We start from the raw sequence: 72,089 nt of genomic DNA on the forward strand, positions 1-72,089 counted from the left end.
AAGAAAACACAAATGTAACACATAAACAAACGACAACCTCTGAATTACAGGTTCCTGACTTGGGACAGGCACATACATACATAATGTGGCGGGGTTGAACATGTTAAGCATACTTCACGAATTATGTATAATATATTTCAGATTTAGTTACACCAGGGTCGTTTGTTTTTAATGTTAAATAAACCTGCTGTTTAAAATACAATATAATATAAAAAAGAAGATGTGGTATGATTGTCAATGAGACAACTCTCCACAAGAGACCAAATTGACACAGAAATTAAAAACTATAGGTCATCGTACGGCCTTCAACAATGAGCAAAGCCCATACCGCATAGTCAGTTATAAAAGGCCCCGAAATGACAATGTAAAACAATTTAAACGAGAAAACTAACGGCCTTATTTATATAAAAACATGAACGAAAATATGTAAGACATAAACAAACGAAAATATGTCAGACATAAACAAACGACAACCACTGAATTACAAGCTCCTAACTTGGGACAGGCACATACATACATAATGTGGCATGGTTAAACATGTTAGACACTGTATAATCCGCGTAGCGGTTATATTAAAGTGTGCACCACATTTTTATGTTATTTCGAATAGACAGATAAAATATTACAGTTATTTCTTATACTTTAATTCTAAATTCAATTTTAAATCAGAGTAAACCACGAAAAAACGTTGATGACGTCACGGTCACATGACTAGTCTATGAGCTGATAGGCAAAACAACGTCACCCATCAGAAGACGCTATACATCCAAAATTAAATTATTATAATATATTTATAGGATTTGAGCATCGGTAAGCTACTGTTGCCTTTGTATGTGTGTACCACTGTAAAATATAGAATTGAAGTTTGCAGGAATTAAATATCGTGACAGTTACATTTGCTTGGTTTCTTTGTTCTTTTTTGACATATATGTGTTGGCTTGTTTTTTAATGTACATTTTGTATATTTTGGTTAAATAAAAAAAACATGTGGAACATTTATACATTTGATAACATGGCTATTTCATGTTCGCCTGAGTACTTTTGTATTTTATATGTGTGCTTAAGAAAATACTAAAAACCATTTTTGTAAATTAATATGCGTGTATTTTTAAAGGGTTTTGATTCCGAAATAAGCGAGAGGTTTTTGGCTTTGGATATTTTAGTGCACTTAGCATCAATTTGCAGCATACAGATACATGTATTTTATCCGTCCCTATCTTTTTCTAGCAACTCATAATGAACGAAAACAACTTCCATCTGTATCTGTATCAGGATAACACCTTTGTTTATCATGCATGTATACTGTGATAATTCACGCGCGTACCGAGCTCACTTACAAATGAAGATGTTACATGATATAACAAAGGGTTTGTTTCAACATTGAGGAAAATATTAAGATATGAAGCAGACTGTCTGTAGATATAAAAAAATGTGGTATGAGTGCCAATGAGATAACTCTCTATCCCAGACACAATTTATAAAAGTAAACCGTTATATGTCAAATATGGTCTTAAACAAGACGCCTTAGCTCACACCGAACAGCTAGCTATAAAGGGCACACAAATTTATAATGTACGTAATAGTGGTTTAGATATAATCCTTAACTTAAATTTCAGGTTAATATATAATATGCAAACACTTGCAGACATGTGGGTTATTGAATGACAGGACACCATTAAGATAACTATATAAATAAAAGAGGGACGAAAGAAACCAGAGGGAGAGTCAAACTCATAGTTAGAAAATAAACTGACAACGCCAGGGCTAAAAATGATAAGACAAACAGACAAATAATAGTACAGAAGACACAACATAAAAAACTAAAGATTAAGCAGCACGAACCCCAACAAAAACGGGGGGAGGGTTGATCTCAGGTGCTCACGAAGGGTTAGCAGATTGTGCTCCACATGTGGCACCCGTCGTGTTGCTTATGCTATTACAAATCCGGTATAGTCTAATTCGGTAGGTCACATTCGTGAAAAGGGAAGGGTATTGTCGTCTGTGAAACGGTTATTCCATAACGGCCAACCAACTCGTGATGGCGTCCGTAAATTTTACGAAGGGATTTCAACTTCATCATGTGGAACTCTTGGTTTAATAGCTTCCTTTTGAGTAGCAATCTTCTATCAAGGAAATCATGATAAGAAATCATGCCCGGGAATATCGTATCAATTGGGAAACATATACTCCGTATGCAGGTGCTGCTGGAATGTTGCTACATAGTAATGGAAAGTTCACAATAAGATAGCATTGCAAGATGCTTATTTTCTTGTCTTTGAAAACTTTATGGAGGATTCATGATCAAATTGGCCAGTAAATGTGCAAAATTAGTACCATATTTTGTCTGTGTATTTTGCAGAATTGCATTGCTGTTGGTTTCAATTCTAACAGAATAAACATACTATTATAAAGAATTGATTCATTCACCTGAAGATCTCTACGTTGGAATGAAAATAATCTTACATTACAACATTATATTTATGAAAATAGGGTAAATCGATTACAACTTCGGGTTCTTGAAAGAATTAGAAACACATCCTCAGATGTTATAACATAGCTGTTGGATACTCTTCTAAATGAATAACCTCATAGCGTCGACTCCGTTGTTTTCAATATTTATGTCTTTTTTTTTTTTTTTTATTCAACAACAATATATCACATGCTGTTAACAGATTTCTTCACTGGTACAGCTATTTCAGTAAAGATCCCTGTTTGTTAGTACCTTAAGACCAGGGTATCTTCAGGTAGTATTTTTATAATTTTGTTAGTTTATATATTATTTGTCATTATACATTGTTTATCATTAAATACATTAATTCTCTATAATTTTACAATTATAACTTTGAATATGAACTTTATATTTATATATTGTAACTATCTGATAGATGTTGGGGATAAAAACAGAATCACGGGTTATTTAAGCGTGTTCCGAATTTGATTTGTGGTTTAATGTATTTCTCTGTTGTCCGGTATAACGGTAAATTCATTTGTCATTTTTTGTGTGGATTATAATTACTTTCACCACGTGCTTGCCAAATTTAAATGAATTAGCCACAGAAGGTAGGTTTACATAAGAATCTAGTTCTCATAATGTATTAAGCATAATTTGCATATCTTATGTATAATATAAAGTTACTGTACCAAGTCAGGAAGATGGTCATTGTTATATATTGTTCGTTTCTCTTTGTGTTGCATTTTAACGTTGAGTCGTTTGTGTTTTCTCTTATTTTTGAGATATTGAGATAAGACGTGGCACGGTACTTGTCTATCCCAAATTCATGTATTTGGTTTTCATGTTACATTTGTTATTCTCGTGGTGTTTTGTCTGATGATTGGTCTGTTTCTGTGTGTGTTGCGTTTCGATGTTGTGTCGTTGTTCTCCTCTTATATTTAATGCGTTTCGCTCGGTTTTGGTTTGTTACCCCGATTTTGTTTTTTGTCCATGGATTTATGAGTTTTGAACAGCGGTATACTACTGTTGCCTTTATTTACAGTATATAGATTTAAGGAAAAAGTACATTTGTACTTTCACTTTCAAAACTCATTGAAAAAAAAACCATCTATCAAACAATTGAAGTACAAGGAGCTCTGTAAAATACATAAAATATTGCAATACTGACAATAATGCTGTCAAATATAAGAATATATCTTTTCTAGTATCCCTTTACCTTCAATATTAATATATTTTTTTTGTAATAATAATCCTATTTTAAATTCTGACCTAAAAACATTGTATATGTTGATATTTTGTGTTCTATATTCTGACAAATAATGTATTTTGTGAATAGTAAATACAATAACTGTAAGTAGAAAGTTTATTTCATAATAATGTTCATCATTAATTTTATATCCCCAGATTAAATTTTTTCAGTGAGAATGTGTCTACCAATCTTAACTTATTCAAGTATCTTATATATTTCTCCCCAAAACTCATCTAAAAAGTGGCATGTTACAAAAAAATGTTTATAGTCTTCTGTAACGTTACAAAAATTACAAGTGGAGTTATGGCTTATTTTCCATTGTTTTAATAAGACTTTGTTTGGAAGAATAAAGTGTAATAATTTCCATCTGCACATTTTCAGTTTATTATCTTTTAAGTAATTATGAATAAATTTTTGCACATATTGAGCTTCAATTTGTATGTTTTCACATTTCAAAATTCTATTCCACTTATGATATCCTATTGGAACTTCTTTATCATATTCTATTAAAATTGAATAAATTTTCTTTGAATCTAATTTTTCTAGTTTATGTTGGCAGTTATTTTTTTCACTTATATATAGTGAGTTATTTATTAAAACACTAGTTTTTATTGAACATTCTTCATTTAATATTTTTAACCATTCTTTTGGAATCGCTTTTCTCAATCTTGAGAATTCAGCTATCCAGTTTGATTTATTTTTTAACTTTAAACTTATAATTTTTTCTGAAAAAACTCCATTTTCATCAATGATATCATTTATATGAATGATATTACTGTCTATCCAATTTTGAAAAAGGAGTGTTTTCTTTTGAAATTTAATTAATTGATTTCCCCAAGTAACTTCTTGACGGATAAGTCTGTAATTATTTGGATTTTTAGTTTTATTATTTTTATTTTTTAACCATACTTTAATCATATCAAGATAAAATTCTGGTAGCTCTTTAGTACCCGGTATAGAATATATATTATTAGTATTCATCCTTAAGATAAGTAGATTGCTACCAAATTTATTAAGATAAAACTTTGGTATAACCATCCAATTAAGAAAGGACAAGGTATGATAAGGGCCGTTTCTGGCCCCCCTTTTTCCAGAATTTTTAAACTTTGAAGTTGAAACCCATCACGACTGTGTAATGAACTGCAATATCTGCTCGTCCATGTAGAACCTTATTTTTAGGTGTTATGTACTCAAATATGTTCAAACTTGTATCTTGAAAAGGCTTAAACGGCGAAAAATGTAAAAATTCTACAATTTCGTCATGTTCGGAGACAAAATTTGACATCAGCGCCAACGTAGACCATCTTGAAATTTTCAACCACCAACTGTACTCTTGTGTATCTTTCACATTATAAAATATCATGGTGGTCTACGTTGGCGCTCATGTCTAAAAATTTGAAAAATAATCCGAATGTTTACAATTTTGACAAGTCATTATCATAATACGTCAAAGTGAACGGCACGGGTACGAAATTATTCCGGGATCCATAATTGATCAGAATATCACGTACGGATAGTTTTACGTCGTATCCAGTCATCAAGACATGTCACTCTCTTAAAAAAATATGTTGTACGTGAAATTAGACCCATATAAATCAAAATAGTCTAACACTGCAGCCAAATACAGAGTAGTGTCCCTTGAAATATGGTGAATTAATTTTTAATAATTTTTATTTTCAAATATTCAACGAAATCTTACAAATGAATTTTATAGTAAATTCACAATATATTCAAACTCTTTTTATAGTTCTGGAGAAAATCGTTTCATCAAAACTTATATATTTTGCACTTTGAAGTTTTCTATTTAACCATCTACAGAAAAATAGATTTATGTATCATATCTATTTCGTTCAAATCTCTGTGGTAATATTTAAAAGGCACTGGCTACGGTTACATGGAAATGTAACAATAATAAAAATATTATTGTTGCATTGGAGACTAATTGCCGGAATGCAAAGTTGGGTGAGAAACCGATTAATTACAAATGTAACAATAATTACTGAGGCTACGCTTACATTACGTTATTGTTACATGAAAAACAGCAATGTACGCTAGATTGATTAAACTTAAATCTTCTATAGTTGTTACGTTATTGCTTCATTCTTTCATATGTACTAAACAATACTTGTAATTTAATACTGATAAATAATAAAATATTATTCAACAAATGGTGTACAACTTGAATAGTTTTACTACGTATTAATGGTTTTGATGTTCTTAAAGATACTACTCAAGATTAGGAGTGTGACTGTCAAAGGCGAAAAATATAGTTCAATGGTTTCACTTTTTTAAAGTATTTAACTGCACACCTACTCTTATTACTGTCATTAATTTTTGATTATACTTTGGACCAATTTTGTTTATGGTGAAAAAAATAAAACTTGGGATGCGTTTTAAACGAAAGTGAAACAATATCAAGACATACATTTCATACAGCTTTATGACTTGACGCAAATTGATAATCAAAAGCAAAGTTTGCTAACTGTAACTTAAATACTAAGAAATTCTGTATGTATCCGTGGAGGACGTAATTTCGTTCATCAAAAATGTGTCGGACTTTAAAAACAACTTACTGAATTTGTAGAAATTGTCATTGTAAATAAAAAAATACAGTAAATAAATTGTATTTTATAAATGTATGTAATAAATGTCCTCAACTTTTATTATTTAGTACAAATTACTAGTCCCATCGTACATTTTTTTTTCCCCATGTAACAATAACGCAATGTTACCGTTGCCTCAATAATTATTGTTACATTCGTAATTAAACAGGTCCTTACCCAACCATGCATTCCGGCATTTAGTCTCCAATGTAACAATAATATTTTTATTATTGTTACATTTCCATGTAACCGTAGCCAGTGCCTATTTAAAATGTGCAATATATCTAACATAAAAATATGTGCATTGTCCTGGCATTAAAAAGTAGTTATTGGAACAGAGAAATAAGAATATTACAATGATTTGTTGATAGACAACAGGCGCGGATCTAGAGGGGGGGGGGGGGGGGGGGTTCCCGGGGGTTGGAACCCCCCCTTTTTTTGGACGATCAATGCATTTGAATGGGGACATGTAGTTGGAACCCCCCCCCTTTTTAAAATGGCTGGATCCGCCCCTGGACAAAACTCTTTTAACAGTACTAAACTAATACATTATGCATCAGTGCTGTCAGTATTGAATCCAAAGTATGAAATGTAATTATAAACATAATTCCATGTAAAGAGCAGTTGATACTGAAATTAAGTTAACTACACTTATACTATACTGTAAATTATGTATTTCCAGCCTTTTCATATATCGGTACACTAATGATTTTTCTTATATATGTGTCAGAGCACTCTTTTGACAAGCTGTAATCATAAAATAAAAGTACACATGTAGCACTCAATTGACTCAGATCCCATTTGGATTTTCAAATAAAACATGCTATATCGAAATTACTTTTAACATATTTTACTTTTAAATGTATAGCACGTTCGTTTATTTAGATCTGTCCGTACGTCAATCCATCCATCCGTTCGTTTGTTTCTGTCCGGACATGTACGTCTAGCTATCTCCTTCAGTTTTTGACCTAAAAAGTTTTTTTTATTTATAATAGAGGTGTGTATGTCTACAGGGTTTTGATTTTTTTTTAATAAAATTTTCTTCAAATGTCCGGTATTTTGACACATTAACTTTTTGGTACAAGCTATATATATATAAAGAGTCGGTTATTCTCCTACAGTTTTTGAGATACAGCTTTAATACCTATTAGGTTTATTGTACAAATAATTAAAGCATGCATTGCCACCGGATTTTTGTTATTCTTCGAATATTCTAAAAATGTCAGGCTTTTGGGTTTGGTCAATATTTCTTGCTACTTTAGACACAATTAGGGTAGTTGTTGAATATTCACCAAAAACGGTAGTTGAACTTCTTTTCCCTCTCACATGCTATATAAAATTGAGAATGGAAATGGGGAATGTGTCAAAGAGACAACAACCCGACCAAATAAAAAACAACAGCAGAGGGTCACCAACAGGTCTTCAATGTAGCGAGAAATTCCCGCACCCGGAGGCGTCCCTCAGCTGGCCCATAAACAAATATATACTAGTCCAGTGATAATGAACGCCATACTAATTTCCAAATTGTACACAAGAAACTAAAATTAAAATAATACAAGACTAACAAAGGCCAGAGGCTCCTGACTTGGGACAGGCGCATAAATGCGGCGGGGGTTAAACATGTTTGTGAGATCTCAACCCTCCCCCTATACCTCTAACCAATGTAGTAAAGTAAACGCATAACAAAACGCACATTAAAATATATTATTGAAGGCACAAATTGCACTACTAGTTCTACAGTTTAATGTCCCTAATGCAATCAAGAAAATTTTGTTTAGTAATTTCAAATATTTATTCAATACCGGAAAAGTTGAACATGGTGACTACTACAGCCGATATCATTGAGTGTGAAGTCAAAAGTAATATCTTCTTCTTTTTTTGCTTGTCAGATGAACCACAAAGTCATTGTTAGGTTAGGTTAACTACCCTCCTTTAAGAATATACTACTCCAGCAGATTACCAATCTATCTATCTGATGGACTATGCTTCTTCGAAAGGAGGGTAGTAAACTTGACATAATAATGACTTCACGGTTCAGCTAACAAGCAAGCTTACCAAAGACTTTACCTTTGGCTACACACTCAGTGAAATCGGCTGTAAATCTGAAAATTGAAACATTTTGACTGGACATTCAGAATGAAAATAATTAATAAATCAACATTGAAAGGAGAAATTAAGGTTGAAAACGAGTGCACCCGCACGAGCGGGGATCGAACTCACAACTTCAGTGTTGACTGGCTAGTGATTACAGAAGTAACTTCTTAGACCACTCGGCCACCGATACCCTTTAATGAAGTATGTCTATGTTTCTAATCAAATTCAAATGTTTTGGGGTTTCATGAAATACTACTTACCAATAACTGTTTCATTAAAAAACCAGCATAACATTTTGGATAAGATAAGCGGATGTGGTATGATTGCACATGATTCTATACACCGGCGATCAATGTGCTTATTTCAGGATATATATTGTAGAAATAATATATTTGTACTGAAGCTTGAAGATGTTCATGCTTCTTTCCTCTACATATTTTCATGAGTTTGTAACGTCTTAAACCCTGACCTCATCGAAAACTTTGAACTTTGTTTTCAGCATTTCTTTCTTTAAAATATTGTGTTAAGTGTTAAAAAGTTCACAGTGTACGATTCTTGAAGTGACAAACAATGGCATTGTACAGGCTATGCATATTTGCTATACATACTGTATACCTCTGATACTGAATCTTCAATAGCAGTTTTAATCCATCTGAGTTGTTTAATGTACTGGTAATCATCATGTAAATGTGAAATGCTATATTCATAACTTCCACTATTATTTATGGATTATAAGTGTGCCACTTCATGTATAACTTAAAGTTGTTTATGTCCCGTTAATGGGCATTATGTTTTCTGGTCTGTGCGTCCGTCTGTTCGTTCGTCCGTTAATCCGTACGTCCGTCCTTCCGTCCGTTCGTCCATCTGTCGCGCTTCATGTTAAAGTTTTTGATCGAGGTATGTTGGGATGAAGTTGAAGTCCAATCAACTTGAAACTTAGTACACATGATCCCTATGATATGTTCTTTCTAATTTTAATGCCAAATTAGAGATGCTGCCCAATTTTCATGGTATACTATACTGGGGACACATTCTTGTTTATTTCACCTATTAACTTGTTAATGTTTATACTTACTAATTATCATGTGACAATATAATTTGTATTTATGCTTTTTTTTTTTATTAAACCGACCAATTCCTTGATCATGTTGATAGCTATCTTTTATTTAATACTAAAATTGAGAATGAAATGGGGAATGTGTCAAAGAGAAACAACCCGACAATAGAGCAGACAACAACTGAAGGCCACCAATGGCTCTTCAATGCCGCGAGAAACTTCCACACCCTGAGACATCTTTCAGCTGGCCCCTAAACAAATATGTATACTAGTTCAGTAATATTTGGCGTCATACTAAACTCCGAATTGTACACAAGAAACTAAAATTAAAAATCATACAACACTAACAAAGGTCAGAGGCTCCTGACTTAAATGCGGCTGGGTTAAACAATTTTTTTGAGATCTCAACCCTGTATCTATAAACAGCATATGATTTAATATTTACTTCATCAAGATATAATAATGATACCAAAAAAACCTACTTCGGTTTTACAAAGAAAACCAAAACATTATTTAATCGTTGCTAAGCACTATATTGGTTGCTAATCTTTTTATCAGCATGATATACAATTGACTTACTTTCATTTCTTACTGCTAGTCTTGCATGTATTAACCAATCTAACCTGGTTTTACTCTAATTTGTACAATGAAAAATCAAAAGGGGTTTTCTGTAGTTCAATTTGATTTCTATCTTTTTCGGCTGTTGCTAAGCAACTTTTAAGTTGCTATGGTCAATTTCATTTTCTTGTAAAAATAATGACTCAGACATGTCAGACATCATATATATGAAAGAAAAATTATTTACGGTAGCTAAATCTTTAAATATTGCCATATTCATACCTCATATGGCCGAAATTACAAATTTTTGAACCGTTGCTAGGCAAAATTTTTGTTGCTAGGTTGTTGCTAAGCATTTTTTTAAACTGAAATTGAAGTTACATTTCATTTGCAAACTCAAGTTATTGTTAAACAAACAATACTATTTTGAATTATGCTAATATGTAATGAGAAAGCAATGCATATGTGATAATTTGGCTATTTATTAAAACCGTTGCTAGGCAACCTTCCTTTCACCGGAACATAAAAAAATCATAGTTTTGAATAGTTTCTATACTAAGGCTATCAATGATGTATATATAAACTTATTTGGGAAGGGGGCCAAAAACGCCTCTTATCATACCTTGTCCTTTATCAGCAGTTAATCTTTTTATCCAACCTATCTTTATAGATTCTATATATTTATCTATATTTACCATTTTTAATCCACCAGCTAGTTGGTTATAGCTTAATACGGTGCGTTTAACTTTTTCTGTCTTATTGTTCCATAAAAATTCATATATGATTTTTTTAAATTTGTCCAAGTATTCTTTGCTTAAGGTTGACACTGTAGCCAAATAAGTGATTATAGGAATAACTAAAGATTTAATAACTGTTATTCTTCCTATCATGGTTAAGTTTCTTTTTTTCCAGTTTGATATAATTTTTACAGTCTTTTCTAGCTGTTTATCAAAATTTAGTTTTTGACACTCTTTTTTATTATGCCCAAAATATATCCCGAGACTCTTAATTGGTTTTTCTGTAAAGTTAATATTTTCATATTTTTCTTTACAATGTTTTTGCTTCCCTAGCCAAATACCCTCTGTTTTAGATCTGTTAAGTTTTAATCCTGAAAGTGATCCAAATTTTTCAATCATGTTAAGAGCTTTTGAAATTTCTTGTTTTGATTTGAGAAAAAGAGTAGTGTCATCTGCTAATTGACTTATTTTTAAAGTGTGGGTTTTTCCATCTATCTTGATTTCAAATCCTTTTAGGTTATGGTCTTGCCTAATTTTACAAGCAAGGATCTCAACAGCAATAACAAAAATTATCGCACTGCAAGGGCAGCTTTTTATGTCTTTGTGTATTAGATTTTTTACACAAGTTATTCCTTACGCAAAAAATATTTATTTACCTTATAAACAGAACTGAAGACAGACCAGAATGAACGGTTATATCTTGTGTGCACTATACAGTTTGTAATTATAGACATATAGATAAAGAAAGATGTGGTGTGAGTGCCAATGAGACAACTCTCCATCCAAATAACAATTTATAAAAGTAAACTATTATAGGTCAATGTACGGCCTTCAAAACAGAGCCTTGGCTCACACCGAACAAAAAGCTATAAAGGGCCAAATATATCTAGTGTAAAACCATTCAAACGGGAAAACCAACGGTCTTATCTATATAAAAAAAGAGAAACGAAAAACACGTATAAATTACATAAACAAACGACAACTACTGTACATCAGATTGCATTGAATTGTTCAAAAAATATTCGACGACATAAAAAAAGCAAATTATATATAACATGACATCTGTGGTCTAATGTTCAGTGAAAACAACTCAAAAGATAAAATAAACATAATACAAAACGAAAATCGAAACAAAAGAAATAAATCTGGGGAGCCCATGAATAACCGTTTTTATATTTCAAAGACTACCATTGGAATTACCTATGATAATTGTGAACTCATAAACGTCAATAATGATGTACATGTATGTTTACCACATAAAAGACAGATTTCATCTATAATATATATACACACATTTGTTAAATATGTATTTTTCACATGAAACATCACAGTCTTGACAATTTTTGGAGGTATTTTAACATCAACAATAAGATCTCAAAACTTAGTTATACAAATATGAGATGCCAACGCTTTACCTTTTTGTTAACTTTCAGGAAGGATTCAATCGAATATGATTTACTCATTGGAAACATTGATACTCAATGATACATATAGCAATAAAATGACCGTACTCTCTAGAAAAAACATAATAATCTAACACATGTAACATATTGTGTAATCATAGTAATCTTTTTGATCTGATTTGTTCTCTATTACTTATTATCTTTTGCCAATTATTTACACATTATTTTGTCTATTCTTAAAACCATCTCCAGATCATTCGCTGGAATTCATGAAATAGCCGGAGCAAGTTGTGTTAATATTGTTTATTTGTGTATGTCTCTGTCCTGAATGTTCTTGCATTTATTTGTTATGTACTCCTGTTATATAATGTTATCATTTAAGTGCTATATTCAACATTGCGATAAAAGTTCGAGGTTTTGCTAGCCCGAAAACCAGGGTCAACCACCATATTTTCTAATAACCTCCTGTACCAAGTCAGGAAAATGGCAGTTGATATCTTATAGTTCGTTTCTGTGTGTGTAGCATTGTCGTTTGGTTTTGTTGTTGCACTTCAGTGTTTCTGTTGTTTTCTTGTTAAAGTTTATGTGTTTCCCTTGATTTTGGTTTGTTGCCGGATTTGTTTTCGATTTGTGACTTTTGAACAGCGGTATACCTGTACTACTGTTTCCTTTATTTAAATGTGTAAAGTATCACGAATTTGTTACTCTGCAAAAATGTCTTCGGGTTTCCACGGATTTACTTAGAGATCTATTAAAAACAGATATTTAGAATTAAGTAAGGCAAAATCCAGTTCAAGTCTCAAATTTATAGCGGACTGGGAAAACGAAAATAGAATATTCAATATACAAGCGAATCCAAAATCGTTTACCTTTTACAACAACTGTACTTGCGCTTTACTCTGTTGTCGATGGCTAATATATTGAAAAGCATTCCTGCTAATTTCATTATTTACCAAATATATCACGAAAATTATACGAACAACTTTTACCTCTTTAACATGTATCAGCTGTCCCTATTATCAATATTCAAATATTTCTAACGAGCCAAACAACATTTCATTTCTGGTTTCGCTTCATTATGTCACATTTTATTTTTTGTCATTTTCGTGGCTATATTTTATACTGCATAGTAAAGCATTTAGACCATCTTTGTCCGATCTATTTGTGTCTATTCCACACTCGAGCAAAATTTTTACAACTTCAAGTGAAGGAATTTGAGAAAAATACGTATCATCAACAGTTCCTGTTTGCGGATCTACGGCTAAATGTAATAATGTTTCTCCATCATAAGTTGTCGTATTCATAATAACTACTTCATGTATTAATTTCAAAAAATCATTCTGTTCATATGGATCTCTCTCTAAACATCGGAAAACATTTATTATGTGTATAACGGACTGAAGCAGGTATTTATAGTTGTTGATTATTTGTATATTGACTGGTCGTACGGATAAAATGGCTTCACAACTAAAAATATGATCTTTAAACATCGATATGACTTCAATGACATCTTTTGCCTGTACCTTAAAAAAATTAAAAAGGAGTATCATTGTTTAGCTGAATAATAAAATTGTCAGGAATTTCAATTGCACATTATACCTATTTTGAAAAAAATATATTTTCTGACAAAGTAGATCTCAAAAACAATATATAGCGACCAAAGTGTTCTTATTCCACTCTCATATAAATGATAATTTAAAAATAAATATTTGCTGATGATATCCTGTCATCTTAAACTTATATTTCCGTACGTGCTTGAACCTCAGTGAATTTCAATAAAGGATGTTACTAAAATTAGAAGCTTGCTCCCCTTATAATAACACAGTGGAACTATATGAATTAAGTTTTTTTTTATCCTTCATTGAACTTTTGATGTGGTCCCCAAAAGAGGTCATTACTGAGATGTATTTAGTAAAAATGGATAAGACGATTACTTATGAATTGCTCCTTTATAGAATTACAAAATGTTTACTGTAAAAAGTAGCATTGCCAAAATAAACAAATTCAAGTTAATCTCTATAAATCTTTTGAATCTTTTTTAATTTATTATGTGGTATTCATAAACCTTCCTCGATTTTTTTCCGTATCAATACGTGCTGAATAATTGATATTGTAATGCTCGGAATCATAATATCGCATATAGAAATTAAAAAAATATTCTAATGTATAATACAGTTTTCCACGCTTGTTTGTAAAATGGCTGTTAGATGTAAAGAAAGAATCCGTGATACTTAACAAAAGCCTACATTCAGAATATATTATTTAGACGTCTCTCATTCGGCAAGGCTGTTTGAAATTATTGAAGAAGCAGTATAATATATGTGTAGAATTTCATGCTGTACATATCCAAAGAAAAGTTATATAACACCATTACCTTTTCGTTTGCATGTTGGTCTTCAAATGCGATTTGCATTTCACAAAATATATTTGCAAGAGAAGTTGCTGCATTCACTGTATCGTTCTCTAAATACTGTTTTCGACTAATTTCAATGCTATAGGCGTATTTCCATAATTCAACACACCTTTGGAACAGTTTAGTATCTGCATATACTGCACCACGATATCGTATTTTGTAAATAGTGTCTTCGTGATCCTCTCCAAGAATTCGTCTATATTTAAGTAATGCCTGCATATAGAGTATATGCTCATCTTTTATGTGTTCAAGTTCTTTGGCTGAAGTTATTTCCGTCGTATCAGCAAAGGCAGATTTTGAAACGGAATTTTCGGTATGACACTTATTTATTGAATTTACTAAAAATTCAAGACGCATTCCGAGAGCCTTCATCCAGAATGTACGTGCCTTTTCAATATCTATATCAACAAAGTGACATCCTAGTAGTTCATATGAATCGACGAGCTTAATCTCAGTACCACACTCTTTCATTATAAAAGCCTCCACAACGAAATCATGTCCGTTATATGCAGCCAAATCTAGTGCCGTTCTGTTAGTTTTATTTCGTATGGTGTAATCAGCATTATTGGTCAGTAGAATTCTTACACTGTTTACATGGCCTTCGTTAGCAGCATAATGAAGAGCGGTCCAGTCATTGACGTCAACTGAATTTACGTCAACTCCCTTTGTTATTAAGAACTTCACCAGCTCTGGGCATCTGATGGAATTCATCAAGCATGTTCTACCGTATATATTAGTTTTTGAAAGATTTCCTCCGTTTTCAACTAAAAATTCTACCATAAGCTGATGGTTCATAAAACATGCACAACGAACTGGAGTTGATTCTGTGTCTGAACAATCATTCACGTCTGCTCCATAAAATAAAAGCAAACTTGCAATATCGACTCTCCCGGATTCCGCTGCGCACCAAATTGGTGGAACTTTATATTGGTTATCATTTTCGTCTGTGAAAATTCCTTTTTGATTGACATCAGCCTCACAGTTTTTAAGAAGATACTGAACAATGTATTTGTGTCCTAGCGTAACAGCCGCGCACAGCGCTGTATTTTGATTCACCTTAAAGGAAACGATCTGTTTACGAACCTCCGCCGATAGCAGACATAACGTAGAAACAACCTTAGTAGCATTGTTTTCTTTAATACAGAAAAGAATGATTTTCGCTTGAGTTTCGAAGTCGTTTTTTGGTTCACTGTTTGCTGACATGTTAACACAAAAATGAAATGTTGCTGTGTCCGTTTTATTTATTCCACCTTGTTTATAATTACCTTTCAGTAACATAGATTGATAGAACATTCCATTCTTTGTGCCATTCCAAGGATGACTTACAAAACAGTTCCTCGTTGAATACTTTTTTATTTACATTATACCTATAAATACATGGGAATGAACATAGCCGAATATTTAAACATCCGGGTCCCAATCAAATATACTGACATATATACTGTTATCGATTACTGAGTAAATGTATATATAGTAAGCTGATAATCTTTAAATGACTTATGAATTGAAATATTTAGAAAAAATGTATTTGAATATACATGATATTGTCTTCTCTTTAGTCGGGTTGTTGTCTTTTTGACATATTCCACATTTATATTCTCAATTTTATCATTTATCTACAAATTGTGCAAAATATACAACATGCAGTGAAACTATTCTCACAAAAAGAGGACTGCAGAATAAAAGCGGTGTTTTCCTCCGTTGTGGAAATTATTCATTATGATAAAATCATAGGCATCAGAGACAGCGTGTCGATGATTTCCTATGTCCATATTTTATATTTTACTGTTATTTTTAAGCATAATTCAAACAGACTATTATTGATAAGATTATACCCTACTGTGACTATTCACTTGGATTCGTGAACATTTATCCACTCTGGGGTGCATCAATACAGTGTTGTATTATATATACAAAAGCAGAAAAATCAAATCCTATTCAATCTGATCTTTCTCTCAGTCGAAATTAAAGCTGATATTGATATGAGTGTATTTTGTTGTTATAAGTTCAATACATGCTATAAAGGTTTATTCAGGCGACCAACTAATCAGCAGCCCAACAAAACATGTATCTTATATTGAACGGCACAGATAAACCGGCAATGTAGAGTCGACACAACTAAGTTGTTGATGGACAATTTATAACGGAAAGATAAAATGGCTTGTCAACTTGTTTATATCGGCGCGGGACTTTTGCGTTTTTTTGATAGGACTTTTGCGCTTTTTAGAATAGAGTCCTTGTGCATTTTTACATGATATTTCAGCTTTCTGTTTTATAGGGAAAACTAATTTCCAAAAGTCTATGGGAATTTTAAAAATGTAATATTATTCAGAACGTACTGTTGATAAAAAAAAACCAGAAATACTATTTTTGTCCTTAACTGAAGTATACAAAGTTTCACGAGGAGGTAAACATTAGTAATTGAATTAACTCTAAGACAAATGTTCTTAATGATCAGCAATTCCAATTAAATAGAACTTGGTGGTAATCAAGTTTAATCATTCCACTTGTTTCCTAATTGGATATCTTTTTATGTTTATCTTGTCCTTCCCTGTGTATACGTTTTGAGCCTTTGGGTACCCAAATCGTCACTTCATTCTTAAAAAGCCATTGATCAGCATGCCGATGTTATCATTAAAGACAGGATCTGTGCAATAGTTAACTATGCTGGATTATAGGTGTCCTCGTTTGAAGATTGTTATCAATCGTTCAACTTGATACATTGCAGCACGTTTGAAACTAATCCATAATTCTATGGTTGAAAGTCAATTATGTGGCTGGTTCCGCTGATTTTCCGAGAAATTATAAAAAACAAAGATATGAAGTAAAATGTATATGTTAATAAAGACTTTGAACTGTAAAGTATGGGCAGTTAAAACGGAAACTTTCAGGATTCTTGAGAAGCCAAATTTGTGCTAAAATGCAATTCTTTTCTTGAAATGTAATATTGCGGATAATCATGTCATTCTATATGCTTTAATATAAGAATTTTAAAAGACGGTGTTGCGGTGTATATGACAATGAAACAACCAATCGACGAATTAAAAAAAATATAACTACGACAGAATGAAGTCTTAAAAAAATAGGTATTCTGTAAAATAATACTTCTTTAAAAACAAGTCTGACTCAGTGCAGATAAATTCAGTATAAGAATAAAAAGAAGAATACTTCAAGAATCCAATTATGGACCCTTGCGGGTTTTAAATTTCCTACAATGATTACAATGATTTATTTATAGCAATGAAATAATAATAAAATAAAATACAACACAAAACAAGAGACCACTGAACAGCTATTGTTTACACATGGAAGTGAAAGTGATATGGTAGAAAATCAATTAATATGTTAGACTTATTCCCCTTTAAACAGTATCTAATAATCTCTCAAGATATGGTGTTAATAGCTGCATAGAAAGCAGCCCTAGCTGATTAAATATAAGGGCAGGACAGTTTTCTCCGATGTACATATAGCAATCAATTACCAGATATTTATGGATATGATATTAAGTTGCAAACATTTAATAAGCTCCTTAAACATTTGAACGCAGTTTAAGAATGCATTTATCAGGCTTTAACATATATCTAGATGAACTATGTATACACAAAAATAAATTAATGTGTATTTTATTAATGTTTTGAATTCAAAATATATATAGATAAACTAAAAGAGATTTAGCCCTTTACATGCTTCCAGACGTATATGCTTATCTTCAGTGGTAATATATATCAAATTGAATTTCTGGTTTACGGAAGACTGTTGTTTTTTGGAAAGACATAAGGAGACAAGATAAAAAAAATCATGGAGCATATCGTACATGTATCATACAATCAATTCCTTTGAAATGTATCAAAGTAGCTTTTCTGGACAATAGACACTTTGTTATAATTTACACATGAACAAAATGCACTTATACAGTAGACAATCGACACAACGTTTTCCTAACCACTTTGACAAGCACAAAAATGAATGCTGAAGACTGTGAACACCATTTTTTTTTCTCAGGGGCATGATTCAATTTTGAATTTAGGAAATTATTATGCAAATGCATTCTGACGTCAAAATTATAGTGGTCTCGACCTGTTCTAACAATCAACATATAAGTAATACATGCATACATTTCACTTCCTATCTGAATGTTCTTGCATTTATTTGTATTGTATTCTTGTCGTGTAGTGTTGTCATTTTAGTGTTATATTTAACAAAAAGCGCGAGGTTGGCTAGCCACTAAACCAGATTCAACCCACCATTTTTTTCAGGAAAATGGCATTTGTTATCTTATAGTTCGTTTCTGTGTGTGTTTTTTTGTCGTTTTTTTTTATTGTACTTCAGTGTTTCTGTTGTGTCGATGTTTACCTCTTAAAGTTGATGTTTCTCCCTCGGTTTAAGTTTGTAACCCGGATTTGTTTTCCCATCAATTGATTTATGACTTTCGAAAAGCAGTATACTACTGTTGCCTTTATATATAAAAGTTCAAACTTAAAATCTGAACGAAAAAGAAAGACGGACAAAATATGTACCAGCGTGCCTAATTTCATCAAGAGTTCCGATAGCCTAAACTTAATAGACTACAGAGGACACAGATCCAAATTACTTGTTACATGTGTAAACATACACTACATACAGACTCAACAATCCATTGTTTTCAGTTGAATTTAAAGGGAATATAAATAATGCGATACTTATCTATTGTGCACACCTTAAGAATACTGTGTTGTAAATCACTTTATTCTAGTTTGAAAACTGTGTTATAAGTCAAGTCAGGTGATCCAAAGGTTAAAGCTGTCCTGCCCTACGCGTAAATAGAAAATTTAATGGTTAACATTCTTAAATCTTTCTGGATACATTATTTATTTGATTAGTTACCATAAGGCCTTCAACTAGTTTTCAGTAACTACGAGAACTTTCAGGTTGTTACATTGTGAGATTAGTGCTTTTCTATAATATCTGCTGAGTTAAGGACTTTTTCAACTGCTTTTTATTGCTGTATATCTTTGATTGTTTTATACATCAAACATCAAACCTTTAGGTTTTCGTTTGAATTGGATTACATTCCTCATTTTAGGGTCATATATTTGGCTTTATCAGTTTTTTTATATGAGCTTCACTGATGAGTCTTATGAGACGAAACGCGCGTCTGGCGTATTAAATTATAATCCTAGTACCTTTGATAACTTTTTAAACCACTGGGTCGATGCCACTGAATTTAGGTCTTCAATGCTCTTCAACTTTGTAACTTGTTTTGATCTGAGCGTCACTGATGAGTCTTATGAGACGGAACGCGCGTCTGTCGTATTAAATTATAATCCTGGTACCTTTTATTTAATTTTATATATAGCTTATTATAGAGTTGTACGGTAGTTTAACTTCTACGTCATTTTTTCTCTGATAAAGAGTTGTCTCATTTGAAATCATTCAATTTACGATACGGACATCTTCAGTTATATCTATTTGAAGATCTAACTTAACAAACTGTAAACCTTTCTATTAATTGAGTAATCATGGAGTAAGTAAGGCATCAGTTATTTGAATTTTGAATAGTTTTTAACGTTTTACGCTTTCGGACTGTCATTTCCGTTTTAGAAACTTCTTCGCTAGGCAGCATGGGATAACTACTAACAATTATAGATCATTCTGTAAATGGTATTGATAGTGTCATATTCACACAAGATAATTGATAATTGCTTTTATCTGTTTTTGTATATATTATTTAAAAGTTTGCCTCTGACATTTCCAACAATGTGTTTTTTGTAAGATTTTGTAATTCATTGGGCGCATGTGCAGGTGATGCACTAAATCTTAAATTTCTCAATATTTTGATTGAAAAACATGCATTTCAAATTCACTTCCGACAACATATTATTAAATTCGTGTCCTTTCTTTATTATCATACATTCTAACATCAATTTACATGTGTTCTACTTTATTTCGCATAAAGACATTTTCTATCTGAAAAACGTATTTGGCAGTTTGTTTGTTTTACTAGTCATAAACAATTAATTTATTCGGGTATATAAATTTTCAGAAAATCGTATGCCTCTTAAATTGTTATTTAAACGTACGCTCCTTTATGATAGCGTATGAAAATTCAAAAGAAATCCAAGATACCAATACAAATACCAAGGCGTTTTCCGCTTAAGTTGATTGGTTTATCGATTACCTAACACACAAAGAAAACTATCCTACTTGAACAATGTTTTAAAACTAGCGAATGCTTAGCAAATGGAAGGATCAAATAACTTAAATTATCGATTACTGAACACTAAAAAAACTCTAATACTACCTGAACAATATCTTAAGACTATCGAATGCTTAGCAAATGGAAGAACTAACTACATCACTTTTAAGTATAAATTGCCAATTAATTTTAAGATATTATCTCTATGCTCGGTGAACATACATTCAATGGAGAATCTACAGTTTCTAGTTCCATTAATATTTTATTAATTCTTCCATTTGTGAAACGATCTATTCGTTATATGAACGTTGGATTGTTATTAACATTTAGCTATTTGCCTTTTGACGAGCTCTCAGTTACTGCAAGTACTTGTACTTCGTCATTTGGTCTATGTTATGGCTTGTTTCATTAGCAATTTTACCACACGGTCTTGCACTGAACTTCAATTGACTATATGCACATCATCAGTCATACCTATATCCTCTACTTGCAGATTTGTTTTTATATTCCTATGATGCAGAATTTATCCAAGGGCTAGTACAGAAAGGAGAAAAGAAATTAGCCCAGTCTTTTAATTTCACCTTTCGGTATATTGATGATGTACTGTCTCTAAATAATAATAGATTCAGTGATCACTTACGTTTAATATATCCAAGTGAACTTGAAATTAAAGATACTACCGACACAGATAAATCTGATTCATATTTAGACCTTTTTCTCGAAATGACAACTGATGGTAGGTTGAATACCAAAATTTATGACAAAAACAATGATTTTAATATTCCTATAGTCAACTTCCATTTCTGTGTAGCAAAATCCTAGCGGCACCATCATATGGAGTATATGTGTCTCAATTGATACGTTACTCTAGAGCTACCTCAAACTACGTTGATTTTGTTGAACGAGGAATACTACTTTCTCATAAGTTGCTAAGACAGGGCTATGAATCAATCAAATTAAGGTCATCACTCAAGAAATTTTACGGTCCCCCTCATGAGCTGATTGGCCATTATGACAAAAGTGTGTCAGAAATCATATCTGATTCTTCCTCAGTCATAATTACCTTCCATCATTACCGAACTGAACAAAGAAATAACACGACGGGTGACATATACGGTGCAGGAAATGCTTACCCTTCCGGAGCACCTGATTTCACTCCCGGTTTTTAGTGGAGTTTCTAAATTCTAAATGTTTCTTAATTATTATTTATAACTGTTGATGTAAATGTCCTTTGGTTTTGTGAGTCTTTGTTTTGATTGTTTTTGTCTATCTAATTATGGGTGCCACGACGGATGCCACATGTGGAGCAGGATCTGCTTACCCTTCTTGAGCACCCGAGTTTTTGGTGGGTTCGTGTTGCTAAGTCTTTAGTTTTCTACGTTGTGTCTCTTGTACAATTATTTGCCTTTTTTTTAAGCCATGTCAGTTTGTTTTCGTTCCATAATTTTGACTGTCCCTCTGGTATCAATTGCCCCTCTTTTCTTATTTTTTTTTACCTTTCTGTCAATTAAATGATTATTGGAAAAGCCATCAGCGACTTGACCTATCAATATTTTAACTGTTTACGCTATTGGATTATTAGTTCCGTTATATGCTTCCAAGACCATTTAATTGTCAGGCAGCATGGCGTAGCTACTAAAACGGTCAATAGTGTATGAGGGTCAGGATAGGGTTAAGAAAAATGGACTCAAAAGGAATGACGAATAATAGAGTGATGATAAATAATAAAACAAAGAATTATGAGCAAAACTATAAAGAAAAGATAAAGATGGCTTTGAAAATTGTAAATATAATACAGAATTGATAGACTTCTAATCTTACCTTTTGGTATGTAGTTGAAAGTTTTAAAAATCGTTTCACAGAACAACTTAAAAATGAAATACAATTTATAAGCATGGACTCATGACCAAGTTAACAACATTTCACAAAACAACTTATAGAAAACCAATTATGATTTATAAACATGGACCAAGGTAAAAAGAATTCTACAAAACAACCTAGTACACAAAATCAAAATGGTCAACCAACATGCTAAAAAGCAACAACAGAAAAAAATAAATTATAACATGAACTGAAGTAAAAACGAAGATATACACACATATTCCAATAGGAGTTGTTTCTTTGTTGTCATTTGTGACATTGTTATCTAAATTAGGGTTGCGTGTATAAATATTTTTGATAAATTCACATTGATATGAATAAAGGGTACAATATACATTATTTCATTATTATTTGAGAAAACTACTCGGTCAACACAAATAAAAGTCGGAGGCGGCCTAGTTTTGTACAAGTTAAATAATATGCCAGTTCAATTGAACGAAAAAATATGCGGATAAATAAAATATATTCTAATAATATATCATTTGTTACGGTTATGTTCCATGTTATTATAGCTACTAAACCAGGTTTAATACACAAGGGAATGCCTTTTCCAAGATAGGAATATGACAATTGGTTTCCATTCGTTTGATGTGGCTGAGCTTTTGAACACAAAAGTTCAAACAAAACTTGAACAAATGTTTCATGCCAGTGATTATAAAACAAGACAAATTATAAAACAGGTTAAAGTTTAGTATTAATTGCCAATTTATCTTATAGTAGAACTTTAAGCTAAATGAACAAACATTTCATGACGAGTCTGTAATTTCTTGTTTCATAAATATTTAAAAATTGTTTTTCGCTTTTCTAGAGATCTTTTTTTGATATAAAGATATAATTGTTATAAACCTATTCAACTGAGTTATTTGAAATATAAAAACCTATTAAATCGCAGTCAAATGCATCCAACTGTATTCTATATAATGACTAATTTTGGAAACTGAGGACAAATAAAACAGACGTTGTTAGGAAATGCAATATAATAAACAGTGTACAGATGTACAACGTTCAGATAGTTGTGATAAATATGCTGCTTATATAAAGTAAAAGTAAGAATTGGAGGCATTTAACATTTTTGTTTTTGTTTTGTTTGATATACAATGTTATTTATACATGTTATATATGTTGCTGCACACTTTAAACTCATGTTTTCTTTCAGCAGTGCTACGCACGTGAACAAACACAAGTCTTCTCGATATCAGAGCAATGTGTCAAATGTAAAAATTAGTAATTTCTAAAGATTACATGTTGAGAACACAGTTACATAGAGAACGAGGGTCAATTTAATATATTGCTACATGTAAAATATAATGTATCAAAACTAGAACAGTTATAAAGTAGTTTTTTTTAAATATTTCAACTAATTTTTATATTACTATTTTTAATAGGAAAATCGAGGGAACAGTCAGAATGATGTTGATTGCCCTGGGTTTGGTCACCTTACTTGGTGTATTAATTTGTGATGCTGGTAAGTTATTTGAAAAATGGTTACTTGATCACGTCACTTGGTGCATTAATTTTCTAGGCCAGTAAGTATCTTACCAAGTAATTATATGGTCACCTTACCTGGAGTGTCAATATTTGATGGCGGTAAATATATTGTCAAATGGTTTCTTGATCACGTTACTTGGTGTGTCAAATTTTTTATGCCAATAAGTAATTTGCCAAATGGTAAAATTGTCACGTTACTTGGAGTGTCAATATTTTGTTGCCGGTAAATATATTGTCAAATGATTACTTAATCAGGTTACTTGGTGTGTCAAATTATTGATGCCAGTAAGTATCTCGCCAAGTAGTTATATGGTCACATTTCTTGGAGTGTCAATATTTGATGCCGGTAAATTTATTGTCAAATGGTTACTTGATCACGTTACTTGGTGTGTCAAATTTATTATGGCAAGACGTTTTGCCAAATGGTAAAATGGTCACGTTATTTTGAATTGTCAATATTTTGTTGCCGGTAAACATATTGTGAAATGATTACTTAATCAGGTTACTTAGTGTGTCAATTGATGATGCCGGGAAGTATCTTATAGAATGGTTTACTTGACGACGTTTATTGGCGTTTTAATCTATGATGGCGGTATGTATCTTGTCAAATTGTTACTTGATTCCTTTACTTTGTGTTTCAATTTGTTACGTCAGTAAGTATCTTGTCGAATGCTTATAAAAAGTAAAATCACAAAAATACTGAACTCAGAGGAAAATCAATTCGGAAAGTCCATAATCACATGGCAAAATCAAATAACAAAACGCATCAAAAACGAATGGACAAGAACTGTCATATTCCTGACTTGGTACAGGCATTTTCAAATGTAGAAAATGGTGGATTGAACCTGGTTTTATAGCTAGCTAAACCTCTCACTTGTATGACAGTCGCATCAAATTCCATTATATAGTCACCGATGCGTGAACAAAACAAACAGACATAATAGGTAAAAATGTCAAAAATAGGGGTACAGCAGTCAATGCTTGTAAGATCATGTTACTTGGCGTGTCAACTTGACGTGATGCCGGTAAGTATCATGACACATGGTTACTTGATCACGTGACTTCGGGTGTCAATTTGAGATGCTGCGGTCAGTATCTTGCCAAATAGTTATTGTGTTAGACTGCTGTCTCATAAACCTTTAGTTATCAATCTGATTCAGGTTTGTTCAGTTGTTAATTTGTCGCACCTGTTCATATATCTATACAATAGTTACTCTGATTGGAGTTATTACTTTTTGGCTAAAGCACATTTTATACAGGTAATACTATGAGTAGAGCAAATACGCCTTATAACAGGTTCTCTTGTATAATAGGTCATTAATATTTTAATTCTAAAAAAAAAGGTTTTTAATATGATACGTACAAAAAAAATCATCGTGCAACTGCACATATTGGTTCAGAAAAGACATGGTTTCTCATATGAACCTTTCTAACTTTGCAGCTATTGTCATGCCAATATGAACATTTTGATAAATATAAATACTAATATAAGAAGATTAAGTATTATTTCTAATGAGAAATACCCCACTAGAGGCCAACTGTTAGATACCATTTATTGCATTTTATTATTTGCAAATTAAATCGCTACAAAAACCTAATTTACATATATTTGTAGATTGGTAAGTAATGAGTTGTTATCTTTATACTGCTAGTGTTTCAAATAGATATTATCACAGTGCTTATCTAAATCATATGCATTCTATTAATTACAGGGAGTTTAGACTTCGTACTAGTCCCAATTGATACCAGTAATATACATACAATAGTATATTTAGAAACCCAAACGTACTATGCTATTCAAACTGACCATGTGACCCTTAATATTTCTCTATCAACAAGAGACATCATTGAAAGCTTTGAAACTTTGGAAGCTGTTAGTTATCAGTTTCACCTGTCAAACGATGAAATACCGCAATACGGAGTAAGTGGAGACACTGCAATATATATTACATTGTCTGGAGTACGGGACATAACAGGAGTAACATTGAAAGCCAGATTTAACAACCTGGCAACCATTACAGTTAATCCTACATCAAGTTTGGATAGTCAGTACAAAATAATATCATACTGTCAAATTCTAGGAAGTTGTCACGTCGGTTTTGCTGGATTAATAGACAAGTCAACAAATATTAAAATAACATTGCCAAAAGACGACAAAATTGAAATAAACGTGAATGGTACAACGTATTATAGCGAGGACGTTATTTCTGTTCAACTTACAAATTACCAAGCGATTTTGTTGGAGTGTATTAAATGTGAGCTGACTAATACAATTATCGACAGTTCCGGTTCTCTTGCAGTATTTTCTGGTGGTAGTGGTACAGTTGTACGGAAAGGAGTAATCGAAAGCACATTTTTGACACAGATGCCTCCGCTGTCTACTTGGGGAAAGGAATTTCTACTAATTAATTCTAATATTGACGACGGACGAGATATTTACCGTATCGTATCAAGATTTCCGGAGACAACGGTGAACATTGATGGATTTGACTCTGTTACATTTGGAGATAGAAACCACTGGATCCAAAGACTGATAAATAGTGGGACTGTTTTGCATATCGTTTCTAATAAACCAATACTAATTTGTCAATTGATATATGACGGACTTAACAATGCTGCAATGATTGTCGTTCCTCCTGTGGAGCAGTATTCGAACAATTCGTTTAGTCTCCTTTGTCACGACAACATTCATCTTCTATTTGAGGGAAACTCTTGGAACACAATACATATCAAGGAAATTGAGAATGGGACACTAAGTATCATATCGAACTCACGATTTGTGGCTAGGTCTTATGACATAATAAATGATTCAAATGCATTTTGTCACGTTCGAAATGATGGGTCGATATTTGCCCTAGTCTCTGTTAATTTGCTGACAGCAGACGATCATATTGATATACAATATATTAGTGGATATCGTTTAAAAGTAAGTATAACACTCAGTTTTATCCCATTGTGAAGAAATTTTACAAAAATATAACATGCTATTTATCTAATTAAATATTAAAATTAATATATGATTATGATAGTACATTTATGATAGACCATCATCATGTATTGGTAATTTCGCTAAGTACTCAGTAATGACCTAATTCACATAATGAAATGTTGTTTGGGAAATATAAATTTTATTCAAAATATTGCAGAAAATTTAGTATGCTCCTCAAGGAGAAACTTCAAGCTGTTAAATCTACCAAAAGCTTAAAAAATATTATTAAAATCGTGTTCTGTTTATTATAGAAAATAACAGAAATTTCAAGCTGTGAGATCTACCTATAAAAGTTCAAATCGTGTTCTGTTTGTTATAGAAAATACCAGTATCCTCACCCAAGACAGTGATTCCTGGCGATCTTGTTGATAATGACGGAGATGGTAAAATAGACGAGGACGATTGTAGTGCTATATCAGACTGTATGTATTATACTGAACATTACATGTTTTAGATTGTCATTTCGGGGCCTTTTATAGCTGACAATGCGGTATGGGTTTTGTTCATTGTTGAATGCCGAACGGTGACCTAAAGTTGTTAATGTCTGTGTCATTTTGGTCTCTAATTGAGATATGTGTTAACAGTGTGCAAATAATTTTTGAATCGTCAAATGTGTATTCCATTTAAATTTAACAAAGTCATCCCTACACACTTATATCAATAAGCCAATTAAGATATGCAGATATGATGAATTGAGATAATCTTTTGGTCATATAGCGCCTAGCATACCTATGTAATTTTACTTATATTTTGTATTTAAATGTTTGGATTGACTGATTAAATATTGGTTGCTTAACTTCCAGTAAAATATGTTATGCAAGTTCAAGTCGATCGCATTTGTTTGTTTGAGCATTCCTTATGAAGTAATGTCCAGAAAAGCTCTTTTACTTGCCATGAATATTCATAGTAAATAATTACCGAACAATTGTCAATTAGCTATATTTTGTGTGACTTACAGTGAAGACATCCCTAAAAGTAAAAAACAAACTATAGAAGAAATTTGCAATACGTCAATCAGTCAGAAACCAAACGACAACAATAATCTGAAAAACTACCAAGAGGATAATATACACATCCGAAATATTATTAAGGCGCTCAACAATTCACAAAAAAGTTTATACCGTTTACATTCTATAAGATTTTTTATTATATATTTAGACGAGTTGTATATATATATATATATATGTATAAAAAAAATAATTGAGAATTGTTTGTTGCCATGTGTCTAGAATAAAAGTCATAAACTCTTACCTAATTAGATAAATGATATATATAAATCTATAACATCATATTTTCAGCCTTTCATTTCCATAAAAATGATGACTCTGACTACCAGAAATCTTTGGACGAATGTACTAAGGAGAAAAAAGTGTTAGCAAAATTAAATACTACAGAAAGATACGAGAAAGCCATAGAATACCTACTCTTTCAAGGGTAAGTTCAACGGTAACAGACGGTACAACCTAGTTGTAAGGGCAATTCAAGGAGTCAAGCAAAGAAGTAATGAGACAAGACATTTTCTGTTTGTTAGTCAAAACACTTTATATAAAGTTAATGCATCCGAAACGCTTCAATTGGACTAAACAGAGACATGAAATGATTTTCAATTAGACAACATCTACTAGTGACTTAACGTAAAAGTAAACAACTATAATTGGTTAACTTAGGCCTTGGACAATGAGCAAAGTCAATACCGTATAGCAAGATTTAAAAAACCCTGAAATGAATAATGAAAAATAATTGCAATGAAAAAAGTTATGGCCTGATGTATGTATAAAACGATGAGGGATAACAAGTATACATATAGCAACAAATTAAACGAAAACCCATGAATGACTTCTGACTTGGCTGAAAGGCACATTCAAAATGTACTTGTGGTAAAGATTTAAGGGATTACTCTTACCATGAATATTGTGCAACAGCACAGCACAGGAAAAACAATACATTAACTTGCATCGTCCTTTTTGTCATTTATTATCCCATATAAAACTTAAATTTAATTACAAATCTGGGTACGAACAGTTTTTTTTAGTTGTTAAAAGTAAAATCCTTAGAATAATGTGCAATATGAACTGGTAGATACCGGTTATCAAATTCGAAAAAACGATCCACAAATTACCCTGAAAATCCCTGTCCTTCAGGCAGATTTTTTTTTAGAGAATTCATCATTACTCAACAAACATTTCATCAAGATAACATGAAGCATAGTTGAATTCGTCAACTAGATAGAAATAAGACAGGTCTTTACTGCGTTTAGTCATAAAAGAGGATCAAAAGATACCAGAGGGACAGTCAAACTCAAACTGACAACGCCATTGCTAAAAATAAAAAGACAAACAGACACATAACAGTACAGAAGACACAACACAGAAAACTAAAGACTAATCAACAGGAACACCACCAAAACTGGGGTGATCTCAGGTGCCCTTTCGACTAAATTGTACCGTCTGTTACCATTAAACTGAGAATCATCAGAAATACTCACAGAAACAAGTATGCTAGCAAATGGTTGCAATTGGTGCCTATTGGAACGCCTTTACACCTTCATCAGTAACGTCCAAATCTGAAAATTTTGAAAGCATAAGATATAGAATGACATGACAACATAAAAGTGTGTCTATTTTTTGAAACAGAGAAAATGCAGTCAATTTCTATACGGCGGGGTATCATTTCCCTATACTTGCGGTCTTAAAAGGATCCTGTCCTTTTAAAATTGTTAAACGATGATGACTGATGTACCCATATTTTGACTATTATATTTATTGTGTCTGTTTATTTAACGCATCAATGTAAAAATATCGGAAATTTATGAGACTGTCATTAAAGTGAGAGGGTTAGCGCTATAGAACCAGGTTTAATCCACCATTTTCTACATTTGAAAATGCCTGTACCAAATCAGGAATATGACAGTTTTTGTCCATTCGTTTTTGATGCGTTTTGTTATTTAATTTTGCCATGTGATTATGGACTTTCCCAATTGATCTTCCTCTAAGTTCAGTATTTTTGTGATTTTACTTTTTGTTACTTCAATTGTTTAAAAATAGCCGACACTGAATATTGAGCTTTTATGTTAGGTGTAATTTGACATGTGACCTACGTTCGATCAGAAAAAAAAATAATATTGAGCAAAAATACCGCAAAAAATCTAAAAAAAGCAATTGTCATACTTAACAAGTTACAGGCACGCTCCAAAAGATCTTTTTTGCCAAATGATCTCTCGCAATTCCTGATTTAATGTTTAAATAATTGTAGATTTAATCGAGTAATTCTAATTTTGTCTAATTTGTACATTTTTTGTCTGTTTGTTCTTTTCTTTTTTAGCCATGGTGTTGTTAGTTTATTTCCGATCTATAAGTTTGATTATCCCTCTGATATCTTTCACCACTGTTTTATTTAATCTTGGAAATTTGTTATTAAAGGTCGGATGTTGAGTCTGATATATATATAGGATTACAAAAGTCCGCATCAACAGAATGGAAATATGAGTGGACAGACGGGGAACTCCTAACCGACGCCAAGTGGTATATTGGATATCCACAACATCAGGACATTACTAGTTGTGTTGCAATAAGCATAAAAGATTTTACTCTAGTTGAATATGATTGTGGTACAAAGCTTAGTGTTTTATGTACAGGTAAACAATATTGCTCGTGTAAGAAATATCGTATTGATTAAGCATCAAAATAGAAATGTTGTATGAATGCTAATGAGACAAATTCTCCACAGGAGACACAGACATTTACGTAATTGGTCAACGTACATCCCTTATCAATGAGAAAACACCGAACCGCTTAGTCAACTATAAGTGGCCCCGAACTGACATTGTATACATTAAAGAACTTATTTTCGTGGATACTTTATTTCGAGTTTAGCTCTTTCTAGTTCACTTGGTAGCACGATTATCATATTTGCTTGATTTAGTTGTCTAGAAAAGATCAAAGTTTGACATACTATTTGCTTTTTAAAAAACCTCGCCAAAGTCGTGAAATCGTATGAAAATATTTCCTGTAGATGTAAATTAGTTTAAATACAAACACCTAACAAAGAATTCCGGTCAATAATGTGCTAGGAGCTGTCTTCAAGTTGTTTTGAGTGTGAGCCTTAAATATGTTTTGAAGACCTTACTTTGAATTTGATAAAACGAACATCAATAAAAGCACTGTTCCAATTTAGTTTGGTCAGGTTCGTTTGAAGAGTTTGTTTTATGTTAAAACATGCACACTATTGGTCTCACCAACACCGAAAACAAAATCTTCTCATTTATAATTTTGAGCAGTTGAACACCGCTGTTGTCATTATTAACAATTGTTTTAATACACAATTTCGATAAATGTCGGAATAGAAAAGCCAGTACAACGTCAGCTTTGCCTACGTATCTGAGCGTCACTGATGAGTTTGGTGTAGTCGAAACTCGCGTCTGGTGTATTAGATTATAATCATGGTACCTTTGATAACTATTTTTACATTGACTATGAAGTTTTTAATGGCAATACAGTATAAAACGGAAATAACTACATATGTTCTACTCGTTATAAAAACTCATTTATTCTATTTAACAGACTGGGCTGATTTTGAAGGTAAAGACTGTAAAAATATGCCATCAGGTAAGTAAAATAAGTTAAAAACTCACATTTTTGATAAATATAGCAAATGTTATTTCGAGGCATATACCATGTTTACACTTCGAAAAAATAGCTCTTTTGGAATAGAGTGGATATTTAATTTGTTTCATTTGAAATTATGTTGCATCTCCCTGTGGTGACATTTATCAATTATTCATTCTAATAAAATGCAGTAAAAATATCATAAGGAATAAACTCAAACGTGTGACGTTCCTAAAAGAAACATGCCTAAACCTTTAAACTAGCTTCCATGACGATCAACAATGAAATAGAACTAAGCAGACAATATGAGATTTGGCTTTACATGCTGCTAAAACACGATATATAAGAGCTTACGATATCTAAAATGATTTTTTCGACATTAGGTTGCTGCTTAAAAAGAAGTGATTTAACAAAATGGTCAAAGAAGTCACATTGAAACTTTCCTACCGAAAATATAACGAATGTCATCATGAATTGTTCACTGTGTTAGGATGAATATCTGTTAAGCAGGTTTTGATTCAAATATTGTATTCATAATCATGTCCTCGTGTCCCCAAATTCGACATTACCAAATGAGCTTGTACTACAATGCACGAGAAACACGACAGCTGCACAACGTTGAGCAGTTCCAGTCTATAACATCTTATAGCACCCTCGTGTAGACTGATGTTTGTCTTTTCGTCGTTTGTTTTTTGCGTTTGCCAGGAGATTGTCATTTCGTCTTCGACGTATTAGTTTTGATATTCATTTTGTACATTCCACGTCACTTCAAAGTGTAATAAATCAAAAACACAGATAGACAATAACCGAAAAAATTATCAAAACGTGCTTTAAGTCAAATGACAAAATTGCTCATGTACCAGGGTAAGGCAAATAAAAATCACAACGCTCGATTAAAATTGTCAGCATTCGGTCATGACACGAAAGAATAAAAAACATATGCGCTGTTCGGTTAAGTGATTCCCGTTTAGAAAAAAAAAACTGTACTAGCTATATTTTTGAAAAGTTATCATAAATCTCTGGAAAGTGGACGAAAAAGACGTGCGAAAAAGATTGGGTGCCATTAGAAAATGGGTACCATTGGACAGGATTCAGAGATCCTAACTATTGACTAAAGCTCACGTTTGACCTGTCACATATTAATTGGTACCTCTGTGACATTCGATATGTTCATGTTATTCGTCATAATAAGTTTGACCAGTTGTTGTAATTTTGAAATAAATGTGTTTCAATTACAGATTTAAACATTCGTTACTACAATTCTATGAAGCGTATATTGTAAGATTTTTAAAAAATAGTATAACAAATTATATAGGATAATCATATAAGATTACAAACATTGTAAAGACGACTTTAAGTTGATTGTTGTTGTTATTAGTTTTATTTTCTATTATAATATTTTCATTTTAAACATCACATTTATTTTTAAAGGAATAAGAATTTACAATCAAAACAATATAAATCAATGCCTAAATAATTTGAAAAAAATATATGTTTCGGAGTTGAAAAAAAAAATTAATGATCAAACTGAGAAAAAAAACCCAACATATTCTAACGAATACTGTCTTCCTAATAGTTTGGTTGATAATAGTTGCTTATTATATGCTACCTGTTTTATTGATATAATTATAAATAAGAAGATGTGGTTTGAGTGACAATGTGACAACTATCCTTCAAGTCACAGTTTATAAAAGTTAACAACTATAGGTCAAAGTACGACCTTCAATACGGAGCATATGTTAAACATATTACAGTATAATGTTGTAAACAAGGGGAAGTTCACCTTTTGGAACTATTTGTATTCAATTATGATATATGATGATCGCACTGGCACTGTACAAAAAATTATCGATTATTATATATTTCACAAATGTATGCTTGTCATTTAGGAACACAAGATCACAAAGGCATATCCTTTCTATTCCCTGTATGGGATTTATCACTTAACACTGGATTAGTCAACTTAGATCTGTCCGCCACAAGATCCTCTTCAAAACCAGTTAATTTACATGTGTATCGACAAGGCAGACTAGATGTTTCAGCACCATCACAAACCTTTTCAGATTCGTTCATTCATTCTTTTAATAACATTTCTGTTGGTATCTCTGATCACATGACAGTAATCAGGGTAGAGTCTTCCAATTCTGACGAGCTTTCATTGCAAATATTGTTACATCAAGATAACAGTGGGATTAAGAAATCTATATCAACTTTGCTATATCCAACTGATGTTTGGGGACTAGAATATTACGCTGCGAGCTATTGTACATCTAGCTGTGAATCATATTGTTTAATTACAGCTGCGTCATTTAATACAAAAGTTGGTGTTCTTTTACGAAACTATAATGTCACTGTCAAGGTTCATTCGTCGTCGAATGTTATCAAGATTGCAGACAAACTTTCGTTCGATATATTGATTGATAGGTATCAATACGTTGTTCTTAAATCTACCGACGATTTGACTGGCACCTATATAAGGGGAGACAATCCGATATCTGTAATTTGTGGATCTGATTTTCAAAAATTTACTGTCGCAGAGCAACTCTTACCCGTAAAATATTTCAGCAAGGATTCCTTCTCAAATGTTTTTCAACTTTATGATGACAGTAGCTTAAACATGGAGTATTTTATACGTGTTCTGACTTCACAGAGTGATACAATATGTTCTATAAGTACTACTGGTAGTAATACCTTTACATCAACGGAACATTTGCAAAGGAAAGGGGACTATATCCAGTTTCCTATTTTAGAGTCTTCTGATTTACATAGTATCAACTGCAACAAGCCTGTGCAGGTGTGGAATATTGTAATTGATAACGAAGTCTCGGGTACTATGACAATTGTTCCTACTTCACTGCAATATTATTATAGTAACACATGGCACACACCAGACGCAACAAATGGCGTGGTTCAGAAATTGTACGCTTATAAAACATCAACAAATTTCCCACTTAAGTATAAAGATCAAAGTTGGTCAGGAACAAAAGGATTTGTTACTAAATTATTAGAGGCCACTACTTATACTACTACTACTGATCACTATAATATAACATTTTTCCTATGGAGTATTGGTCATCAAGACGGGTATGCATTCGGAACACACTTAGCTATGACGCTGTTTGAGCAGTCGGTAAGTTTAATAGCAAACCTCATAACTTCTTACTTGCTCGAATTCTTAGCATTCAGTTTGTGAGTATATGTATCATTACTAATGTTTGACACAAAACTAAAATATGTTTTTTTACTTTTAGTGTTTCAATTAAATACTTAATTTACTTTTAGAATTACTCATAGCTCATTTTTCGGAACGGTTTTGTATGACGTCTAGTATTTGTCTTTGTATATATGACTTTTTTTTTATTCCAATGAACTAGAAAATAAAGTTATGTAGTTTGCCGATCGTTTCTGTGTTTTAGCATTATCCCCAAAGTATTAAACTGATTGCGGCATGTCAAACTAACTTTAATTTGTACGCATAAAATAGTTGATATACATGTATTTGAATTCAAATGTCTATGTAAAAACATGAAAATGCAGGAGTAAAAAATAGAAGCATTCAGACGAACTATGAAGTTTGCAAATTGGTAGTTTATTTAAGCATTCTCCAATATAAAAAATGTAAAGACTTAAAAAAAAACAGGAGAAAAAAAACAGGAATCAGAAGTAATGCAAACGAAATACACCTTATCGCTATTCCCGGCTGACCCGAGAATTTGTCCGCTTGAACTATTGACGTCATACAACAATCACTTTTCCATTGTGGCGTCAGATATTTTGTATTATGACGTCAAAATATTACGGGAACTTGTGTGATGTCCAGTAATGGGGGACAAATAGCGATCAGGTGTATAAGATCAAGTTCGTAGACATGTTAATCTTTACCTTCATCGAAAGCATTACTCGGTCTATATATTTTATTATAGTTCCGTTGATCTATTCAAAAACAAATGCCAACAATAAAAACTTGTAAGCTAAGTATGTGTTTTACGAATTTAATCCAATCTTTAATGGTCAATTTATTCGTCTGTTGAAATAAATCTTTCGGATTTTCCCTCAACACCGTGTTGTTTTGATAAAGGCATGTAACACCACTACTAACCGTGTGTTGAAATAAGCCCCGCCTACTAAACTTATATATGAAATATACACGTTTACTTTTAACCCATCACATTCCTAGAAATGTTACATTTGTAAGATAAATAATCTATGCAAATGACCCACGTTGACGTCGTCACACCGTCTATCATATAAGTCTCACAACATTTAGTGTCAAAATTCGAACCAATCAAGTTTCTCTATCCCTGGATAACAAGCGTCTACTAAAGGTAGTACACTACATCCCGTTAAAAATATGTCAAAGTCCCAACTTTCAATTAAAGAAAAAAAAATGAAAAAGACGTTGCTTTCACATTTAACTTTGTGGTAGTAATTCTCTAAAAATCGCCAGGTTTGGACTTAGACCAGGAATATATTTCTTATCTACGTTCATATCAGTAGATATTGATATTTTAACACCCTTCAGAACCCTGAACACCATTCAGCTTCACCTCAGGGTGTACTTGGTTACTTTAGGATGTTCAAATATCCATATCTACGGATATGAACGTAGATAACGAATTTATAAGTATGGTAGCTTTGTTTAGTCTTTTACATACTCTGTTGGGTTGATAGAGTCCGTGGCTATACACATTAATATCGTATATGTCATGTAGCAGTGTTTTAGTGCTGTCGTGTGTGATACATACCTTTCGTAAAAACTGCAGAGATAAATATCAGTCATCAACGAGACTCAGGTACCTGTACTTTCAATAATGCACGAGATAGCTCACTTACAATAAATATGAGTAGTTACCGAGTTAAAGCTTACTTGACAATGCATTCTTTGTTTTGACAATAAAAAAAGTGACAAACATACCGAACTCCAAGGATTATTCATACGAAGTCCTTTATCAAATGTCAACATGAAACGCATCAAACGAATGGATAATAACTGTCATATTCCTGACTTGGTACGGGCATTTTCTTATATAGAAAATGGTTAATTTAACCTGGTTTGATAGCCAGAAAGTAAAATCCCAAAAATACTGAACTCCGAGAAAAATTCAAAAGAAAAGTCACTTATCAAATGGCAATTTCAAAAGCTCAAACACATCCAACGAACGGATAACAGCTGCCATATTCCTGACTTGGTACAGGCATTTTCTTATTTAGAAAATGGTGGATTGAACCTGGTTTTATAGCTAGCTATACTTCTCACTTATATGACACGTCTCATCAAATTCCATTTTATTGACAACACTGTGTGAACACAACAAGCAGGTAAAAATGTCAACAAAAGGGATACAGCAGTCAACATTGTGTTACAATCTTAATCCCTACAAAACAAACAAATATGTCAACAAAGCAAAACGAAATAGCATATAGACAAAGCACATAAGCAAAAATGAAAGACAAGAATACAAAAAATGTGTATAGCACAACAACAGTTTAGGTACCAAGCCTCTCTAAAATGATATAATCAAATATTAACTAAACAGTAACGATAATATTTTACAATGACAAATAAAAGATACACTATTACACGTAATAAGGATGCTAACCAACATTAGTACCTAAAATCTATACTTTCTGATCGTCATGTATTGATTGTGAAGTTGGTACAGTTTTTTTTTATCAACAAGGTCTTAAGTAACCGGTGAATCTAATCTATATATCTCCTTCTTTTTACTTGTTAATTTAAATTTTTATATTCATTTTCACATTAAATACTGATTCACATTGAATCCTCATTAATTGAATCAGAATGATTTATTCATGCGAGTATTATGTGAAATGTTCATGTTAAAAGTTCAGTTTTCAATTCATCTGTTCTTCTTTAATGAGGATTAGATTGTAGAATGGCAAGGTATTCCATTGTTGTAATTGTTTATATTTGCCGTATTTTTACGTTTTTACCTGAACAAAATTTGCGAAATTTCAAAATTTATAATGAACATGAATAAAATATAAATTGATAAATACTGCAATACACATGGATGATACTTGGCCGAGAACTTCGCTTAATTTATCCGGAAAATGATAATTAGCTTTTTAAACAAATTTGATTTATTTTTGAACCAAACAAATGATTTGCATTTACAATTTCATTTTTTTCGAAAGAAGCATATTGTATTCAGATGGTTAAGATACATTTCCATAAAAATCAGGAATAATTAGACTAGTGCAGGAAAGTCTGTCCCTTTCAAATAATGTTAATGAATGTTTGTAAATGCATTTATTTTTGCATGAAACAGTTGTGCCATTCTTTTTCGTAGAAAACACTTTTTAATTTAGTTTCATTTTTTTGTATTCAACAAATATTCACACTTTGATTGCATTTGATTATTTTGAATGTATATAAACGCCAAATTGAAGGTATCAACCTATGTTTTTATATTTGTTTTTTAGACTTGTCATCTTGGGCAAACTGCTGACGAGGACTGCGATGGCCATACAGAGGAAGAACTGTGTACGTTATTAGGATATCATTTTGGTAAGTTAATACGATAGTGATGCTCATCAATTTAAAATAATGTACCAATAAGTTTTTATAATGAAAAATAACTTGTTGCCAAATTGACTAGATGGATATGCTTTAATCTGTCAGTACTATAGAATCGAGAAATAGTCCCAGGAATTTAATATCCGAATTACTAGACCGGCGTTATTCATTCAAGAAAAAATTGAAAAACTGTTACACAAAACAAAACTATTCACATTCAATAATGGCCGAAACAATACGGCCTACATCATCATCTCTGGTGAAGACATTTTAGTCTTGCTGTTCGTACATCTTGAAAATTTACAATACATTGTATCATTTAAATTAAACCAGTTCCAAATGAATGGTTACTTAACGATGATATATATACTATTTATTATCGATTTAAGTCTAAGAGAAAGCGCGTAGTGTAGGTGCGTTGCAGATAAGCTTAAAGGGATGTGTTGAATTCTTTCCATTATAATATAATATTGATTCCCACTATTGATTGGATTTCATTAAAACATGCTAAAATTATTCACAGTCGGAAGCTTTTGATAAACTATAAAAGATTTAAATGTTTTTTCCACTTATTATAGCTGTTCTTCTTTTTTTTTAACTGAACTTTGAAGTCTCTACAGAATGATAGAAGATACATGTTCCGTTTTAATTTCTACTTTTGTACTTTATTAGTTCCTGAAAAGTACATCTTTGAAGTTGGAAAGTATTTACCCGATTTTGACCTTGATGGTAATTATGATGAAGATTGTGCCTACATTGTTCCAGGTCAGTTATCCATAATCATAAACAGTAATATTTATCAATACAGTTGTCTCTGTTATAGTTAGTTCAGTTCAGTTTCTTGTATGTTCCTCCATTATTGTGGAGCACTGTCCATAGGGTATAATTGTAACTATATACACCTTAAACATAAGGAAAGTTTGTTAATTATGTACAGATGACTGCATTTAGGCAATGATAACTGTGCAAATTGATATTATAATTTATTCATAAGATTGTCATCATAAAATTTGAAAATAATAATCATAATGTACTCAGGTGAAAGAAAAAGTTAAGTAAGAACTGGATATACTTACAAATAAGAATTTGAATTTATAAGTACTTAGTCTTGAATTTAAATTTGATTATAATTGTTAGTTAATAGTGCTATTCTTACATTAGAATTTATAATGAAAAGATAATTTTATAAGACTGTTATGTAAAAGGGTTGGGGGTTAGAACAAATATATCAATGTCTATTCTTGTTTGGATTATATAATTTGTGTATTTAAATGTGTGATGTATATTTTATCCAATTTTGGCTATTTGATCCAAATCATTACCATAAAGACCAATTTTGTCTGTTTGGGTTGATCACAAAAGTTTGATCTTCGTACAACTGTCAAACATGTTAAAGACTTAGTTAGCTATATAAACCAGTGTTATTTACCTTTTTCGTTTCGTTTGAAATGCATAAAAAGGTCTGGACTATAACATTTGTTATCCTGTCTTAGCTGATATATTCTAGCCTAGAGAAAAATAATACATATATATATATAACACCATATATCAAGCTCTAATATCTTCGAGGGTAGAAACGTAACAGGGTTCTTGGACGGAATAAAACGTCAAGTTTAAAGACGTTTGTTCATACGACATACACAATTAACCCTGAACGAACACAAATAACAGAAACAACAAAAATGCATAGACAATACGGTGTACAAAGGGATATAACTCTAATTCATAAAACGAAAAGTATATGTATAAAATACAATACACTGGCTCTTGTCTATAAGAATACAACTAATACTATAAAAGTGTATAGGTTATAAATATATAAATTCAATCAAACTCAATTAAAAACCAAGTCAGGATTGTGGGCTTCATTCTGTCCAATAATATTACGCTCATCATTCATAGAATTATGAATGAACTATTTGTTTCTATAATATTTGCATGTAATAATTGACATACAGGTAACTACTATAAACAAGACACAAACAATATATATACTGAACTTATATTAAATAGACAAACATAGACAATACAGTAAACTAAAAAATTGAAAACACTGATCGTACATGTACATGGTAAAAAGGTATGTCTTCTATTTGGAAACATCATCAGATTAATATATCGATGATATGTTATTTCTCTGAGTTTATAGAAATACTTCTTTAAAATAAAATATCTATCATTCATGCACAATCATTCTGACTAATTCAAAAATATCTTTTCTCCCAGATTCGAACTAAAGGAAAACTGTGCAAATATTAAAGACATAGAAATATATGTAACTGACCTGATTGATAAGGAATTAGTGTCCATAATATATAGTAATGCAACTATTTAAAATACGGCTGCTGTGATGTATACCTTTCTCTCACCAGGTATTCAAAAAGTAAATACATCGATTCACATTTGTTGTTAAAATTCAATTGCATTAAAATTTATTCTTTAGACTGTCGTAAACCAATGATACCAAACACAACAATATCGGACTATACAACAGCTTCGACAACATATGTAACATCAACGTTTTCAAAGTTTAACTGTGAAGAAGGATTTACTTTTGCTAATACATCTGTTCCTAAAATAGAGTGTTATGCAGATGGAAAATGGATGCCTGAGAGGATATGTATTAAAGGTATTCCATATTTTGTAATCAATAGAAGCTCTATTTATATTGTATACAAAGTACATGTTAAACATTCTAGTAATACACAATGTAGCTAGGGCTACTGAAATTGAACTGAATTGTCGAATACTACTTTGATATATAACGACACATTAAACCTTAATATAATCATACTGTGAATAATCCAAATAATTAAAAGCGATAGATTGTGCTAGTTATTTGAAAGAAGTCAATTTAGCATGTTTTTTTTTTATGAATTTCGCCAACCAATGATCTGAAATATTACAACTAAATCATAACATTTCTGCTTGCGTGAGAAAGAAAGAGAATTGTAACTTAAATTAACTCATCAATACTTCATGTCACCAGTTATAGTGCGGGATCTGTTAATTTGAATTAGTAATAAATGTATGTCACTTGAAGAAGTACAAAGTGTATATGAAAAAAGCAACACAGTTAAATTTAGAAAATATACAACTACAAAAAGCTTGATGAAAGAAATTTGCTATGTGCAGTACTTATAATTTTGTTTTGACAATGGTTTCCTAAAACAATGAAGTTATATCTCCAAAACATGAGAAAAAACTAAAACACGATATAAAATCATAAAACAAAACAAATAATATTAAAAAAAAAAATAACTCCCTCAAAACAATAAAATCTCTGAAGGTTTCCATCAAGGTTAAAAGTTCAGCAAATGGGCTTTTTCATGGATCTTGGTGAAATTTTATACACTTTTGGCACTTTAAACACAAAATAAAAATGGTAGTAACACTATTCATTTAAGGAAAAATCTATGAATACATTTGGAGATTTGTTGATGTTTAGACAATTATGAGTCAGTTTGTCTCATATATTGCTTTCTTTCAATACACATGTTCGTCTATTAAAAACAAATATTTTACAATAATAACATGTCCTTAGATTAAACAAACCAAAGTTTTTGGCAAAATGGTATAATTATCCGTGACATGGTCCCTTTCCTAAATGTTTTACTTTGATAATGCAAAAGAAACAGAGATATTTTGCATACGAAATACATCAAGCAATGTATCCGCGATTAATCAAACAAAGTGCCGTATTCATGCTCTGAATGACAACGTACGCGCTGTTCATTTAACACCTAATTAATGATCTGGATAATAGTTTATCATCTTATAATTCACTCCACTTAAACAATATTTCTGACCTGCCATACCCTGATTAAATTGATTAAATTCGTACAATGATTTAATATTCACAGACTGTCCGGATCCATCTACAGTTTACAATAACTCCGAGATAGTAAATGGTACATCATTCGCCGTCCGCAGCAGTGTCATGATGAATTGTGTTGACAATTTTACCTTGATTGGTCATGATGTTCTTGAATGTACTGAAAACGGAACATGGACAATAGACGTTTTTTACTGTTCTCCAGGTACCATTAATGTATAGTTTGCAAATAAATAGATTAGACATTAAAGGTTGTATTATATATCTCCCAGTTGATACGACAGTCCAGAGCTTGTTTTTACAATAATTCCCTTCATATAGAGTATCATCTAATGAAGCTATATAAAAAGAGTTCTAAGATATAAAGTTGAAATCTTTCATTCAAACATTTTACTGACGCCATCCCGGCTTGAATGATCGTTATGAAATTTCTGTTTAATATTTGACAATGGATTTGTTTCAATTGTCGTAACGACAACCCCGTCGTCTTTTAGCGGAATATTACCTTCTGAATTAGATTGAACACAACATTGTAGTTTTTAAAAAAATGCATTTCCACTTCGCAATTGATTTAGCCAGTTAAATGGTGTGCCCTGATTTGAGCGTCATTGGTTTATCTAATGTAGGCATGCCCGTTTGGTGAACTATTTTGGTATTATTGTTCAGGTTTGAACTGTGAAGTATTGATTATCACAAGAGGTATTGTCAAGAAAGTATAAAAAAAAATTGACAACAGTTAGAAAATATATTATATCTCTTAATCAAAAGTTTGAAAATACTTATGCAGAATTTTTATTAAAAGTGACTCTTTATATACGTTCATTTACGGTTAGCCTTTAAAAGATTTATAATGCTACCATTTAAAAGCCCGTTTTAATGATGTTAATTCAAACATTTCACCATCATTTTGTGTAATCAAAATTACATGTATGACAGATCACAGTTGTATGCAAGACCTTATAAATATCTGTGACATGGCCCCTTTACAATGAATTGATGAAAACAAAATAGAAACATATGCTTGATGAAACGACATTACCTATCCATACATGACCTCGAAGTAGACAAGTTCTAAAAACGTTCCTGTATTATGTTTAGGCCAGATATATGATTACCAAGCCTGGCATGCTCTACGTAAGCTATCATGAAGGAAAAAAATAGCAATGGAATTATATTTATCAAAGACATTACATTTCGACCAACCATTTTCCGAAAATCATTTAACATCAAATATGTACTTAAACATTACATTGCATGAGACCTAAACAACGTGAAGAGTTGTATGATCAAAGTGGACCGCAAAAGTGATAACCTTATTCATTATGAAGTCAAGTTAGGAGCCTGTAATTCAGTAGCTGTTTTTTTTGCTGTATATAATATTTGATGATGTTTTTTTGTTTTGTTTTGCATAAATCAAGCCTTTTGTTTTAAGTTCTGACACCAATCATTTTGTGGACCTTTATGCTTGCTGTTTCGTCTGAACCAAGGCTCCATGTTATGTTGAAGACCGTACCTTGACCTATCATTGTTTACTTCTTGTACATTTGGACTTTGACTTTTTCTCATTAGCACTCATACCACATCTTCTTATTTATAATAAATTTATGATGTTAGTTATCAAAATTATTTAAAGATTTTATTTTCTTGTCTGCATGCATAGTAAATTATTAATTATTAATTATTAATGTTGTACAAGTCAACATTAAACAAGTAACAGTTTGGTTTGTACAGATTGTGTCGACCCAGTAACAGTATATGATAACTCGGTAATAGAACATGGAACATCATGGGCTGTTGGTAACAACATAACAATGGCGTGTATGGACGGATTTACATTACTTGGAGACAATATTCTAAAATGTACTAACGACTCAATATGGTCAAAGGATGTGTTTTCTTGTGCTGCAGGTAAGTTTCAGGACACATAATTTAATGTCATTCGTCAAATTTATGGTCCTGTTATTGATTATTTGATGCGTACGCATGCACTTTAAAAAGACAATTAAATTAGACACAATGTCGAAAAAAGAAGTTAAAGAATGTGTTCTTACCTGGAAAATGTGTTTAAATTGACCTATAATGGTTTATTTTTATAAATTGTGACTTGGATGGAGAGATGTCTCATTGACACTCATACCACATCTTCCTATATATATTATGACATTTATTTTGACGCTTGACGATGAATGTAAAATATGAGACACTTCTCTGTCTACTCGCCCGGTCTCGCTAATTTTTGACGTGCATCCAACTCACATAAGTTTTTTTGATTACCGTGACTTCTGTCTTTCTATTCGATTTATGAGATTTCATCATCTGTAAACTACTGACGACTTAATTCAATAATTCCAAGATAAAATGATATATTATTTTTCAAAATAAAAGGCAAACTCGACAGTAGATGGTTTGTTGAAACCTTGTTTTCCTCTCGCCTGTTTGAGCAGCAAATAGTGTTCAGAATGAATGTAAACAGGTTTGAGAATCGACAACGGCTGTTATACAATAAGCTTATCAAGGATACTTGTCTCACAGTTTATTACGCCAGTTTCGCATTTTGTCTATAGAGTCCAAAAGCAAACTGTTAATCGAATGGAAAAGAAGAAGAAAAAGATCAACTTAAGGCTAGCATATCAAATAGAGGCACGATACAGGATGAGACAGCCATAAGACAGGAATGAGACAATCATGAGACAAGCATGAGACAGGCATGAGACAGGCATAAACCAGGATTATCTTTTGGATATTAATGCGTTTGTTTGCTGCCTTACCGATGTTTAAACACACATCTATTTGATTGATATAATTTATAGAAAAAAACCAGTGTGACTGTTGAGGTTTTAACAAACACTACAGAATCGTTATGTTCATAAATGTATCACAATAAATCGAAAACTGAGGTATAAATCCTCATTTATGCACGATCTAAGCAACATTTGGCACATCTTTTTATGTTGTGTTTCAATGCTTATTAAATTGACTAAAATTACAAACTCTGTTGATTTAAGATGAACGTCACTGATGTATCTCATGTAGACACACACGTCTCGAGTACTCAGTCTTAAATCATTGCACGGTTTGTTTCCTCTGATTTGTTGAAATTGCATAGTTGTTGAACTATCTGAAATAACAACTGTATACATAGAGTGATACGGATTTATGTATAAGAAAATGAGAGTTTCAATAATCGCAATAATCAGATTAAAGTCTCCTGCATTCCAGAATATTGTCATTTAAAACATACTTATTAAACCATATAATAAAAATGAAAATGTCGAATGAACTGTTTTCGTAAATACATGTAATTTTACTGTTTTTAGATTGTACAGATCCTACTCCAGCTGTTCAATATTCAGAGGTGATAAATCCATCTGGCCTGTCAACTTTCCCTGTAGATGATGAATACTCTCTCACGTGCAAAACTGGATATAGTGTCAATGGAAAGTCTGTTATGACGTGTTACACAAATTCTACTTGGTCACAACCACAGTTTTCATGCGTTCCAGGTAATAAAGTCCAGTTAAGTTAAAAATATTAAAAAAACGTTGAAATAGTTTGATATAATAGTAAAAAGTACCATGAAATAGTAAGAGAAACATTTAATTAATCCTATTCGAGAGGCAGAAAATTCAATAGATATATTTTGAAGACGTTGAATTTCAAGGGGCACTTAATATAGTTTTATTTTTTTAACTGGCTTTTCAAATGAATAAAAGTAAAACAATTATGTTATATTTTCTGCATTTTTTCCCACACAAATACGATTTTTCTACTCAGTTGTACTAAAAGGCTGCCTGGTTTATTTTTTGTCAGTATATTCTCAGACTTAAGGAATCAATGTTGAGTTTTTGTGTTCTATTGTTTGTCTGTTTGTCTTTTGTTTTGCCATGGCCTTGTCAGTTTATTTTCGATTTATGAGTTTGAATGTCATTTTGATATCTTTTGCCTCTCTTTTACTTCATCTTCATTACCGTTTTCGCTTCTCATTGCTTTTCGTTATTTCCTAAGTTTTACCGCTTGTATCGTACATTAAAAATTGATATACGCGATTCGAAAATCAATTACATACTCTTGCCTCTAATGTATGACTCAATTAAAAATGTGAATACTGCATTTCCATTCCAGGTTGTGGAGACCCAAGGAAAGATATACCACATTCAGTCATACTTAATTATACGGAGGGTAAACCTTTTGATGCAGGGATTGATTTAGTAATGGCATGTAAGACGTCAACGACACAAGTGGGCGAAGAAACAGTTGTTTGTTTAACGGATAAAACATGGAATAAAACCCTAAAATGTATTCCAGGTATTTGTCTAATGCAACTTTATTTTGAAAAATAGATTTGATATTTCAATCATCATTTCTAACGTTCAGATATTATTTAGTAATGCTAAATACGGATTTTTTGTGTTATTAAAATTTGCTGTTCCAAAATGTTAGAAATTATTATAAATTAAAGAATGTATCTTCCTCATGCAAAGCTCTGATTCCTTTTCAAGGATTTGGCTATACTTTTTTGACCTTTTGGATAATAGCTCTTCATCTTTTAGATAAGCTTTGGATTTCAAGTATTTTGGCCACGAGCATCACTGAAGAGACATGTATTGTCGAAATGCGCAGCTGGTGCAGGAAAATTGGTACCGTTAATGTTATTTGAACATTAGTATTTTAAATTCATTCGGGCTATATGTTTCAGTGCTATATCCTTGTTTATATTAAAGTGTTCATCGATGATAATATGTCGTTTTGTTGTTTGGTACCCGATATCAATCCCAAAGCTACAAGATTCACCAAGCATAAACATATCAAAACTTCATTTAAGATGCAATTCAAGACAACATTTGCATAGAATCTACGAATTTCAAAATCAGTATTGATAAACAATTGCAATGCCTACACTCCGTATTTTAAACTAAGAAATTGTCAAACTTTAATTGATAAGAGATTGTAATACCTGATATATTCATTTCATATACATGTTGGTTTTATTTTTAAATTTCTGTGTAGATTTATTTTAATTATCACATAAGGATCTTTTTTCATTCATCATTTGACAAATTTACGATGCAGTTTTCACTCACAGTTTCGATTATCTATGTGTAGTATTATTATCGTAATGAAATACTACATGTACCAGTAGTGCTTGTTTAATCCTTAGTTTGCTGTACAGTTGGTAAGGGCCTGTCGTTTTTCTTTGTATTTTTACTAATTTTGTTTATTAAAATCACAGTCTGCCTTTAACAATTACAATGTCTATACCTTTGAACAAGTTTTAAACGTAGGTTCAAACTTATTCTCAATATCATTTAGCTATATATTTATTGAGAAAAGAAAAGTAATGATCATATGTGAACTCTGAATTGTATTCATTTTAAGATAACTTCTACTTTTGTAGATTGCAGTGATCCAAGATTAGAAGTAGAGGTAGAAAATGCGACGTTAACAGGTTTTAAAACTGGTTCAACAACAGCTTACAAATCGCAATATAAGTTCAGATGTAATTTGAAATACAGAATGATTGGCAACAGTTATATAGTCTGTCTTGAAAATTCTACTTGGTCCCAACCTCAGTTTTATTGTGAACGTAAGTAATTATAAAACTCCATTTCAAACAAAAGAATGTTTCTGACAGGAAACCAATATTCGTTGAAATGTGGCCTATTTTGTAGATAAAGTAAAAATAAGATTTATTGGCAATTTGCATCATATATCAATGTAAGAACTGCGACTAGACAGAAAATATGTCTTGTTTTAATGTAAAAAGTTAAATCACAAAAACACTGAACTCAGAGGAAAATCAATTCGGAAAGGCATGGCAAAATCAAATAACAAAACGCATCAAAACGAATGGACAAGAACTGTCATATTCCTGACTTGGTACAGGCATTTTCAAATAGAAAATGGTGGATTGAACCTGGTTTTATAGCTAGCTAAACCTCTCACTTGTATGACAGTCGCACAAATTACATTATATTGTCACCGATGCGTGAACAAAACAAACAGACACAACAGGTAAAAATGTCAAAAATAGGGGTACAGCAGTCAACATTGTGTTATCATCTTAATCACTATAAAAACAGCAAATGTAACGAAGAAGCACAAAAAGGCATACATCAAATTAACATCCTCATTTTGATTATATTATACGATTTTATCTGTCTATGTAAAATGCACCCATCAAGGAAAGAGGGTTTTGAGTACTGCGCGTTTGAAATTCGCACAGGTAGACATGAAATAATTTTGTCGTTCAAAGTATGACGGGATGTATAAATACAGTGACGCAAAATAGATATAACAAAAACTGACTTAACAGTTAAAGTAATAATAATAAATAAAATAATAGTGTGGTTCAAAGTATGACGGGATACATAAGTACAGAGTCACGTCAAATGTATATCACAAAAAAAGGTGGGTTAACAGTAAAAGTAATATCAATAAATAAAATAATTTTGTCATTCAAAGTATGACAAGATACATAGGTACAGAGTCACATCATAAAATAATTTTGTCGTTCAAAGTATGATGGGATGCATAAGCACAGAGTTACGTCAAAAGGATATCTCAAAAACAGACTTAACAGTAAAAGTAATATTAATAAAGACAAATAAAAGAATAATATAACACGTTATTAAGATGATAAACAATGTCAGTACGCAAAATCTATACTTCAAGACCATCGTGTATTATTTGTGATGTTGATACGGAATATTTATCAACAAGTTTTGGGTACCTTCCGATGAACTTTTTTAGAAAAAGCTCTTGAATACCGAATAAGTTGGGAAATGTATATTCCATATGCAGGTGAAGTTGGTATATTGCTACAAAGATGGGGGAAATTGATAATTTCAAAATCAAAATCGTCTCGTTTGTCATAGATTCTGGTACTAAGATGACTGTGTATGTCAAATTCGAGGTATAAGTCTAAAAATGAGGCGGAGGAAGCCTTGTCTGTTGTCTCTTTAATTTCTAGTTCTTGTGGATATATTAATGAAACCCAATCAGAAAAGTTCGGATTGTTAATGGAAAGAACATCATCAATATATCTGAAAGTGAAATTAAATAACCTGGCTTCTTTGATCTTCTTGTTTTTGACAAGTATCTGAAGGAACTCCGATTCATATGAAAACAAGAAGAAGTCAGCAAGGAGAGGCGCGCAGTTAGTTCCCATAGGAAGGCCGACAATTTGTTGAAAAAGTCTACCACCAAACTCAACAAATATGTTGTCGATAAGAAACTCCAGCATACTGACCACTTGTTCTTTTGTGTAGCATGTTTTACCTTTTTGTTTGTCACTATTAACGAAATATGCCTTATGAAATCCCAAAGTAATAAATTTATAGCGTATGCTACCATTTTGATGATGAAAGTCATTGTGGATTATTTCTTTTAGGCGATTTTTTAATTTCACATGAGGAATGGTGGTATACAGGGTTGAAAAATCAAAAGTTTTGATAGAACTTGCATTGCAAAGACATAATTCTTAAATGTTTAACCAAATTCAATAAACATATTATGCATGTTCCGATAAAGTTTGTTGAAAATATTTTTTGTTGTAACAGAAAGCTTTTTGACTAGTTTGTCCATCCATACACTTTCTATTTCCTAGGCCGAATATAAAATCATTTAAAATCCATTACTTTGAACAAATTTTTAATTTGGCTTCTCTAGGATGTAAATATCAACGCAACAGTTCTACAAAAATCGTTTGATATCAATGTTTACTTCTTTTTCATCTTGAATAAATGGACTAAAGATTGAAGGCCATGTTTTAGATCTTTTTTTAAACATTAAACTTAAATTCACAAGTAATTTCTTTTTAGTCTATTTGTCACTTTAATATTCTTCAATCATGACATTCACGTTGTAAATTTTCTATACAAGATGGCCATTTCGACAATTTTCAGTATTTATTTCGCATCTTTGATCTGAGAGTACTCGCAGTAACTAAAAGCTAGTTCAAAGCCAATAACAACTAATTAAAAGATAATTTATTTAAAACTAAACTAAAGTGGACATTCCAACGACCATTGAAAATAAAATGTTTGCTTCATATTTGGATATTTTTATTATTTTGACAAATATTGGTAACTTCAAACTAGGATCTATGAAAAACGTGACCATTTCAGCTTTTCCATTGTCACAGTGGCGAAAGATACAAAGATGATATTCCAATTTACAAGTCGAAAACAAACTGACAAAGCCATGAAAAAAAGCGGAAAACGACAAAATCAAAAACAGTAAATAAAACACAACAAAGAAAATAAGACTAAGCCACACGAAACCACCAAAACCCGGGGCGATCTCAAAATGCTCAGGAAGGGTAAGCAGTTCTTTTTACATGTGGCACCCGTCTCGTGCTGTTCATGTTAAAAATAATCCGGTGATAAGTCTAACTTGACCTCTTGTTTCCCAACATGAAAATACCATCAGTACAATTGTTCAGCGTTTACAGATCTCAATACTTATCCTTATACACGAGCATATTCATATAAAACAGACTTAACTGCAAGAGAATATTCCTGACAAAAGAACTGCATCCTTATGTTTTTGAGGAAGAACGACTCAAATTGGCACTTGCAAGGATTACAACCAACTTCATGAAATATTTGACTGAGATATGTTTGGGTCGCAAATACATATATAAAGATAACATAAAAGTCGACTACAGTGTTCATTTGTCGATTGGGTGACTTTATTTCTGAGAGTTGATTATCATTATTAGTTGTGCTTATGACGCAGGAGATGCATGTCTCTCTCAGTTTGGATTCAATTTCATCTCTTCTTGTATATTTTTATTTCGATCTTTTTTATATTTTTTTATGGATTTGAACATCGGTTTCCTAATTGTGCTCTTCTTTGCGAAGCCCCATTTCCATTATTTCTTAATTCTAGTATAGGAATATATACTATAATTGTACATTCGATGTGTACATGCTGTATGTGTTTATAGGAATACCCATATCAGGTATGCTCAAGGTTTAAAGTTGGAAATCAGACAGATTGAAAATCATTTTTCTCAGTTGATGAACAGTTGATTTGTAGATAAAATTTATCTTATATAAAGTTGATACCGAATCAATTATTACTTGTTGGAAGTAAACAATCCCGATTTAAAAACAGGACCTTGTTGTAATTCTTGATCGACCATATAACAGCAATGGCTCATTCATTTTTTAGCAGTTTTGAGGTCATTAGAAACCTCAAATAAAAAAAATAAATAATGCATACGTTTTTTTATAACTCAATGGATAGTTTTCATTATAAAACTTATGTACATATACTTTTTTTCTGAAGAAAATTCTTTAATTTATTCATATTTAGAAGAAGTTTACTTTATTTTAATTGCTTCCTTCCAGGAAGCAATTCCCCCGACATATTTTCCGTATGCAAAGTGACCTCAGTGTGACCCATCTCGTAAAAATCCGGTGATCACAATACGCATGGATGTCCTTAAAATAAACTATTATCTGAATTTACATTTAACATGTAAATTCAGATAATAGTTTATTTTAAGGACATCCATGCGTATTGTGATGCTCAATTTCCATGCCTTTTTGTTGATTTTTGTCGATTGATGACAAACAGGTGAAAATCGTTAAACTTCGGCTTCAAAACACGAACTTTAATTACCTGCCATATTTTCACAACAACACTAACCGATTGAAAAAAAATTAACGACTATACGAAATTTACACGAAAAAAATGATAAATTTGTGCACAGAAGACTAAGTTTATGATGTTTGTATGCATTGGTTCAAGAATTGGAAGAATATTATTTTTCACCGGTCACTCGTTTCTTATGACTTTGAATAAATAAAGACGATATAACGAAATAAGTGTATTAAACTTTCTATTTACATGTAAATCAGATGAATAAGCATAGACTTCAAGGTGACACACTCTCTTATTACTCTGACGTTTCAGAAATTGTTTAATGAAACGTACTTACCAACATATTTTATGATTTATTCAAGCTTGTAAATGCCCATGCAGAAGAGTTGGTGTACCAAGATATACAGAGGTAACACCTGAAGTTGTTAACCAAATACAGGTAGAAACAAGTCTCGACCTTGCAGTGAATGAAAAAATTCTTTCAGCGTACATCCGATTGAAAACAAGTGTTCCGAATAAGAAGCAAGTTGCCAAGTCAATTGGATATGTTGGAGCTGCATTTCTTGTAGTCATACTTGGGTCCATAGTACTTTTGGATATTCCAACGCTATGGAAACATCTTAAACATTTAATCAACAGGATAAACAACTTTTACAGATATATGCGACATTGAATATAGCATAATCAATACTATCCCTTGATTACTTAATAGTACATATAAAAACAACGTATGGAACAATTGAATAACAATGTGAACTACAAATTTGTTTTGTATATAGAACATCTTTATAATAAAACAAAGGTATCAAATGTATATTGCTTTGAATGCACTCGAAAGCTATAGTAATGACAAAAGTTTTACCTATAGCAATCTGGGAATTAATTACAGATTTGATTAGACGTATAAGCAGTTAGGTTGTTAGAGAGATATTTATGATTTATATGTTATTGCATTTAGTTAAAATGTTTTCATCATTATTGGCAATGCAAATAAAATTTGGTGATACATGTTAGAGCGTCCTGACTTATGATATAACTCAAACGTATTCACGATACTCTTGTGATTGTTACAATTTTGGACAACAATGTATTGCATTTTTAATTTTAAATCAAATACTGCTTATCCTTCTGTTAAAAGTAAATCCTATAAAATCTGTAATAATATATTTTTGTCATTCATACAGAGGCGGTATTTATATAACATCTACACGAAGATATTGTTCACTGAACATTTCTAAACTTAAATATTATTTCTATTCAACTTTTGCTTAGAAAACTCTATCATCTCGCGCATTGCCCGTCTCCAACTTTCAGACAAGTTGGCATTGGAAAAGAGGCAATAGTAGATTGATACTTTCGCCAACAAAGGTCACGTATCGTTTAAGCATAACCTTCTTGAGTTCAATCAAGAATACTTCAAAGATGAATCTGTTACTTACCATTATACTCGTTCTTTTGATTCATAGCGTTTAATATTGTCATTTTTTCATCTTCTCCAATTTACTTTTGATTTTAAAACATTTTGTTATACTGTTATACTATATACCTTATTCACACGCATTTCGACTATAATTTACAAACAAAATACTAACACGTGTTGCAGTATCTTAATATTAAAGACCTAAACATGTCCAAGTACCCTTTCATATATGGAGTAATTCAATCTGGGCGTCAGAGCTAGTTACCAACTACTTGTTTTGAAGGTGATGTCAGATTAGATCAGATATATATACTTAATAAAATTCGGATCATCTGCATGTGTAAATTAATACAGAAGTCTCTTTCTTCTTGCAAAATTATTTAAAGTATACGATATTGCTCAACTCCACTAGTATAATGAGTATTACTCATTCTAAATTTCTGCCTCACATTTTGACTAACTCCCAGATAGAAATTGACAAAAACAATGTTTGACAACTATCATTTTTCAATGAAATAGATGATTTTGGTTTACCGACTGTGAACTCTCTATTTGTATGTAGTAATCTCTCAGAAGCGCTAGTATATGCAGTATAAAATGATAAACTCATCATAGATACCAGGATTGAAATTTTATATTTATGCCAGTCGCGCGTTTCTTTTACAAAAGACTCATCACTGACGCTCGAATAAAAAAATGTTAAAATGGCCAAATAAAATACGAAGTTGAAGAGCGTTGAGGACCAAAAATGCGTCCGAAGTTAATTTCTAGAATTATATTCATACAGAACGGCCAGACGAAAACATGTGTAGCCAAAGATGTATTAGGACAAACATGTTAATCCTAAGTTGATTGATATTTCCCAATGCTCGTGTTTGCTATCACCATTTCTATGATAGAGGTTGTTCCTTTAGAGGGAGCTATTGAATCAAGAGCACCTATTGGAAAAATTGAAGCCACCCCTTCAGAACAATTACAAAAGCTTTTTTGTTTTGTTGACTTTTATGAAATATCTTAGTCACAGCTGATTAGAGGTATGTTCTAATAGTTAATCCATAATCTGGCCTCTTTTCCTTAATTGTGACTTCTTTAAAAGAGATTTGTCAAAGAAAGAAGAACAAAAGATACCAGATGGGCAGTCAGACTCATAAATCGAAAATAAACTGACAACGCCATGGCTAAAAAAGAAAAAGACAAAAATAGAAATAATAGTACACACGACACAACATAGAAAACTAAAGACTGAGCAAAACGAACGCTACCAACAACTGGGGTGATCTCATGCCCTCCTGAAAGGTTAGAAGAAAAATCTCAAAAATACTGAACTCCGAGGAGAATTCAAAACGGAAAGTCTCTAATCTAATGACAAAATTAAAAGTTCAAACACATCAAGCGAATGGATCACAACTGTCATAATCCTGACTTGGATCAGGCATTTTGTTATATAGAAGACCCTGCTCCACATGTAGCACCCGTCGTGTTGATCATGTTATTGAAACCCAGTAAATAGTTTAATTCGGTAGGTCATGAAGTTGTACTTACCCTAACAACACGACGGATGTCACATCTGAAGCACGGTCTACATACCCTTCCGTGTCACATGAGATCACGAAGGGTTATGTTTTCTTAAAAAAAATTATGTATTGTTTTGCAATATTTTCGTCATTTTTTAATCCCATTGTTACGTCGATCTCATTTCGATGTTCCTTTGGTATATTCCGCCTTTTTCCTTCTGCATGGATGGACTGTCATTGCTGTTTGGACTATACACATTTTGAATAAATGTCAGTAAGGACTCTCTTAAAAGAAATTACCATGAATTTTAGTAAAGTTTTACTACAAATCATATTAAATGTAAAAAAGTAAAACATTTTTTTAGAAGATTAAAACTATCAATCGAAAACTGTGAGAAATTATAAGTGTTTGTTAATGCAGAATAGAAGTCAAAAATGATGTAATAGACATGGTATAATTTTTAAAAAGAACGTTTCTGAAATTAATCACAGTTTATGATGGGTTTCGTGTGCTTAGTCTTTAGTTTTCTACGTTGTCTCTTGTAAACTATTATTTGTCTTTTTGTCTAGAATCTTTTTTAGACATGGCGTTGTCAGTATATTTCCGATCTCTATGAGTTTGAATGTCCCTCTGGTATCTTGCGTCTGTCTGTCATACATACCCATATAGTTGTATTATATCGTCTTAGTTAACAATGACAGCTCTGTTGATAATTACGATATATACCTATATAGCAAAGAATGTAAGCTTTACAGATGTTTGAATTTGATTTAATTACTCGCATTTATCCCCCAGAACTAGAAATTAAAGAAACAACAGACACGGCTTCCGCCGCCTCATTTTTAGACCTATATCTCGAATCTGACTTACGCAGTTATCTCAGTACCAGAATCTATGACAAACGAGACGATTTTAATTTTGAAATTATAAATTCCCCCCACCTTAGTAGCAATTTACCAACTTCACGTGCATATGGAATATATATTTCCCAACTCTTTCGATATTCAAGAGCTTGCAGTTCCTACTCAGACTTTCGTCATCAGTGTCTGAGTAGAAAGTTGATGAACCAGGGGTATGTCAAAGAACGTCTCGTCCTTTTTCTAAAAGAGTTCATCGGAAGGTACCAAGACCTTGTTGATAAATATTCAACTAAATATCAACTTCACAAATAATACATGATGGTCTTGATGTATAGATTCTGCGTACTGATGTTGTTTATCATCTTAACAACGTTTTTTTATTGTTCTTTCATTTGTCTTTGTTCTATTGTTAATATTACTTTTACTGTTGGATTATTTTATGTGATATCCATTTGGCGAGGCTTGGTACTTAAACATCCCGTCAATGTGGTTGTATTGTCTTTCATTTTTTGCTGATGTGTTTTGTATATTCGACTTTTTGTATTTCTTTGGTCCTTATAACGTGACTCTGCACTTTAAAAGATCCCGTCAGTATGATTTTGTTATGTTTTATGTCATTATGATATATTTCTATTATGAATTACAAAATACGTTGAACCACAAACGTCAAAATTATTCAATCGCGTAGTGGAATGAACTATATGTGGATTCCTATAAATTCTACACAACTTTTGTACTATTTTAAATCTCGGTCTATTTCTGAAATTAATTCTTACATACTTTTGATTTTTTTAACCCTGTATGCTAATATTGCCTGTGTGAAATTTTTTAATTGTTTATATAAACATTGAACGACAAATATATGTGACCTATACAATTTTCTGACGTCAAACACGCGAATCAATGAATGTGTTTGTAGATAGATGTTTTTGTGTTCTGTTAAATTGTTCCTTTCAAAATTGTTACACGATGATGACTGCTGTACCCATATTTTGACTATTTTATTTATTATGTCTGTTTAGTTCACGCATCATTGTAAATATAACGGAATTTGATGAGACTGTCATCAAAATGAGCAGGTTAGCGATAAAATCAGGTTTAATCTATCATTTCTACATTTGAAAATGCCTGTACCAAGTCAGGAATATGACAGTTCTTGTCCATTCGTTTTTGATGTGTTTTATTATTTGATTTTGCAATGTGATAATGGACTTTCCGATTAGATTTTCCTCTACGTTCAGTATTTTTGTGATTTTATTTTTTGTAGATTCTCAACGTTTAATCACCATAGAACCTGCAAATGTATGCAGTGTAAACATTTTGCCGATTTCGTATGAAAATATGTGAAAAGAAACTAAGACAAATATAATATTTGTTATCAAGAGTGTTTCGTTTTCCTTTAGTTCTTTCCACAAAACAAGTCAATTGCCCAATCCCTTTCACTTCATTTTGTTATTGCCCACTCCATTTTTTATTGCGAACTTGATTTTGTTATAATTACATTGACTGCATCGTTCAAGTCTAAAAATCGATGCATTGCAAAAACAATGAACACGAAGTCGGTACTAATCAACTAAACAATACGTACTAGTTATAAATGACATTAAATATTTAACACTTATAAAATCTATCTATAATTGCAAATCTGAAAACTCGTCACTGGAGATTTTAAAAATGTTTTTGAAGTAACATCAAGTACTGTAATATGGATACACAGGTTAAATATAAAAACAAAACTAGTTATCACTAGGGGAATAAGGCCTGTTTTTTTCTGAAAAGGACGCAGTCTGGGAGCGACGTTTTTGATATATTCTAAAACATTTTTAAAGTCAATCTAGATTTATGATATAATAACGATTCAATTTCATTTTATAATTATAAAATTGATAATAGATTGAAAAAGAGCAAAATGTATATATTAATGTAATTTTAGTATAAATATCATAGTTCATGAAAACAGAAATAAGAGAAGAATGATACGTATAGTAGTATTTGGAAACTGTTTTTAATCATAAGGGTAAGATTGTAATAAATACATACAATGGGTTTAGTTTCTAATCGTTCTGATATCTTTCCTTTAACAAATGTAAAAAAAGGTTTTGGTGTATTGTATCATGACACCAAATCAATCATCAGTATGTACACCCGACAAAACCCATTACCAAGGTTATTGATAATTGATAATACAAAGTACAATTGCACAAATAAAGTTTAATATATGAGAAAAGTTGGTATGAGTGCCAAAGAGTCAACTCTCCATCTCAGTCAAAATGTGTATGCATTACAAAAAGAATGAAAACGAAGCAGGTACTAATCATTTAAACAATACGGTCTAGTTATAAATAACATTAAAAATTTAACACTTTTAAAATCCATCTATAATTTTAATCTGAAAACCCGTCACTGGAGATTTAAATATGTTTTTGAAATAGCATCAATTCCTGTAATATGGTAATAAATGTTAAATATTCAAACAAAATTGCAATTCTATAACCAGGGGAATAAGACCTGTTCTTTCTAAAAAGGCTCTAGGAGTAACTTGTTTGATATTATCTAAATCATTTCAAAAGTCAATCTAGATTAATGATATCATAACGTTAATTTCATTTTATAATTATAAAATTGATAATAGATTGAAAAAGAGCAAAATGTTTATATCCATGTCATTTGAGTATAAATATCATAGTTCCTGAAAACAGAAATAAGAAAAGAATGATATGCATACTACCTTTTGGCAACTTTATTCAAACATAAAGGTAAGATTGTAATTAATACATACAATAGGTCTATTTTCTAATCGTTGTTCTGATAACTTACTTTAACAAATGTAAACAAATATATATAAATGTTTTGGTGATAATAGATTGAAAAAGAGCAAAATGTTTATATCCATGTCATTTGAGTATAAATATCATAGTTCCTGAAAACAGAAATAAGAAAAGAATGATATGCATACTACCTTTTGGCAACTTTATTCAAACATAAAGGTAAGATTGTAATTAATACATACAATAGGTCTATTTTCTAATCGTTGTTCTGATAACTTACTTTAACAAATGTAAACAAATATATATAAATGTTTTGGTGTATTGAATCATGACACAAAATCAATATGCACACAAAATCCATAACCATGGTTGAGGATACTACAGGGTATAACTGCACAGATCAAGTTCACAAAATATAAGAAAAGTTGGTATGAGTGCCAATGAGTCAACTCTCCATCCCAGTCAAAATTTGTAAAAGAACACCATTAAAGGTCAAATTACGGTCTTAAACACAGAGCTTCAAGAGCTTGGGCGAAAGATACCAAAAGTGACATCCAAACTCATAAGTCGAAATAAACTGACAACACCAACTCTAATAAAGAAAAATATAAACAATCAAATAAATGAATAATATCAATAAACCACATGTTATTGCAAAATAATAATATACAATGCTGTTATAATTTGTGCGACAATTTATAAATGACACAGAGACAATTCAAACATATAGAACGTTCCTGGGCACACCCGTATATTTGTCAGAAAGCCGGGAAAACAAAAACTACGAAACATGAACTTTTTTTATTCGACATATATAAAGAAAGTAAATTAATTCTGTTGACAATTTGTTTTATAAGAAAGGAATAAATTTTGTTTTGTATAGAAATAAAAGTGAACAAAAGTTGTTACTTCCGAGAAACAATATATTCCTCTTTTAAAATAACTGCCGAATCATCTTGTTTTGTGACAACACAACCTATAAGAGAACCTTATTGTCCTTCAGTATTAAATATGTCTGCAGCAATTCTTGTAGGTTTTTTAAATTAGTCTTTTTAATGAACTGATGAAAGCAATATTACATATTTACTTTTTTTGCAGAAAAACTTTTGAATTAGCCGGGAATATGCATGTAAACGGATATGTCTTGCTCGTTTTGATTGTAGCTGGGAAAACCAATTCGGGTAAATACAATTTTAGATATTTAGATAAAGTCTTATTTGATCAACAGTATAAACAAGAAATGGAGTTCATGCGTACACTTATTTTTGGGATCCTGGTATAATAATATTTTATTTTAATAAAAAAACAAGGATTGAATATGTAAAAGTACATTCATACCTTTTACCTGTACAACCTATTGTGACAATTTGTGTGAAACTGATGTCACAACCTACGACAGGGGTTTATGCAATAATCCTCCATTTTACACTCTTGATCAATCGTGGCAAAACAAGTTAAAAGAGAAATAAGCCCCCCGAGTCAATTTTGAGGAAAGGGAATTACAACCATAGATGGAGCCCCACAACTTTTAACAATACAAATAGTACATGTAAGCATGAATACACAATATAAATAAACAAAGTTGAAAGGCATGATAGTTCGACTCCAATCTTAATTGACTAGGATTGTCAATTTTCCTTTCGAAGGTCGATGGTTTTCTCCGTGCATTCCGGCTTTTTCCACCAATGAAAAACCAATAAAGTAGCCCCAAAGTGGTGTTTAAACACCATCAAGCAAGCCAAATACTATGCATGAATCATTATCCGTGGGATACCAATTTTCGTAAATTCGTTGGGTTTAGGCGAACAAAGAATTTGAATATTTAACGTAGTACAAACTTATAATAGGTTTGTATGCAGACTTATGTACAGTAGTTGTCGTTTGTTCATGTAATTTATACGTGTTTCTCGTTTCTCGTTTTTTTATATAGATTAGACCGTTGGTTTTTCCGTTTAAATGGTTTTACACAAGTAATTTTGGGGCCCTTTATAGCTTGTTGTTCGGTGTGAGCAAAGGCTCCGTGTTGAAGGCCGTACATTGACCTTTAATGGTTTACTTTTTTTTTTAAATTGTTATTTGGATGGAGAGTTGTCTCATTGGCACTCACACCACATCTTCCTATATCTATTATGTAAAATTACAAAGTCGGATACATATGACTCATCAGTGACGCTTAGATCAAAATAGTTGATAAGCCAAATAAGTACAAAGTTGAAGAGCATTGAAGACCCAAAGTTCCAAAAAGTTGTGCTAAATATGCTAAGGTGATCTATTCCTGGGATTAGAAAATCCTTAGTTTTTCGAAAAATTCGAAGTTTTGTAAACAGGAAATTTATAAAAAAAAACACAATATAATTGATATTCATGTCAACACCGAAGTGCTGAAACTTTCTTTAAATCAGCAAAAAGTCCAAAGTTTTGTACACAGGAAATTTATAAAAATGACCATATAATTGATATTCATGTCAACACTGAAGTGCTGACTATTGGGATGGTGATACCCTCGAGGACGAAACGTCCACCAGCAGTGGCATCTACCCAATGGTGTAAATAGTTGTCATAGGTACCAGGATTATAATCTTAAACACCAGATGCGCGTTTCGTCTACATAAGACTCATTAGTGACACTCAGATCAAAATATTTATATAGCCAAACAAGAACAAAGTTGAAAAGCATTGAGGACCTAAAATTCCAAAAAGTTGTGCCAAATACGGCCAAGGTGATCTATTCCTGGGAAAGGAAAATCCTTAGTTTTTCGAAAAATTCGAAGTTTTGTAAATAGGTAATTTAAAAAAAAAAACAACAATATAATTGATATTCATGTGAACACCGAAGTGCTGAAACTTTCTTTAATTCAGCAAAAATTGGACCCCATGAAAATAAATGAATACACACAGCAATATACTGTACATGACATACATGAACTTATCCATTTCCATCAAAGAATGTAAGGTAGTGTTGAATTATTCCCTTCTCTAAAATCTGGACAAGTGGTGTATAAAAATTTTGGTTACACAAGAGAACAAATATTCAGTCGTTGTCGTCGGTTTGTGTTTGCTATATTTGTTTTTGTAAATGGTCTTGTTATAAATAAGGACGTTTGGTTAATAGTTTCATATGTTTCATATAATGGTCCTTTATAGCCGTTAATGCGGTATGAGTTTTTCTCATTGTTGAAGTCTGTGCTGTTGCCTATAATTACCTACATCTGCCTCTGCCTTCTTTTGGTGGAGATAATCGTCTTTATGACATGTATATGCCACATCTCCTTATTTTTATATACAGCCTGTTGACACTTTTGTACTTTGTTTGTCTCTGCTAATAACTGTTAAAGAAATTTTAACACTTATTTCACCGAATACGTACTAATTGGAAATAAAAGTATAAGAAAAAAAGTATGTGTTATTATTTGAAATTGGATTTGAACTACATCTAGCTATGTGCTCTTGGGTCTATATTTATTTTTGTCTCTTTGTGCTATGCTTGTGCTTTGTGTCAAATTAGATAAATGTTTTGCCAACGGGTTTTTACTTGTTGAATAAACAAGAACATTCTTTACTTCGACAAATTATTTGAGCGTCTTAACCGAGTCGGAAGCCTGTGCTTCCGTTAAGTCGTTGATACTGCTTCCTTTATTTTGTTTTTGCGCCTGCTATTTTTAGCATGAATTATATTAATATTAATCTCTTTTCAATTGTTTCACGTTTAACAATGCGGAAGACTTGATAACTTACTATAAGGTATGGGTTTTGTTGATTTCTTAAGTTCCAAGACTACATTGTATACCGAATTTGAAACATGTTCAGAAAATTACTGCAACAGTGTTCCAAACAGATTTACAGTTTTTTCAAACGTTTTCATCCTTATACATTCTACCTGACACACATTTTACTCGTTTAGAAAAAAATGTACGTGTGTCCAGTGTGATTAAAGAATCGTAACCTGACATGGTTGAAAGATAATATAGTGCTGATTATGTTGACCTTGTTACTTCAATGCTATATGTATAGCTCGTATTATCTTTCAGAAAGTTTTAATTTTTAATATTCTCAATCGTAGCATGATATCGTTTGTTTTTATTTAGCTCGATTTCTGTCTCTGGTGGGTCGTTGTGTTGTTGCCAATGATTCCTTATATCTTACTTCTGTAGAAAAAAGAACAGCAAAAGTGTGTTTTTTTTCTTCTCGGTTTGTATAATTCAAAATAATATGTTAAATAAATCATATGAAGATCATTCAATCACCCCACCCCCCTCTCAACTTAATTTGGGAAAAGTAGATTGACCAATATGGATATATGTAAAAATCAATGTCGGATAAACAAAACTTGCAGCAGTTTAACCCATTCAACCCCCAAACTATTAGATTTAATTTTTTTTTATCCTACATTGATCTTTTGATGTCGTCCCTCAGAATTAACGCTGTTTTGAAAATCTTTCAGTGTCAGTGACAGGAAGCATGAATTCAAGCTTTGTCTTACCGCTAATAGTCTTCGGCGAAGGTATATTTAACGTTCACATTACATTAGAAATCCAAGCACAACATCCAGTAATATCGTCAACTGAATATATGATTGCTCTAGGAGGAATAATAATACCACCGTTTAATTTATCGCTTGATGAAAGTCATGGACTTGATATACCTACACAAGAAATTGAGGTTATATACATTATAAGGAATGCTGTTTACGTTATAGAACAAGGTTCTATAATAAAAAATGATAAGTTGGACAGTTGGTTGGAGGATGCAATGATCTCAATGAATGTAATATATGAAACATTAGCACCAATGGCAGTGTATCCCATTGGTAGTTTAGGAAACGAGTACAAGGTGATTACATACTGTCAAATCCTTGGTAAATGCTTTATTAGTATAACTACGCTTCCTGATATAACAGTCGAAGTTAAGGTAAAGCTACCTGAAACGAGAAAATCAAATAGAAAAATCGAAGTCACATTTCATAATACAAAATATGGAAGTGGAGAAACAATCTTATTTGAAATATCCGGAAATAACACAGCAATACTAGAGTGTGCCTGTGACTTAACCGGAACTTATATCAGCAGTAACGAAACAATAGCCGTATTTACTGGTGGTAGAGATACAGTTGTGAAAAGGGGAAAGACGAAAAATACGTTAATTACACAAATGCTACCGTTGAGTACCTGGGGTAAGGAATTCATATTGATTGATTCTGATACTGATGATTTTGGTGACACTATTCGAGTAATATCTAGATACAACAATACTGTGGTAAAAATGGATGGATTTAAAACCGTGACAATACATGCCATGTCTTATTTTATAATACAGCGATCTTTGCAGAGAGGAAGCACAATATATCTGTCAGCAAACAAACCAGTTATGGTATGTCAGATTGCTGCAGATGGTTTTAAGCAGCCGGCGATGATAAACATTCCACCAGCTGCATATTATTTTACAACAGAACTGTCCATCCCATGTAAAACTCAGTATCGCATGCACATTGTTGTAAATGGCTACGACGAAACTGTTCAGTTAAAAGAAAGAACGGAGAGACATATAAAACTAGTATCACAGTCTGGGTTCTCTGTAATGCAATTTGAATCCACTGATACCAATGACATCTGTGAAATCCAGAACAATGGTATATCGTTCGCAGTTTCATATAAAAATATGACATCAAATGATTATATAGATTTTAATTATGTAGGAAATAACGCCATGCAGGTAAGAACAAAATTTGATAGAAATCAAGCCCGGGGTATAGTTACCGTATGTCAAAATATAGAAAGTTTTCGAAATTGGAAAACCGATATTTTACAAATCAATAATGTAAATCAATAGAGTCAAAATGGGTACAGAAATGTGTGCGGTTAAAGAACATGTTTTCAAAATATTTGTATATTTGGCTTCAAAATTTTCCTAATGGAAAAATATGTGAGGATCAGGGCATGCGTCAAAGGCACAAAGAAAATTACGACTTTTTCGATACATTGTTGATGTACTGTACTTTATGAAGCTTGGAATCAAACCATTAGCAAGTACTAATATTAATAATAACTTTAATATTACACGGCCGTACATATACATACATGTATGTTATCATAATCATGTATATTTTTAGTGTACTTTTTCATTTTTTGCATGCTATTATTATGAAAAAACTTTATCTTCATAGGGGCTAACTTTGAAAAGATGTTTGCTCCTCTGCGTCAACACTTTTTTAGTTTAATATACCTGAATATATACTACTTAATTTAGAAAGTAGTCTTTTGAAATAAGATAGATATGATACAATTATATAACCAAAAATAGAACATTCCATCGACTTCTGGTATTAACTGGTGTTTTGCGCCATATTGGCGCACTGTCATTTAATATGACAAACCCAGTTCTTTATAACAGTTGTATAATCATAAACATCTATCAAATATTATGAATTATCAGTTTTTCAGATGTGCAATTTAAGTTATATGCAAAAGTGTTAGTTGGTTTCGGCTACTTCCTAATTTTTTGGTTTCGTAGTTTTTTAAATTTAAATGCACACAGATGCAAAGTATGCGTTTTCTTACAACGATGACAAAATTCAAAAAGGAAGAGAAAACAAGAAGTAATCAGAACACAGCAAATCTTTCTGTATGCGTGTTCTCTCTATATTGACTATTTGTCGTTTTTTATTCTTTATTTGATTATGTGCCTCGTCTATAGAGTGTCAACATGCCATTTTGTTTGACTGTGATAACTTTTCTGTTTTTGTTATTATAGTGATTAAGATACAAACGCATTCTTGACTGCTGTGGACTGCTGTATCCCAATTTTTGCTTAATTAAGTCTGTTTGTTTTGCTCACACGTTGTTTTCAACATTATGTAATTTAACGCGACTGTCATTTTGAACATCCTTGGAGTTCAGTTTTTTAAAGTTTTTTTTTTAAATAGAGTCTTCAAACAGTACATGATTGTTTTTTATCAATTTATATTTATTCTTTAATATGGAAAAAATTTAGATTGAAGATGTAGATACAAATACACTGCCTAAAAAGCAAGATGATTCAGAAGAGATTAATGACACTACGGAAGATATTTGTATAGACTCCGACGGTATGTATACATAAGATTGGTTCATCCATTATTTGCTTTTACATTCGTATGTATATTACCTTATTTAATAAACATAAATCAAAGGAAGACAGTCCGTAAATATCAAATTACTCCCCTGTATTAAACATAAGAACATTTTCCTTCTGAAGTGACAGTTCGTATTGTTAATAGTAATAGTTCTATGGAAAAGCTGTGTTTAGTAAAACCAAGAATATTAGATGGTGTTATGATAAGTATTTTCAAAATAGTTTAAAGTAATCTAAAGTATCTATAAACAGGATCGCCTGTCCTTGTTTTGAATGGCCTCATGTATATAAGGAACAACAATACACAAACAATCTACGTCCTCCTTTTCATTCAATAACAAACAAAACAATCGTTAGTTGTCATTGGTTGCCGTCTGACATTGTTTTTCCATTTTATATTACTAGCTTTTTTTCCCATAATGTATGGTTTTACATTTTGATATTCCTGATCTTTTGTAGCTACATATAATGTTCTTGTTGGGAAGATTGTAAGTTGATATTAATTAATTAACATCCGTGTATGTAGGTTTTTGATAGATGGTTGCCTCATTTGTAATCATACTTAATCTTTTAATTTTCATTGTTATTCAACCAAATGTTTTTCACCCAGACAGTTTTTTTCAAAACTTCTTCTACTCTTAATGATAATTTACAGCATTGCGTCGTCATGAAAGTACTTAAGGTGGTACCCAACACTTTCACCTAAATTAATTTGGGTCGTTTAATTTTCATAAAATTTTGACAAGGTATTTACTTTGACCCTTTAACAAAAATATAAAAATTTCAAATATTTTGAACCAACAATTTTATCAGAAAAATTACACTGGTTATATAGCAGTTTGACAAACACCAATTTTGATCAATGAGAAGCTTAATATTCCCTTTACAACACAACGTAATTAAAACGTTTAACTGATTTTACAGAGCTATCTCCCTGTAGTGTTAGGTACCACCTTAAGTATTTAATACATTGTGTAATAGTATTTTCCAAGACTTTAAACTAATTTTAAACGCTTAAAGATAAAGCTGCAAATTGACTTCTTTGTCAAAAAAAGGAGTATTTGTGCAAGCTAATGTACAAAACAATGTGATTCTCTCTTTCTATGTTATAAACAATTCCAGGGGTACATGGTCATACCTTTTGTTTGGCGTATCGTCCTATACATTTATAATAGTGACAGTTCCGAGGAAACTATGTCTTTTAAGGATGCATACATTTTTTGTGACAAAATTCAAACACAATCAAAGTATGTCTACAAGAAAAAAGATGTTAATCATCATGCGTTTGTTCTAGAAAGACTGCATAGAAAAACATATTTAAAAGATACCAATCATTATGGTAAATGAAAAAAGGAAAAGTCCATTAAACTTGACAACACCAAATGCCTGAATATCAAATTAGAGTAAATATAGTTTTTGTTTTTGTTTTTTCAGAACATCTTGCATTGGTGATATTTTCTTTAATATTTTATATTACATAAAAAGGCTCGATTGTATCGTTGGAGGTATTCCTTGAATATTTAAGGGTACTACTATATTGACGACTTGAACGATTACATTTTAGTTAACCTAAAAACGATTGTATGATTTAGTAAATAGGCTTACAATTACATACCAATCCCCTCGACCACCTGGTTTCCCACAAGTTTTGCCTTTTTGCTAAATAATCTGTATTCTCTGTGCTTTATTTCTATTAATATGTACTATACAGATATAATGAGATTATTCAGCATTCCACGTAAGTGTGTTAGTGATATTACAAGATATGCTTTTCTCGTTTAGTTGTATCAATAGCGAATCCAACGATTATATACTTTAGACAAAATTATAACTGATTTACAATGAATTACAAAGTGCTCAATTGACCCTTTTTTCTGAGCAGTCCCTGAAAGATTTCTTGAAATCAATTATCTGATTCAATTGAAAATTAGTAAAGGTATATGACATTCCATATCATGAAAATAACTTTCAATTTTTTTGCTTAAGGATTTAGACTGGCTATTCGTATTTGTTATTAAAGTAAAAAGTAGTAATTACATTTACATTTTGTCATTTATTCCGAATCAATTTGTGTTTCAATCATATTAAGTTTTGGATCAAGTTAGATAACTGTAGTCGGTCTGGTGTAGATCTTACATATAGATCTTCTGGCTATACTTAACTTGCATCTCAAAGGAAGCGGCTTATTTATAAATTGTGTTTCAAGGGAGTGTCATCTATCTAATGGTTTTTTTTTGCAAAGTTATTTAATTCGAAATTCTCTTCTTATAACATTCTTCAGATACGACTAGCAGCCATGGATATTGTTTCATTGTTCCTTTTATGGCAACATGGAACGACGACTTCTATGAGCTTGCAGTACTTCCTGAAAATAACAGTACTGAACTAAGCGATTATATAAATGGAACCATAACGGGAACCACATCATATCCTTATAGAGGTAAAATTAATGGACAGGACATGACTGTAATAAAAATAACGTCTGCAGACAAACTTTCTATAAATTTTCTCCGGTACAGCAAGGTGGCAAACCAGGCAATATCCACTTTGTTATTCCCAATTGATGTTTTGGGATTAGAATATTACGCTGCAACTTACTGTCCACAGAATGTGTATTGCAGTTCTTATTGTGTCATCACTGCAATATTTGACAACACTAATGTAAAAGTTCTATTTCAGGATATCCATTATTCAATTAATATCACCGATTTCGGCAACAACCATTACAATGTGCATAATACTTCCAGAATTAATATTTCCATCGGAAAATATAAATATGCATTGATAAAGTCAGACAGAGATTTGACTGGAACTTACATTTGGGCGGATAATCGAGTTTCTGTTATATGTGGCGCAAGTTTCAACAACACTTCAGTCGCAGAGCAGCTATACCCTGTTCAGTTTTTCAAATCCGGATCATATCCTATTAACTTTCGACTTGATGAAGATTCGATTGCGAACTACAACATCCGTATAATGACATCATCTTGGGTAACAAGTTGTAATTTAACCATATCAGATTCTCTCCGTTTTTTTGAATGGGAAATATATCTTGATAAACCAGGACACTTCCAGCAAATATCAAAAGGAGAAATATATAACTTAGAAAAAATATCCTGCGACCAGCCTGTTTTTGTTTGGGTAACTGTAATCGACAATGCCGGCAGTGGATTTATGGTAATAATTCCATCAACTGATCACATATTGGATACATATGATTTCAAAACATTCCAGAATATAAATGCAGATATATCAGAACATAGATTATATGCATATGGTTCAAGCCTTAACACTACATTTGAGCTTTACTCCTATGTAAACACTGATATGATCGACTATAGTATGCCAATAACGCTTCAACAAAATACAACTTATCAAGCAAGTTTTAATAGCAACGTTCACGATCATGTTCTTTGGTATGGTGGCAGTTACAAAGGACAAGCTTTTGGATCATGTGTTGGAATGAAATTCTCTAAAGAAGAAGTAAGTATTAATTTATAGCTCCGTTAAAGGGAAATTAGTAACTTACGAATTCGACAAATAAATGAAATATCATTTGTCGATTATTTCTCTGAAACAAAAGACTAAAGAGTAAATCTGATATGGTTATAAATGTTCATCTGGCCAAGATTCATCTATTTTTAGATGCATCAGATAACTCGTTGATGGGTTGCTGCCCCTGGATTTGTAAATCAAATTAAATTTTGCACTTCTTTGTTTTTAATCTTGAATACTATGATACTAGCAGATAAAGATAAACTGTAAACAACAATAATGTTAGGAAAATAAAGATTTACAAATAAAACTATAATTATGACTTAGATTGTCAATTGACCTTTTAAGGAGTTATTACACTTAATAGTAAAATTTTACAATGTTTTGTAAATGTTTGTAATCTTTTACAGAATTCTTCTCCACTTCATCTACTATTAAATTTAGCCACAATTGTCTATAAGATGTCTTCATTGAAAAATGTGTCAGATGACCATGCTATCCAACCAACATGGTAGCCATGACTAGAATAGGAACATAGAGGTTTAATAAAGAGGTCTCTGGAGGAAATTGTAAAAAAAAAACAATTTCAAGTGGTCACTCTGGAAAACTAATTTTAAATAAAGATAAGGGGTTTTCAGTAACAATTGTATGACAACAATAGGATGACCTGCTTTCAAGTTTGTCTCATTGGCACTCACACCACATCTTCCTATATCTAAATACTGTCGCCAAAATAAACCAAACCTTACCTCGATCATTATAGGTTGAGTTTCTGTAAATAAAGAAAACACAATTTTCCATAGGAACTCCATTTGTGGGAGCTAAAACTGTGACACTTTTATCAGCGGTATACTACTGTTGCCTTTATATATCCTAGATTAGAAAGTTAATTTGCACTTCTATGTTAGTGCCACATGTGAAGCAGAATCTGCTCACCCTTCCTGAGCACGTGAGATCGCAGTTTTTGGTGGGGTTGGGGTTGCTAAGTCATGGTTTTCGATGTTGTGTTTGGTGTACTATTTTTTTTCAGTTTGTCTTCTTTTTTTTTTACCCATGGGGTTTTCAGTTTTTTTTTTCAATCTATGAGTTTGACTGCCCCTCTGGTATCTTTGGCCCCTTTTATTCAGAGGTCAAAACATGTTGCTGTGCGGCATATTTATTACATGTATATGTCCTGAACTTGTTTGAGTTAAAACTTGTACTAAAATTATGTATTACCCCTACCTTTACTTTTTGCCTACTTCGAAATACATTTTTCACCGCAATAGTATATTTTCATACTGGTAACAACCCCAAGTTATGTTTCTATGACATGAAACCTAGAGTTCATTAGTGACAACCAGTACGTCAACAAAATTAATTATCTATGAAAATAACATATCTCCCCCCCCCCCCCCCCAAAAAAAAAAATAGGTGTGGTTTGAGAAACAGCTGTATTTACAAAGTACAACCTATTATTCTAGAGCTATGCCAATTTATTGCTTTGAAAATAGCTATTAATTTCGCTTCTGCACTCTTACATAATTTAATGATACTCCTCCACAATACTTAAAACTACAACACAAATGCGAAATTATTGCGTTGTTAGTCATATACCGTTCTGAAGTTATGTTCATTTCTAATATGGAAAATTGCAAAGCTTGGAAGGAAGTAACGTGTACTGAGATACAGATTTCTTTTATTTTAACTTTTATATAAGGTAAATCAGTCTAAAAAGCAGAACGATTAAATAAATTATACACTGTATTTCTCAGCTACAAAATTGTTGGTTTTAACCATTCAAATATCTTTTGAGGGAAAAATGTGTCATTATTTTATTTTTAATGCGGGACGAAAGATACCAGAGTCATTAATCACAAATCGAAAATAAACTGACAACGCCATGGCTAAAAATGAAAAAGACAAACGGACAAACAATAGTACACATGACACAACATAGAAAACTTGTTGCCAATTCAACGGTAATTGATCAAGTAAAGCTTCATTTTATAAGAATCCTTATTGATTACCAAAAAATAGATATCTATGCGATCAGATAATTCTGCTCTGTGAAGTGTTACTAAACAAAAATGTAAACATTTAGGTAACAACAATAACTAAGCATAACAAATCTTTGTTTGTGGATACTTTGGTTACACTACTAGTAAGAATTGTCACGCTAATTATAACCATCAAATCTTTTATCTAATGCCGACCTAGAATTTGGTAATCAAAACGCGAGTTTCGTTTCCATAAGACTCATCAGTGACACTTGAGTGAACACAGCTAGAGATAGAAAAGGATTCAGACTTTTAAAATTCCAAAAACCTTTGCCAAATATTACTTAGGAAGAAATATATGCATTGGTGCATTCATACATGTCAAACCCCGCCACACTACATGTGTCTATCCAAAGTCAGTAGCCTGTGGTTCAATGGTTGTCGTTGGTTGATCTTTGTCATACTTGTTTTATTCAAATTGTTTCGTTATAAATTAGGCCTTAAGTTTTTTCAGTTAAATTGTTACACATTTTTCATTTCAATTACGAAAAGCATTACCGTTAAAAATTATCCTGATCTCAAAACTAAATGACTTGTAAGACATATTGTAGTGCGCTAGGAAAGTCTTATAATCAAAGACTTTGTAACGGTAGTACTGGCAGTGGAACAAGCAAGTCCTAGCTGAAATGGAAAGCACTATACCACTGAAGTTGTTCATATGGATTGTTTTGAATCAAATATCAATTATTATGTACTTGCTTATTTCAATGTTTTTCATCTTATTTTGTCTAAACGTTTCTATGAAAACAATGCATTTGTATTTGTCTTTACAGAATTGTATTCTGCATAAGACCGAAGACTCAGATTGTGATGGTCTAATACATGAGGACATTTGTACACTAGCTGGCTATAACTTCGGTAAATATATCTACACCACTTTGATTATGTCCATTGTACAGTGTAGTGTGTATTTTACTTTTTTCTTGCCATAGATTTTTAAAGTTTTTTTAATTTTTTTTTTCATTTTTTTCACCCCCTATATATATATAGCTAGGTTCAATAATTATCTTAAAAATTGAAAAACTTTTTTCAGGCCTTAAAAAAAGTATTATCTAAAGTCCTAATTTGTTTCGGGATGTCTGTAAATATTAGGCTGTCCCCCTTTTTTTTTATAAATGACTCTCGACATCCATTGGGCTTGTACAATGTATTTGATCAGAACTTCATATATATCGAGAGCACATGCTTAACTGT

The 72,089-nt window shown here is 31.8% G+C and overlaps 4 protein-coding genes across 4 annotated transcripts in view; 3 read left to right on the forward strand and 1 right to left on the reverse strand.

Annotated features, from left to right (window-relative positions):
* Positions 1 to 13,146: 13,146 nt before the first annotated feature.
* LOC143043280 (protein fem-1 homolog A-like) lies at positions 13,147 to 15,972 on the reverse strand. Its single transcript, XM_076215665.1, has 2 exons — positions 14,528 to 15,972; positions 13,147 to 13,676 (listed from the first exon to the last, which is right to left on the reverse strand). Exons 1-2 carry the CDS (start codon positions 15,857 to 15,859, stop codon positions 13,242 to 13,244), a joined length of 1,767 nt encoding a protein of 588 aa, XP_076071780.1. The 5' UTR covers positions 15,860 to 15,972; the 3' UTR covers positions 13,147 to 13,241.
* A 9,157-nt stretch (positions 15,973 to 25,129) lies between these two features.
* LOC143043026 (uncharacterized) lies at positions 25,130 to 40,962 on the forward strand. Its single transcript, XM_076215524.1, has 8 exons — positions 25,130 to 25,135; positions 27,419 to 27,521; positions 31,659 to 31,703; positions 33,884 to 34,023; positions 34,354 to 34,833; positions 38,151 to 38,235; positions 38,917 to 39,009; positions 40,688 to 40,962. The coding sequence occupies exons 1-8, from the start codon at positions 25,130 to 25,132 to the stop codon at positions 40,960 to 40,962; spliced, it is 1,227 nt and encodes a 408-aa protein (XP_076071639.1).
* Positions 40,963 to 42,116: 1,154 nt separating this feature from the next.
* On the forward strand, positions 42,117 to 52,746 carry LOC143043281 (P-selectin-like). The gene is made up of 6 exons (XM_076215666.1): positions 42,117 to 42,284; positions 43,811 to 43,987; positions 45,397 to 45,582; positions 46,202 to 46,384; positions 47,475 to 47,663; positions 52,054 to 52,746. The coding sequence occupies exons 1-6, from the start codon at positions 42,185 to 42,187 to the stop codon at positions 52,362 to 52,364; spliced, it is 1,146 nt and encodes a 381-aa protein (XP_076071781.1). The 5' UTR covers positions 42,117 to 42,184; the 3' UTR covers positions 52,365 to 52,746.
* Positions 52,747 to 71,644: 18,898 nt separating this feature from the next.
* Positions 71,645 to 72,089, forward strand: part of LOC143043027 (zona pellucida sperm-binding protein 3 receptor-like) — a 16,927-nt gene continuing 16,482 nt past the window's right edge. The window contains exon 1 of the mRNA XM_076215525.1: positions 71,645 to 71,753. Within this exon, the coding sequence (XP_076071640.1) occupies positions 71,645 to 71,753 (109 nt within the window). The remainder of the gene's footprint in view (positions 71,754 to 72,089) is intronic.

The sequence above is a fragment of the Mytilus galloprovincialis genome, chromosome 8 (assembly GCF_965363235.1).
Source record: "Mytilus galloprovincialis chromosome 8, xbMytGall1.hap1.1, whole genome shotgun sequence".
In the NCBI taxonomy this organism is placed as follows: domain Eukaryota; kingdom Metazoa; phylum Mollusca; class Bivalvia; order Mytilida; family Mytilidae; genus Mytilus; species Mytilus galloprovincialis.

Excerpts from the sequence above, each read along its gene's own strand:
- LOC143043280 (XM_076215665.1), bottom strand. The coding sequence starts at position 15,859 with ATGTTCTATCAATCTATGTTACTGAAAGGTAATTATAAACAAGGTGGA. Across the intron at positions 13,677-14,527 it reads ACCAACATGCAAACGAAAAG|GTACAGGCAAAAGATGTCAT; the intron begins GTAATGGTGTTA and ends AATTTTTTTAAG.
- LOC143043026 (XM_076215524.1), top strand. Across the intron at positions 27,522-31,658 it reads TTGTAGTGCTATATCAGACT|ACTGGGCTGATTTTGAAGGT; the intron begins GTATGTATTATA and ends TCTATTTAACAG. Across the intron at positions 38,236-38,916 it reads GTTATTAGGATATCATTTTG|TTCCTGAAAAGTACATCTTT; the intron begins GTAAGTTAATAC and ends GTACTTTATTAG.
- LOC143043281 (XM_076215666.1), top strand. The coding sequence starts at position 42,185 with ATGATGAATTGTGTTGACAATTTTACCTTGATTGGTCATGATGTTCTT. Across the intron at positions 43,988-45,396 it reads TGTGTTTTCTTGTGCTGCAG|ATTGTACAGATCCTACTCCA; the intron begins GTAAGTTTCAGG and ends TACTGTTTTTAG. Across the intron at positions 45,583-46,201 it reads ACAGTTTTCATGCGTTCCAG|GTTGTGGAGACCCAAGGAAA; the intron begins GTAATAAAGTCC and ends TTTCCATTCCAG.